This window comes from Pan paniscus, chromosome 5, assembly GCF_029289425.2.
Source record: "Pan paniscus chromosome 5, NHGRI_mPanPan1-v2.0_pri, whole genome shotgun sequence".
In the NCBI taxonomy this organism is placed as follows: domain Eukaryota; kingdom Metazoa; phylum Chordata; class Mammalia; order Primates; family Hominidae; genus Pan; species Pan paniscus.
Window position 1 is genome coordinate 142,773,745 of NC_073254.2, and position 72,089 is coordinate 142,845,833.

Below are 72,089 nucleotides of genomic sequence, written 5' to 3' on the forward strand. Positions count from 1 at the left end.
AAAACCCTTAAAACCTGAATTCCTGGCCATAAAAGGAAGGGAAGTCGGACATACTTCTGACTTTTTGGAGTTTAGACACAACTGACAGGCATTCATGTTAAAATAGAGACTATAAAACTGACAAAACAGACTCTTTGTGTCAATAAGACACCAAACTATAAACAAGATCTAAGGTAATGCAAGGCAAGAATTAGGCCATTCATCTTGCCACAGAGCATCCTTTTGTTAATATAAAACATTTATGTCCAGCCTGGGCAACATGGCAAGACCTTGACTCTACTAAAAGTACAAAAAAATTGCCATGCATAATGGTACATGTCTGTTGTCCCAACTACTCAGAGGGCTGATGTGGGAGGATCACTTGAGTCGTGGAGGTTGCAGTGGGCTGAGATCGCGCCACTGCACTCCAGCCTGGGTGAGAGAGCAAGACCCTGTCTCCAAAAATAAATAAATAAATAAATAAATATAATTTTTTTATGTGGACTCCAAGTTTTAGAGCCTTATTCCTTTAACTAAGTGCAAATTAAAGAATCTCTGAATTCATCTATAAGCTGTAAGCCCTCAGCTTCAAGATATCCCAGCTTTTTGAGCTGAACCAATGTATTCCTTCCATGTATTGATTTATGTTTTTGACTGTACTTCTTGGCTCCCTAAAATGTATAAAACCAAACTGTAATCTGACCACCTTGGGACCACTTTCCCAAGGCTTCTTGGGTTTGTGTTTTCCCTGGGCCTCAGTTGCTTATATTGGTTCAGAGTAAACTTCTGTAAAACATTTTACAGAGTTTGGTTTTTCTGTTAGCAAAGCAAAAGAGATAGGCCTTGACATTAAGTTTGATTTTAGTGGTAAAGTATTAGAAATGATTCAGAGGTTTCTGGCTTGTACAGTTGGGTGCATGGTGGTATCAGTCACAAATAAAGTGAAAATTGGAAGAAAAGCAGTTGTGAAGGAAGACTACAGTTTTTGTTAAACAAGCGCACTTGAGACACCAAAGAAGAATCATGTAGCCGCCACCTAGCGTAGGAGGCCTTCTGAGCCTTCTCTGTTGGATCTGGTGTGGATTGGGTAGAAATGTGCTGGGCTGCAGTTTAATTGGGAGGGGAGAGAGAAGGGCAGGGAATATCAAGTCGGATTCTCCTGCTCTGTCCCCAGGAGAGGCAGGTAAGCTGCTTTCATTGCTGGTCAGCACTAGTAAGTCAGGAAGGAATCTCTTTGGGTGAAGGGGAATTTCAGAGACTTCCTTTAAATACTCTACTTAGAACCCTCAAGGTATTTGCCATTCTTGGGGAACCCTGAGCCAGGGCAAACTGAAACCAAAGCCCTTCTGATTCCTACCGCTCCTCCAGTTCCTGCCCTTCCCCATCAGTAACTCCCAACAAATGTACACAGATTGTATTTGTGTAGATGTGGCCTCAGGAAATCAAAAGGTCCTAGAATGCAGGTAATTTAAAGTCTTACTAAATAATCTTCTGTCCAGTTTTTCCACATGGATTCTATAATCTATTCAAGGAGGTCGGGGGGAAAAGCATTCTTTTATTTATTTTTGTACCTCATTAGTAAGTCCTAACCATACTCTTCCTTAGGTCCCTTTTCCAACTCAGTCTCGTTCTCACATTTTTAGAAAAGACAACGGGATCTTTAAATTCTCTCGGTTTGTGTTGGGAAAGGACCCAAATTGGTGTGCTTCCTCATTGACAGTCAGAGTAGTAGCCTTCAACCAGTATATCCAGGGAAGGCATTCACACCTCCTCCCCGCCCTCTTTTTCAGTTTGGCCTACTCTAGCCTGCATTTCGCTCTCCCTGTAACTATGAGAGAAAATAACACACACTATTCACTCTCCTTTGTCTGCAAAGTCTGGCATTTCAGTGGTTTTCTTTAAGGGGGTCCTCATTTGTGACCAGCTTTGTCATTAACGGAAATCAATCTGAATGCCCCATTGTGCATCTTTTTTCTTTCCTTGCAGTCTGAGATTGCCTTTGCCAAGTTTTTTCTCACCGAACCTGAAAGCCCTTCTCTCATTTTCCCGTTCCCTGCCTCCAGCCCCATTGAATCCCTGCCGAGCTTTCTCAGGCATAAGGGCTGTAGTGTGAGGATTGGGAGGAACTCGACCTACTCCGCTAACCCAGTGGCCTGAGCCAATCACAAAGAGGATTGGAGCCTCACTCGAGCGCTCCTTCCCTTCTCCTCTCTCTGTGACAGCCTCTTGGAAAGAGGGACACTGGAGGGGTGTGTTTGCAATTTAAATCACTGGATTTTTGCCCACCCTCTTTCCAAATAAGAAGGCAGGAGCTGCTTGCTGATGTGTAAAGGGTCTTCTGAGCTGCAGTGGCAATTAAACCAGAAGATCCTCGCTCCTGTCTCTAAAGAGGGGAAAGGGCAAGGATGGTGGAGGCTTTCTGTGCTACCTGGAAGCTGACCGACAGTCAGAACTTTGATGAGTACATGAAGGCTCTAGGTAGGTAACAATAAGACCGGCTGTTCTCTTCTTAACGTGCAGCTTTAGATATCTGCAGATTCCATTTTTCACTCATCAGGTCAGTAAGAGGCAAAGACAGATCACATTGTCCTGATCAGATGCTAGGCTATGCATTTTCCACTGAATGGATTTTTAATGTGGCACTTGCTTGCCTTCTTACCCAGGGCCAATAAAAACAGAACATTTGCTATTCCGTGGAGAATATGAAGCTTCTCTGACTTTTTTGGTTTTCTTCTGCATCCACTTATTATCACAGTAGTGTTTTACATGATTAATGGGCTAATCATGTTCTAATGAAACTTACACTTTAGAACCTGGATTCCAGAATCAGAAAGCAGATTCTTGCTTTGTGAGTTATTTTGGAAGTCGCTACAGACTGTACTGTTCCCTTTGCTATTTTAGGCGTGGGCTTTGCCACTAGGCAGGTGGGAAATGTGACCAAACCAACGGTAATTATCAGTCAAGAAGGAGACAAAGTGGTCATCAGGACTCTCAGCACATTCAAGAACACGGAGATTAGTTTCCAGCTGGGAGAAGAGTTTGATGAAACCACTGCAGATGATAGAAACTGTAAGGTGAGAAACTGCTTCTTCTCCAGAGTGGGGATGGGGAGGGGGGAATAAAGATAAAGATTTCCAGTGCATGTTTTTTTTAAGATGTTGGAAAGTGTAGAATATTTTCAGTATTTCAATCCAAGGAGAAATACACCAAAGTTAGTTTAGTGTGCATATGTTATATTTTGAACAATGGGTACTTGCTATAGCATAAATCTCAGTTGTATTTGTCTCTTACCATATACTGTTCACATTTTATATCAAACTTGTATTTCAGAAAATATTTAATAAGGTTTGTTTGAAAGAGAGATTGCATTTTGTTTAATTCCCCAGGTTGCCTCAGATTGACTAAATAGACAGTTTGCCCCATTCTAAGGCTTTCTTTAGAGGGACGACTAGCTGCAAAGCACTAGTTTAGGATTTTTGTTTTTAATATATTAAATTTTTGTATTTAGATGTATACTTTTTAATCAAATTTACATAATAGAAAATCTAGAAGTAATAGAAATAACGATAGGATAATTAATTGATCATGATTTATTCAATTACACAACTCTTTCAAAAATCACATCATTTGTCTTCCGTATCAGAAATCTGAATTGTATTTATTGCTATGTTCTGCATTTTGTTGTTGGTCTCAGTCTGTTGTTAGCCTGGATGGAGACAAACTTGTTCACATACAGAAATGGGATGGCAAAGAAACAAATTTTGTAAGAGAAATTAAGGATGGCAAAATGGTTATGGTAAGTAATGACAATTCTCCATTCTTCCTTGTTTTTTTCTCCTCTCCGCACACCTCTCACCTCCTTCCTTCTTCTTCCCTCCCCCTTCCATTCTTCCTCCTTCCTTCCTTCTTTAATAATACATCACTGGCAAGGTTCTTTAACTATATGTAAAACAGGGGAAACAAAAAGATCCCGGTTAATTTTCTTCTTCAGCTCAACTTCTTTGATTGTAGAAAAAGAGAAAAATTCATGTGTAGTTAAAAAAATAAAAGTTGCCATTGATTTGCCTAAAACTGTGTCAAAAGATTTTTTGTAGGATAACTATGGATGTCTCTCAAATAAAATTTAATATAAAGCCCATAATCACTGAAATATATAAAGATAATTGCTATTATAAGAGAATCTCAGACAGATGACTTTATAGCTCCTGTAATAAGAGATCTTTAAACAGTTTATATTTTAATTTATAAAGTTACACAAGTTCTGGGCAGATAATTTAGAATATAACAGAAAAGTATAACAAAAAAATTAAAATCCCCTCTGATTTCTCATCAGTGATAACCCTTTTTTTTTTTTTTTTGAGATAAAGTCTTGCTGTGTCACCCAGACTGGAGTGCAGGGGGGTGCATTCTTGGCTCACTGCAACCTCTGCTTCATGGGCTCAAGCGATTCTACAACCTCAGCCTCCTGAGTAGCTGGGACCACAGGTGCAAGCCACCAACGCTGGGCTAATTTTTTTGTATTTTTGTAGAGACGGGGTTTCGCCATGTTGCCCAGGCTGGCCTACAGCTCTTGAGCTCAAAGTGATGCTCCTGCCTGCTGCCTCGGCCTCCCAGAGTGCTGGGATTACAGGCCTGAGCCAAGGCTCCCAGCCCCCAAAGAGAACCATTTTGATGTTACTTCTTTCCAGTTTTTTTCTCGAATGCATAATATGCCTTTTAAACATATATATTCAATACTAGGTAGACATGAAAAATATTTTTTTCAATCAGCCTCTTCTTACTTACTAGGAATTATCTGTAAAAGAGGATTTATTAGTGTCCTAAGGCTGCCACAACAAAGTACCACAAACTTGGTTGCTTAAAACAACAGAAATGAATTTTCTCAGTTCTGAAAGCTAGACGCCTGAGATCAAGGCGACCCTAGTGCTGCCGTCCTTCTGCGGGCCCCCTCCCTTTCTTCTTCCTACTTCCCGGATGGCTCCTGGCAATCATTGAGGTTGTTGGGCTTACAGTTGTTATCACTCTGATCCATTTCTGACTCCATCTTTACAAGACTTTACCCCCTGTTTTTGTCCTAAATTGATCAAATATAAAATAATTAACAAATAATTTATCTAATGATGGAGTAGTATCACAAACTAGGAGAAATATTATGCCTTCACCAAGCCTTCCTCAGACACTTTTTGTGTGACCTGCAATGGTATATTGATGATACTGACATAGGTGGGTAGGCTCATTCAATTTTGGAGGAGGGTGTGAGAATGCTTTACATAGTCCTTGTACGATGACAGCAGAGAAAGTTTTGTTGTTTAAGAATGGGGACTCATGTTTCCTTCTCCCCTTGACTACTGCAATCAGCACTGTTCTGCATTGAGATATTCATGTTTCTGTGGAGATGGAGGTGGGGAGCAGAGGGACAGTTTTCCTTTCATGTTAAAGGATATTTGCTCACATTTTTTGGCAACAATCAATAAAAGAAAGGACTCATTTCTAAAAGATTCGCTCTGAAGTTCTCCTTTATGCTTTTACCTCCATTTTTTTCCAGAACACAGAAAAGTAGATAGCTCAACCGTGGCATGCATGACTATGATCAGGCAAGATTGAGTTCAAAAAGGAAGACTAAAGCAATAGACTACAAGGATATACTATACTCCTGAACATCACATCAATACATGAAAACCATGAGCACCAAAACCCCCTAAGTTCTGTAAAGTGGTTTTATAATAACTCTTCAAGTTAGATTTGACATTAGAGTAATAGAGCTGATGTTCCGCATCCTATCCACCTACCTACCTGCGTTCACATAGGCTAAACCATGACAACCAAAACAAGGAGAATATTTGTACCTTTACATGTTCCTCTTGATTTTGGAACAAGTCATTCCAAATACCATCAGCTCAAATGATTGGATTTTCTAATGGCTATTCAAAATTTATCTAGGTTAAGAATTGAAAACTGTTATGTAAACCTATTATAAAACTCATTCACTTTTAAAGCAGATAGCTGAGAAAACAACGTAGACACTCCATTTCTCACACCTGATCTGCTCAATTACCCTGATAATTTAAGGCTAAAGAAATTCTTTTGACTTGAATCTAAAGTGCTAATCCCAGTGTTTGCTTCATTCTCATTTCAGAGACATAAACTGTATATCAACATAGGGTCTCTTTTCAAGATGTGAAATGCTTATGCAGCATTTAGTGTTTGTAAATGTCATTCTTTTGCATAATACTTAGATCACATATATGATGATCTTTAAAATTCGGTGACTGAAGTTCCTGTATAAAAAGATTTGATTATCTTTTGAACCTTGCAGACCCTTACTTTTGGTGATGTGGTTGCTGTTCGCCACTATGAGAAGGCATAAAAATGTTCCTGGTCGGGGCTTGGAAGAGCTCTTCAGTTTTTCTGTTTCCTCAAGTCTCAGTGCTATCCTATTACAACATGGCTGATCATTAATTAGAAGGTTATCCTTGGTGTGGAGGTGGAAAATGGTGATTTAAAAACTTGTTACTCCAAGCAACTTGCCCAATTTTAATCTGAAAATTTATCATGTTTTATAATTTGAATTAAAGTTTTGTCCCCCCCCTTTTTTTATAAACAAGTGAATACATTTTATAATTTCTTTTGGAATGTAAATCAAATTTGAATAAAAATCTTACACGTGAAATTTTGTTGTTGTTTCTAATATCATTAATCTGGCTAAGAATTCTATATTAGACAATTTTAAGTAAAATAGTCACTCATATAGCATAAAGTAAGGCTGAAAAAATTAGCACTTTGTTTAAAATACTAATTTAAAAAATAAGCAAAAGCCTTAGAAAATACAGAAATGCCACAGTTTTGGTTGAGCCTTCCATGAAGAATCTGTGATGGTAAAATTCATTTGGCCAGGACCCAGAGAAGCCTTGTATAGTGGGTTGGGCTACGGAAGTGGTGTCGTTTTTTCCTTTTTTTGAGACAAAGTTTCAGTCTTGTTGCCCAGGCTGGAGTGCAGTCATGCGAACTCTGTCTCCCGGGTTCAAGCAATTCTCCTGCCTCAGCCTCCTGAGTAGCTGGGATTACAGGCGCCCACCACCATGCCTGGCTAATTTTTGTATTTTTTAGAGACGGGGTTTCACCGTGTTGACCAGGCTGGTCTTGAACTTCTGACTTCAGGTGATCCACCCGCCTCGGCCTCCCAAAGTGCTGGGATTACAGGCATGAGCCACTGCGCCCGGTGGAAGTAGTGTCTTTAGAAGAAACGGTTTGAAGAAACAAAATGATGTATATCAAAATGTCTTATTAAAAGGTAAATATAATCAAAATATCATGTAATCAAAATTTCTTATTGAAAGGCAATAGAGAAAGGGAGTGAATTTTATCCTGGATTATAAAAAATGTTTCTCCAGACAACTAAACTGAGTTGGATAAAGTCAATGAGAGTGCAAATGGAGTGCTGTGCATAAAGACACTCAAAATTTCGGGGTGGTGGAGCGGGGCGGGGAGAAGAAAGGGAAGGTGATTGAGTTGACCAAACCAAATTAAATACCTGTTTGTATCTGGCTGGGGTCTGAATTTGTGAAATACAAACAAACAAATATTTTACATATTTCATCATTTACAAAATGCTTTTTATACATTTTCTCAACCATACAATGTTTAGCAAGAAGGCAGGTATTATTTATTTTTACTTTACCAATAAGGAAATTGAAGATTAGATTTGCATGTCCAAGTTCTCATGTGTAGTAAATAATATTGAGAGCTGGAAATCTTGCAATATTTCTCTTTATTTCCTCTCCAAAATTAATATTTCAGCTAACTTTTCTTCTGAAACAAAAACACAAGATTTTATTCTCCCCGATCATTCCTTTTCTTTGTTAGCCTCTTGGGAGGCTAGGGAGGTAAATATATTTCAGCACTTATATGTAATACTGTATTCATTTTTAATCAGCCCTGTGTTTTAGTAAGTTTTTATAAATTAATTCAAAGTTCAATTAACTGGCCAGGCACAGCAGCTCACACCTGTAATCCCAGCACCAGCACTTTGGGAAGCTGAGGCAGGTGGATCACGTGAGGCCAAGAGTTCAAGACCAGCCTGGCCAACATGGCGAAACCCTGTCTCTACTAAAAATACAAAAATTAGCCAGGTGTGATGGTGCATTTCTGTAATCCCGGCTACTCAGAAGGCTGAGTTAGAAGAATTGCTTGAGCCGGGAGGTGGAGGTTAAAGTGAGGCAAGACTGTGTCATTGCACTACAGCCTGGGTGACAGAGAGAGACTCTGTCTCAAAAGAAAAAAAAATGTTCAATTAACTTACAGCTATAAGTATGAGAAATTTTTCTTTTTCTTTTTTTTCCTAAGAGATGGGGTCTTTCTTAGCTGCCCAATCTAGTCTCAAACTCCTGTGCTCAAGCAATCCTCCTACTTCAGCCTCCTGAATAGCTGGGACTACTGGCACATACCACTGCACTCAGTTTACCCGTCTTTAAAAGCATGAAACACAACATGAACAGGTTGTTGGCTCCAACTGTTCTGACAGCCACCATCTCTGCTTCTGGTGGAGGGCTGTTTAACAACTGGATTTCAGCCTACACTCTACCAGAAGCCCAGATTCTGGCCTCTCTCTTATTAAAGATACAAAGCCAAAGATAGAGATTTATCTTTAGCTCATTAAAATGAAGCCAAATAACACTGGCACCAGTTTCCATAACAACTGTCTCCCAGAGTGAAGAATGAAAAGGTTTTTGGGTGGCCTAAATGGGAAACAAAGATGTAATGGTCTGAAAGATCAAGGGTTGCAGTGGTAGAACAAATGATTTTAAGAGGGAAGATAATTAACATGTTTGCTTCCTAAATTTTTCTGGGTAGTCGCAAATCATTTTTCTTCAAACCAAATTCTATTTCACACTGTCAATCTGTCAATGCACTAACTTTTCTGGTTTGCCATCTTTGTTTTGTTCCTTAACATAGTTAAGAAACATAATTAAAGGAAAGGAAAAATGACCAAGACCAAAGGCAATTTGACCAACAGGCCCTGGAAGAACATTTCTGAAATGATATGAAGGTCTCAATGATACAAACTAAGCTAAGGCTGTTTTGTGAAGCTTCTGCTCTTCTTTCATGTGATTTCCCTCACCCAGATATACACACTCACGATGACATATTTGTACACCTGGCACATGGAGACCTACAAATATATGCCCATGGTTGAGATATGCCTGTAGAGATGTTGGGGCACTGTAGTTTTTTGCTTCTTAGTGAGTATTAAGAAAAAAAAAAAGAAAGTGGAGTGAGTAGAAAGAAGGATGGTGTTTCTACCCACTAATTTTAATATACTGTACTTTTTAGGATTTCAAACATTTCTTAAGTTTCAAAATGTGTATGCCTTGTTTTATGCTTACTGAAAAACTATTTTGCAACCAGTTACTTCCAGTAAAGTATATTGAAATTGGAAAAAAAAAAAAGGAGTGAAAAGAGCTATTTTTATAATTTATCCTTTTCCTAGCTTTAAATGTTTGGACTAAAAACTCCTAAGTTGTTTTGTTAATCCTTACCGTTGTTTTCTCTCACCAGCTCACCATTTTTTTCTGGCTCCATTTTCTCCCATATTCTAGAGGTTGTGAACTGAGAAACTCCAAGGACCATCTTGTCCACCACTGGAATGCACTTTGGTTCTTGCAAGCTTTTGAATCATCCAAAAGCTGAAGCAGGACTTCGGCTGCCCTGGCAGGACTTGAAACTGTAACACAAAAGTACCTGAGACAGGTCTCAATCAATTTAGAAAGTTTATTTTGCCAAGGTTAAGGATGGGCCAGTGACACAGCCTCAGGAGGTCTTGACATGTGCCCAAGGTGGTCAGTATACAGCTTGCTTTTATACATTTTAGGGAGACATAATATAGCAATCAATACATGTAAGATTTTACATTGGTTCGATCTAGATGGGCAGGACAACTTGAAGCTGGGCGGGGGGTGGGTGTTTCCAGATCATAGGAAGATTTAAACATGTACTGATTGGCAATTGGTTGAAAAAGTTATTATCAATAGAAAGGATGTCTGGGTTATGATAAGGGGTTGTTAGACCCAGATTTTGTCACACAGACGAAGCCTCCACGTAGCAGGCTTTAGAGAAAACAGATATTAAATGTTTCTTATCAGACTTAAGGTCTGTGTTGATGTTAATTACGCATGTCCAACCCCCCCATCCCCTTTTTCATGGCCTGAACCAGTCTTTCAGGTTAAATTTTAGAGTGCCCTGACTGGGGAAAGAGTCCATACAGATGGTCGTCCATTCAGATGGTTGTGGGGGGCCTTCAAATTTTATTTTTGGTTTACAAAACAGAAAATGGAAGCACCTTGCTTCCCACTTCAAAGCCCGTTTCATGACACACACTCCCATTAAATTACATGGGATACAAAACAAAGCTTTCTATGCTGGGAAAGAAATACACTCTACAACATCTTTTTTGAGGTTAGTAATTATGGAAAGCATTTTCTTCTGCAAAGGAATTCCACGCCCTATAAATTTAAATTATTAGCTTGTCATCTCCAAGAGATCAGCATCCTCATAAACGGTGAGAGAAGGAAAACAGAATATAGGATCCAGCACAGTTTCGGGATTCTGGCTTCTTTGCCAGACTTATCTTTGCTTATTTCTTTGTATAGACTTACTTCTTTGCCAGACGTATCTTTGCTTACTTCTTTGTATAGACTTACTTCTTTGCCAGAAGTATATTCAAAAAAGTTCCGTGGAAGCATCAAATCAACCACCTCTACTTATGATTTCCATGCATCTCTGGAATGCATAAAGCATGATTTCAGAACATGTTCTAATTCTAAGACCCTTCTCTTCCAGGCAGTTTAAAAAAAACAAAAAACAAAACGTGGTATCTTTGAGCATTGGTTTTCAAACATCACAATCACTTTAACATGACCCGAAATGCTTGTGAAAACACAAACTGCTGGGCTCCAGCAGGTTTCTGACTCAACAGGTCTAGGGTGGTGCCTGGGAATTTGCATTTCTAACTAGAGTTCCCAGGTGGTGCTAATGTTCCCAGTCCAGAGACTTCAATTCGAGATCCACTGCAGTATCCAGAACTTTTGCTGATTTCCTTCAAATCATGATACTTCAGGGCTCTCTGCATCACCTCTACTGAGGAGCCCTACCCATTAAAGCTGGGGTAGGTTGGCCCAAGAATGGAACCGGGATCGTTGAGATTTCAGCACCCCAGCATTTTTTAGTGACTGAAATAATGAAAATTCTGATCAGGCTCCTGCTTGCTCACACATTTTAACCACTCGCTTTTTGCCCAATATTCTCCTTGTTTCCACAATATAATTATAAACTGCTGATGTACTGCTTCCTCGTCAAGAACAAAGAGGTAACTTCAGGGTCACAAAAATGTTTGCAGAAGGGATGAATACCTCCAAGGGCTTTGCAACCAGCTGCGGATGCCTGGACGTCTAATTGCTCAAAGGTGTTATCTGAGACTGAAGAAACAGACTTTTCCCCTGGATTCTTTGAAAATCCCCCTCTCTTATTCTCTAGCAGAATAAAAACTCCCTGCTTTTTCCTTTTTACACACGGATTTGAGAGATCTTGTTCTCCCTCCTTCTGGCTTTTACTAAATTGAATGTCTTTCTCTATCCCCAAGCACCAGTATGTCAGTGTTTGACATCAACTGCACCACTGATACACGAGTCGGAATTTGAGCTTCTACAAGTACATTCCTTCCTAGGCCAAACACTGACGCTAAGAAATACGAGAACAGATCATCGCTAAACAGCAGCTGAAGGTCAGGCGAAGTGACTCGCTGCGGAATCTGCCTTTGCACGTGATCAGTCGGGCGTCTACACCCGCAGCCGTCTTCTGCCTCCGCCTCACCCTCAGGCCTGACGGTCCGAGTGGAGCTGCGGGACAGCCCGAACCTCCAGGTCAGCCCCGCGGCCCTCCATGGCGCTGGTGCGCGCACTCGTCTGCTGCCTGCTGACTGCCTGGCACTGCCGCTCCGGCCTCGGGCTGCCCGTGGCGCCCGCAGGCGGCAGGAATCCTCCTCCGGCGATAGGTGAGTTGTCCGCGACCGTTCTCTTCCCAGCCTGCAAAGAGCGCGGAGCGGCGGCGCCTGCGCACAGCAGGAGAAGGTGCGTGGGGGCAGCTGCCCCCGGCAGAGGCTCGGGCTAGCCGGGCCCCTGACGCGTCCGGCGTTGACCACGGCTGGTGGGCGCGGGGAGGGCGACCAAGGGACTACAGCGTTAGGGCGTCCAGCCGGGAGGCCGGGGCTGGGCGGGGGAAATGCCCTCGCCGGTGGGGGCGCTCCAAGGGCGCGTCGGCCGGATTTCGCTAGCCTGGCTTTTGTTTACATCCTGCATCTCAGTTGTTTTGCTCCTTGGGGAAGGAAGGAAAAGCTGCGGGACTCAAGGGAAGAGGAAGCTGGGAGTCCGATGTCCAGCACAGCAAGAGGCCCCTAATCGGTCCTGAATGGAGGGGGACTGCAGTTTCCCCACCAGCTCAGGGAAGTAAATTTCAGCGTGACTCACACTATCTTCTGTCTTGCTCGACCGAGATCAGTGGCTTTTTCTGCCACTCACCCAGCCAGAGCGCGAAAGCACCCTCGGGTAGACTCACCCCTTAGTCTACCGTGGAACTCACGGGGACTTCATTTCACCTGGATGTCCACTAGGTTTCCTGCGGGCGGGACCCATTTTATTCACTCCCAGCACTTAACACAGTGCCCGTTACAGTAGTGATTCTCTTAAGTGTGCCCTGGACCGGTGGCAGCAGCCGCCGCACTTAAAATTGTTAGCATTGCAAATTTCCAGCCCATCCCAGACCTACTGAATCTGAAACGCCGGCGTTGGGGTTCCACAGTATGCTGTTTAACCCACCCTCCGCATGATTCCTTTCGGCTAAGTTTGAGACTCACTGGTCCAGAATAGATACATTTTGGTGGGAGATTGTACAATGCCATCCGAGCCTCCAGTTTCAAAAATCAAGGTGCCCCCACCTCCTCAACTCCCTTTAAAAATAATTGCACTGTTAAGAGGAAAAACAAAATTAGAGAAGTGGGGTTCTGTTTTCTTTTAGGGGAGAGTTGTCCCTGAGACTCGGTAGCAGCACCTAGTGCTGAAACCTCTTTCGCTCCCTCTGTGCTTTCTCAGGACTTGGGAGCGCTCTAGGGGAAATATCTTCTCTTTGAAGGCCAAGTCCTCACGACTCAGCTGTCAGGTCTGAAGCAAAAACTGTAAATCTGGTTTCCGAACTGTGGCAAATGTCAGTCATTACAAGAAATTTCCCCAAAATGTTTATGTATACTGGTTTCTGCTTTTATTACGGCTTAGCTTGTGTTCCTTTAATTATGTGACCGGTTAGGGTTTTGAAATAAAATGTCTCAGGTTGCTTGAGGCCACACAATGGCAAATTCACCTGTGTTTTAAAGAGGCCTGAATGAGCGCTTTCTGGGGACTCCGTGAGTCTTCACACCTCCTGTTTGGGAAACTGCAAGGTTGAATCCCCTCCTACTAAAGGGGAAGGAAGAGGGGTTACTGGAGTTCAGTGGTCTGAAGTGTTACTGGAGTCACTGGAGTTCGAAAGTCTGAAGTGTTACTGGAGTTCGAAGGTCTGAAGTGTTCACTCAGCAGTTTCACAATTCTCCTTGTTTGTAATATTTTGCGTATTTTCCACTTGATGTGACAACTCCCCTGCCTCCTCTCAGCCCCAAATGCTTGGACTTCCTTTCAGCATCCACCCTGCCTGGCTACTGCTTTCTTGTTTTGTGTTTTTGCGTTTGAATTCCCAGTCTTAGTTTTCTGCCCTGTCAAGTCCTGGTGATCGGACGACAGAAGTTCTAGGAAGCTTCACCTGTGTGTTTTTGGCTACAGTTCTTTAGATTGAGTAGGCTGGGACTGGCTTGTGTATTGGTACTGTTAAAGCAAACTAAATACGGCCTGAGAAGGACTCCTTACTTCTATATTTGAATCCTTGTGAATGAACTGTAACCTAGCTTAATAGTCAGATGAGACTGAAAACCTAACTTAAGAGTATGCACTGGTAACAATAGCTAAGTTTGGCCAATCCCAGCAGCCATACTTCAACCATTCATATACTGCTGAGTGTTCAAACTATGTTAAAATAAGGCATAAGGCGAGCTGAATTATGTCTGAACTATGGTTCATTGGATTCTTGAGAAGTTATAAAATATTTTGGATTAAAAGATTTTCTGGTATAATTTTGAGAGTTTTTCTAGATTTGCTGAACACACACACATATTTTTGGAAGTCTTTTTTTAAATTTATTTTATTATTTTATTTTATTTTTTATTTTGAGACAGTCTCGCCCTGTCACCCAGGCTAGAGTGCAGTGGCGCTGTCTCGGCTCACTGCAAACTCCGCCTCCCAGGTTCACGCCATTCTCCTGCCTCAGCCTCCCGAGTAGCTGGGACTACAGGCGCCCGCCACCATGCCCGGCTAATTTTTTGTACTTTTAGTAGAGACGGGGTTTCACCGTGTTAGCCAGGATGGTCTCAATTTCCTGACCTCGTGATCTGCCCATCTCAGCCTCCCAAAGTGCTGGGATTACAGGCATGAGCCACCGCGCCCGACTTGGAAATCTTTTTAAAGATAGTCTGCAGAACAGGAAAACGTGCTGTAGTAAACAGAACTTTGGACTTTGAACTAGGAAACATGGATTGGAGTGTGGGCTCTGCCACAGGCCAGGCCATGGAAACACACATAGGCACACAGTTTCGTTAGGAGAGGGACATGAGGCTTCCAGATGTTCATTATTCATGAGTCCCAGGTTAAGAACCTGTCAGAGCTCTGTTCTTGGCTTCTGTTTAAAGACATCTTTCAGTGAATTTAAATGATTATCCCCTAATTTATCTGTCTGGAATGCCATGCAGTAGAAAGATCACTAGACTGGAAGTCTGGAGAGACTGGTTCCAGTTAAGCTTTCATTACTGAGTCATCTGTGATCTTGAGGATATCATGAAATTTGCCTTTGCCTAAATGTCATCATATATAAATTAAAGAATGTTTGTTGAAGGGCTACTATAAGTCATGCATATTCTAGATGCTGGCGATATAAATCTAGGTACTAAATTATATCAGAGGGGTGTACTCTTAATGCATTTCAGGTTTGGGTTTACTGAAACAGATGCTGAATATGTTTATAGTCTGTTTTCCCCTAATCTTCACAGTATCTCGAGTGTAGATATTGTCGTTATCTGTTTTCTTTCTTCTTCTTCCCTTTTTTTTTTTTTTTAGAGACAGGGTCTCTGTCACCCAGGGTGGAGTGCCTTGGCCCAATCTTGGCTCACTGCAGCCTCAAACTCCCTGGCTCAAGAGATCCTTCCTAAGTTTTGTATTTTTTGTAGGCATGGGGTTTCACCATGTTGCCCAGGCTGGTCTCAAAATCCTGAGCTCAAGCGATCTTCCTGCCTCAGCCTCCCAAAGTGCTGAGATTACAGGCATGAGTACCCGTTTTCATTATCTGTTTTCATGTGAGGCAAGTGAGATTGGAGATATTTGAATGTGAAAACACAGAGAGGAATTGTATGTGGATAAGGGCAATGTGGACTCTGGAGTCAGATTTCCTGAATTCATAGTTTAGCCCTGTTGCAGATGATAGTTTAGATCTGTTGCAGATGATGCATGTAACTTGAATTTAATCTCTGTGTGCTTCAGTTTCTTATCTGTAAAATGGAGTATACATAATAATGAGCTCATACATGTGAAGCATAAAAAATAGTACTAAACATGTAATAAGTACTTGAATTTTAAGTATTACTTGGAAATGGGGTTTGAAGTTGAAAAAATAACAGTAAAACTAACATTGAGCTTACTTGGTTCCATACACCTTCTAAGGGCTTTACTTCTACTAAGTCACTTAACTCTCACAGTAGGCACTATTATTATTCCCATTTCATCAATGAAATAGGCCAAGATCACATAGCAAGATTAGTGGGTGGTGGAGCTTGGGTTGGAAGTCAAACAGTCTGACTCTGGCCTCCACTCTTAACCACGACACTGTATTGTTTCATGTTCATTTACTATACCCTTACATTCTCGAAATAATACAAATACATGTTCACGTTAAAATGATTCTCTGGGATGACTCTGAGCTATTTGCCATCTTTACTTTTTGTGCTGGGTAAAGTATATCTAAGATGGAAATAAAGATTGGGGTATTTTCTGCATTATGGAATAAAATAAAATTGCTTTTGTCAGATGTTTTCAAATAGTGACTAAGTGCCAAGTAATTGACCATACTACTACTTTCTTCTGGATCTTTTGTCTACCATTTCTTAGTTGTGAACATAAATATGTTATGGAATTATAATGACAACTATGTTGGGAAGAAACAACCACCAAAAGATAACTCACCCCTTTCACCTTAACGTATCAACTGTTTCACCTTATTATCCCAGCTTTGGGTTTTATTCAGTTGTAACATATTGCTAGAGTTTAAAGTTTGCATCCTACCTGTTTGCTCTGTGCTTCTGGTGTAGTACATGCTACTTTGTCACTTCTGATGTGTTTCTAGTCATAATCAGAGTAAACTCAAAAACTCAAAAGTGTGGAAAAAAATCTCTTTATTAAAACAATTTGAACATGGTCTATAAGGATCATTGAATATATATATATAAATGATGTATAAACAAACTTGGAAGCCCTTCAGTATGGGAGTTCAGATTTATTAGCTGTGTATACTTTAACAAATTTTCTATTTGACCCAGCACTGGTTTTTCAATTCTAAAATGAGAACCATAATTCCCAGTTCGGAGAGTAGTTTTGAGAATCAAATGACATAGTATATTTAAATTGCTTATCACAGTGCCTGGCACATAGCAAATACTTAATAAAGAGAGATACCACTGTGATTATTTGTTCTAGTATTACCTTCAATAAAGGAAACTTTCTTGGCCGGGTGTGGTGGCTCACGCCTGTAATCCCAGCACTTTAGGAGGCTGGGGCGGGCAAATCACGAGGTCAGGAAATCGAGACCATCCTGGCTAACATGGTGAAACCCCGTCTCTACTAAAAATACAAAAAATTAGCTGGGTGTGGTGGCGTGCACCTGTAATCCCAGCTACTCAGAAGGCTGAGGCAGAAGAATCGCTTGAACCCGGGAGGTGGAGGTGGCAGTGAGCCAAGATCACGCCATTGCACTCCAGCACTGGAGACAGTGCGAGACTCCATCTCAAAAAAAACACACACAAAAAAAACTTTCTTAAGATGATTTCCAAGTAAGGGTGCTATCAAATGGGCTTGGCTGCTTCCTAAAAACCCAATGGAAGCATCCTTTTTAACAACTACTTCCCTTAATTTTATTAACATTTTATACGAGTATATGATAGAAGATGTACCTCTATTAAATAGCTTTTAAGAAGCTTTGAGAATTCCTATTTTTGGCTTAAAGCTTGTATTAGAGATTTATGTTCTTTGAATTAATGTTGAGAGGCAAGGTTTATAAGAAAGTAAGAGTGATATATAGTTCCTGGTTCTGCAGTCTACCTACTCACTGTGTAACCCTAACAAACGACATCATATTTATACGTCAATTTTTCTACAAGAAGAATGTAAATAATTTGTAAAATCTTAAACTCTTACAGGAGACATGCTATTAAGACACAAGATGATGTCATCATTGGCCTCTCCAAAGGATATTTTCATACATTTTATTATGGAAACATAGCTTTGCTAAATATTCTTTGTTAGGTTATCATGCTGATACTAATACTGAGCTCATGGGTTCTTTTTTTTTGAGACGGAGTCTTGCTCTGTCGCCCAGGCTGGAGTACAGTGGCACGATCTCAGCTTACCACAACCTCCACCTCCCAGGTTTAAGTGATTCTCCTGAGTCAGCTTCCCAAGTAGCTGGGATTACAGGCGTGTGCCACCACACTCGGCTAATTTTTTATATTTTTGGTAGAGATGGGGTTTCACCATGTTGGCCAGGTTGGTCTCAAACTCCTGACCTCAAGTGATCCACCTGCTTCAGCCTCCCAAATTGCTGGGATTACAGGCATGAGCCACCGCGCCCGGCCTGAGCTCATCAGTTCTGACACACTTAAGTAGTAAATTGTTCCTACAGTTCCTTGAAGCTCATCTTCTCACAGAGAAGGACTGTATTTAACTTCAAGGCTTATGAACATTTAAATTACCAAGGCTTTCCTCCATCACAGGGAGGAACAACCGTCTCTAGTCTTAATATAAATATTTTTATGAGAATTCCAAAGGAGAACAAGTAGATTTATCTGCATTTTTTGTGTAATCAACAGGACAGTTTTGGCATGTGACTGACTTACACTTAGACCCTACTTACCACATCACAGATGACCACACAAAAGTGTGTGCTTCATCTAAAGGTGCAAATGCCTCCAACCCTGGCCCTTTTGGAGATGTTCTGTGTGATTCTCCATATCAACTTATTTTGTCAGCATTTGATTTTATTAAAAATTCTGGACAAGAAGCATCTTTCATGATATGGACAGGGTAAGTGATTATACAAGTACCATTAATTACTCAATATTTATTTACAGTGTCCTAAGCTTCATAAGAGTGCTGAATTCCGTAACAAGATTAGTTACATTTTAAGAGTTATTTGAGTTAAAAAAACACTAGGTCAAACTAATCAACATTATTAGAGGTAAGAACAATTTTAGAAGTTTTTTTTTTTTTTTGGAATACAGATTTCAGAAATATGTCAGTGTTAACTAAGAGATGAATCCATAAACAGCACAGTTGCATCAATATCTTGAGGTGTTGATATTAGGTCTTCATGAAATTATCAAAGACAAAAGGCAATAATGGAAGTTTACCTGTCATGACAATTTTGTAAAGCATCATCTTCTGGCCGTATAACTAACTGGTTCCCTTCATCATTATAGGGTGAAGAGGCCCATATTTCTTTACCTGGAATAATGACCATGGCTAATACTTGTAGAGTATTTACTTGGGGCTTGGCACTGTTTTAATTAACTTATACATTGTAACTTATTTAATTTTTACAATGGGTATTATTATTCCCATTTTACAGATGAGGAAATGAAGGCACTGAACATCTAAGTAACTTACGAGTATACACAACTAGTAATTGGCAAAGCTGGGATTTGAAATAGGCATTTGGGCTCTGGTTCAATCGGCATCTGCTTTTAATTATTGCAGTTTTTAGCCTCTTATAAATCTTCAGTCAGGTAGTGAAATAGGCTGGGATTTCCAGCTTATTTTTTGTATTATATTTTGTTAATTTTCTTTTATAGGATTATCTGTAGGGTAGAGGTAGGTGAAGAGTAGTCTATCAACTCTTTAGCTGTAATCTGCTGTTTTAAAATGGAAGTCTGCAATGATAGGTATAGCAACGCATCATGCATAAGTCTAGTAGCTCTTTATGAAACTGATTTTGTTCTTTACAATCTCTCTCTTTTTTCAGGGATAGCCCACCTCATGTTCCTGTACCTGAACTCTCAACAGAGACTGTTATAAATGTGATCACTAATATGACAACCACCATCCAGAGTCTCTTTCCAAATCTCCAGGTTTTCCCTGCACTGGGTAATCATGACTATTGGCCACAGGTAAATTTGATAGACTTTCAGAAATGCTTAAAGAATTTTTCCTATTAGTAGTGTCAAAATTGTGACAATAACTAGCTAGTGATAGGGCATGGGAATGGGTCTTATAGAGGGAGAATATGGTCTTAATCCTAACCATCAAGAAAGGCAAAGACAAGTACTTTGGGGACTGTAAAAGTAATCTTTTAATACTTCATGAGAAGTTGTATCAATAGTGAGTTTTCAGAATAAAATTATCCAGTTTGTGGATTATTAATTTATGTTTTCCTTCATAATCTTCTTCAATTTCTCTTTTCTTTTGAGTAATGTTCTGGTTCATTTGCATGTCCATGACAAGGTGAGCAAGTAAGGTTAATATTGATAAATATTTACTTTTTCCAGAATTCTTATTAGACCTACAAGGATGTGCATACCCTGATGTAAGCTAGACTGTAAATAAAAACAAAAACATTACAAATTGCCATAAGAAGCAAAGAAGAAGGAGGTCCATGTTCAAGTCATAGTTTATCTAATTAAGACATGATTCAAGGCAGAAACCGTGTTCAGAGCATTTAATGCCTGAGATACCCCGGCTCAACAGGTTTTTATTTGAGAACCAACCTGTGCATAACAGCAAGATGGCCGTCCTGTTTACAGCATCCTATTGTAGTAGTGTAAAATCTTAGATTTGTACCCAGAGATTTTTGTTTAAGTCCAGGGCTGGGCAATTGTCTCCTGTGGTACAAATTCAGCCTGTTGCTTGTTTTTGTAAATAAAGTTTTATTGGAACACAGCTATGTTTCCATTCATTCTACATTGCTTTTGATTGTTTCATGTTTCAGAATAGAGCAGTTGAAATGGATAGAAAAAGTTTGCTGACCCCTGGTCTAGACCTACCCTTCATTTTGTAGGTGAGAAAATGAAGGCTCAGAAATGTGAATTACTTGTCCAAGTGCTCCAAATCCCTTGGGAGCAGAGCCCATACGCTAGATCTTTTTACCTCAGATCTGTGTTCGCTTAAACCAACATCCTTTTGCACATCCCTTGCCTTGCCTGATTAACATACTCAATATTTCCCAAACATATCTACTTTCACGCCTCTCTGTGTCCACATTTTTCTCTTTGCTTAGAATATCTTCCATCTCATGTCAAATGAATGCTGAATGGGGGTTTTGATTATTTTTAGTTAATCGAACCTGAATACAGTAATTTTGATGAGTTGTATTCTAGAATAAGCTTAAGTTTCCAGTGACTTCTTGTCCCTGGCCTACTATCTTGAGATGAGTAATATGTGAGTCTTTTTGAGTCAATGAGCATTTGTTCCTGTTGATATGTTAGACCACACAGTGAAGAGGCTTGGGAACAAATGAGCTCCAGCAGCCCAAGGTCACACACATTGTGTTTATATGCCTTAGGTGGCAGGAAGACTGGAATATTGGAAAACACAGGAGTTCATAGTCACTAGAATGTAAATCGTTAACCAGCCCTGCTTTCCACTCCCTCCCTCTCTGCCACCACACCTCCTCCCAGCCCTGCTTTTAATAGCTTGGCCAACTCGGGTGATTCACTTAACCTCGCTGATGCAGAGATCACTCATTTGTACATAGAAACTAGAAGTACCTACCTTGCAAAACTTTTGTGAGCATTGGTGATATGAAAAAGGCATAGCTTACTATCTGGCACAGCATCAGCCCTCAGTAAGTGGGCTGGTGGTGATTGTCACATTAAGTGGTGACAGGGGATACATGTTTGTAACTCCTTTGAGGATTTGTTTGATTTTATTTTTATCTCTGTCCTCTTTTTGTCAAGTCAGATCTTACAATTCAAAGACAGAAATGCTACCTAACTTCTATAACATATCCTATTATATTAATATATACAGCTAGGGTAAATTGGGCAGCCTACATACCTTTAACAGTTAATTTTTTTTCTCTTTCTAGCTTATGATCTTATATCTAAAAATGTTCTTTCTGTTATTCTACTACCATCTTTCCACCTCACAGTTTCGGAAATGTCAAATGTAACATGAAAGCTCCACAACAAAATTTCTTAGAGGCTGATGTCTGAGATCTAACTCTGGAGAATGTTAGAAACAAATAAATTTCATAAGTGCTATTTTTCCACTGAAATTCTATGTTCATGCAGTATAGCTACATAAATATACATATACAGATGCATGTCCCCACCCATGACATCAGAAGTAGGTATCAGTGTGGACATCCTGGAGGATTCTTCCTGTTGCCACCCAAGGAAGGGTCCCCATTTACTCCTACACTGGCAAGACTGGTGCCACCGAATTTGTGGGTAGGTCACTTTCCATTAGGCTTCATTTCTCAGCAGTGGTTATGTCACAGCCAAAAAGGACTGGGAAGGAAACATGGTGCAATAGACAATTGACTGTGAGAGTAATCATGGGATTTAGACCAGCCCTGAGACTGACACCTATCCCTGGATAAGCCATCTAACTTCTCTGGTGCTTGTGTTTCTCATGTTTAAAATAGAGAAGAAAGTCTAAGTGATTTTTATATAATTCTAAGCTTCTCCATCACCACACCATACTTGGCATCCATCCCAAAGTAAATAAATGGCCAAGACTTTATGGCTTTTTATTATATGATGATAACGATGCATACCAATTTTCAATCAGAATCTAGATTGGCCTAAGCTGTTGTGTAATTCTCAGACAGGCGACCCTGATCTTGGACACAAACTGAAAATACATGTTTAGTCCAATTAAAACAAGTCATTTGGTTATTACTTGCCCTATATGTATCTATATGTTCATCATGTATTAGACGCATGTATCAAGAACTACTAGGACTTGGGCATCTTCTTGAAAAATAACTTCTGATAAACTCCTCTCAGAAATAGGTCTATTTTACCAATGTACAGAAGTAAATGAAGAGAGTGAAGAAGGGGTTTCAGTCATTTAACATAATTTTTTAAAACAAAATTAAAAACAATTATCCAATTCACAAATGATTTATGGGTTTTTATTCAGTATTTACTTTTTTTTTTTTTTTTTGGAAACAGGGTCTTTTTCTGTTGCCCAGGCTGGAGTGCAGTGCAGTGGCACAATCATAGATAAATGCAGCCTCGACCTCTGGGGCTCAAGCTGTCCTCCTGGCTTAGCCTTTCAAAGTGCTGAGATTACAGGCATGAATCACCATGCCCTGCTTCAGTATTTAACTTTCTTAAAGTTTTGTTTGTTTGTTTTCCTCCAGGCGAGGCTCCCCATTTACTTCTACACTAGAGCTTATGTCATCCTGAAGATACTTTATGATAATAAAAATGTTTTGTACTTAAAATGTGTTATTTAAAAAATCAAAATATTTTGATATAATTTATGCTGCCCTAAAGAGACTTCTCCAAATCAAAAGCATGTGGTTGTAAATCTTTATTCAAAGAGTTAAGAAGCTTATAATAGTTTGAACAGTTCAGAAGACTTTGTTAAATTCTAAAACATGATGTTTTCCCGTTCCCTTGGCATGCTGCATCAGGCAGTGCATGTGCAGACTCAAACCTGCCTTTGGAATCTCTTTAATGAGCACACTCCCACATCCTTCCATATCTTAGCCATGCTAAAACATGAGCTTTTCTCTGTACATGGTACACACCTATGGAACTCTGTGCTTTTGCCTGTGCCTATGCCTATGCCTATGTTTGTATCTGGGCCATTGCATTTGCTTTGATGCCCTTTTGTTAAGTTGATAAAGTCCTTATTTAAGGCCTGGCTTAAATAGTGTCTTCACTCTCTAATTCCCTGGGCTACACCTTTTTTTTTTTTTTTTTTTTTTTTTGAGCCAGAGCCTCACTCAGTTGCCCAGGCTGAAGTGCAGTGGTGCGATCTTGGCTCACTGCAACCTTCGCCTCACGGATTCCGGTGATTTTCCTGCCTCAGCCTCCCAAGTAGCTATGATTATGGGTGCTCACCACCATGCCTGGGTAATTTTTGTGTTTGTAGTAGAGATGGGGTTTCACCATATTGGCCAGACACTTCTTGAACTTCTGACCTCAAGTGATCCGCCTGCCTTGGCCTCCCAAAGTGCTGGGATTATAGGCATGAGCCACTGCACCTGGCCCTTGGCTACACTTGATTGTTCTTGCTTCTAGGCTCCCCGGACCTCTGGGTAGTGCCCAGCACATTGTCTTATAGTTAATTGGTTACATTTTATCCCCCAGTCTCCAACTAAGTTATAATTCCTTGAAGATGAAGTCTATCTAATAATCATCCTTGCATCTCTAGATGCCTAACGTAGTAGTCAGTGCTCAAGTAGTGTTTACATTAATTCAGCTGTGTATCTTTAAATTTCAATGGTGGATTATATTGTTTGTGGCCAGGATCAACTGCCTGTAGTCACCAGTAAAGTGTACAATGCAGTAGCAAACCTCTGGAAACCATGGCTAGATGAAGAAGCTATTAGTACTTTAAGGAAAGGTAAGTGAAAGACTTAGTTATTCCTATTTTGCCTCAATTTTTATTCATGTTATTTAGACTTAAATTTTTAATGTTTGCTTGAGTGTGCCACTTCTGGAGCACAGCCCGCAGTTTTTGTGGAGGACAGTGAGTAGTAATGCTGCCTGTGACACAGGTCGTGAACCTGTTTATCTTGCAGGGAGCTCTTCCTGTTCTTCTTCTACTCTTTTTTCTTCTTCTACTCTTAATTAGGTAGGTATGTTCCCCATGGAGCAAAAGCTGAACTTTGGATTTGAATGTAAATAAAAGTGTGTGTTTCTAATTGGAAAATTGATTGAGAAGAGAGAATGGACACTAACTTCTAACCAAGCAGCACAATTTTATAAAACAAACAGCTGGTAAAGGGAGGATAACTAAGCTTTTAACATGGACTTTGAGGTGCTTGGGAAAGTAATGCATAATCAGTGCATAGTAAGGCCTTCCCTGCGTCATGTCTAAAGGCCCTCTGCTCCAGTGGCTCTTGACACATCATTATGTAAATCCCTGACATTTTGTGAGCTTAACTGAGGTGTCCAGCTGTTAAACTAAGACTTTGGTGTTTTCAGAATGTTGAGACAAATATTAAGTTAATGGCTAGACTTCTCTCAGTTAAAATACTTCTTTCGGTATTTTTGTTAACCCTTTGGCTTTTGCCACTATTTTGTTATTGTTTTTGCTAGCATGCAGCAAATCATAGTATATATGAATTTGAGACATGATAGCTTAGAATTAGACTATGGTTCTGATTAATCTAGGGAACTATATCTAGTCTTTTTTTTTTTTTTTTTTATTAAGATGGAGTTCCACTCTTGTTGCCCAGGCTGGAGTGCAATGGCATGGTCTTGGCTCACAGCAACCTCTGCCTCCTGGTTTCAAGCGATTCTCCTGCTGCAGCCTCCTGAGTAGCTGGGATTACAGGCACCTGCCACCACACCTGGCTAATTTTTGTATTTTTAGTAGAGATAGGCTTTCACTATGTGGTCAGGCTGGTCTCGGGCTTCTGACCTCAGGAGATCCACCTGCCTCAGCCTCCCAAAGTGCTGGGATTACAGGCATGAGCCACCATGCCCGGCCTATGTCTAGTCTTACACTTCACATCCTACAAGACACGTGGAGAGCTTATGCAGGTTGAAGGGAGAGCCATAAAGAATGATCAAGATCCCTAAAGAAATGCTCTGCCTTCTAAGGAGACTCAGCATAAAGCAGGGGAGGCAGAAAAAAGCTGAGAAGTGGAATGCAGGCCCTAAGAAAAAGCCATATGAGTTTCATAATGATATCCATTCCAATGATAGCCCTCAAAGATCCAGTTAAACACTGGAGTATAATATTAAGTTAAAAGTCATAGAAGCCATCCTGAGAAAGTCTTAAAGGCAAAAGTGATTTGGGGCAGAGATGTCTTGCATGAGGGGCCTCAAACTTTGTCATCCCAGAGGCCCTAGTGAGACCTGTTGTCATTTTCTACTACTAGGACATGAAAGGCAGCTTCTCAAAAATAACTTCAGACAAATTCAAACCCAACTGACCTGCTAGTACCATAATAAAAATAATAAGGTGTTATGACTACAAGAAAGAATAGAGAAAATCAAAGGGGCAGTGATCCATCATGATTGAAAGCTAGGGAAAGCCGTGCATGGTGAGTAGACTGAGGGCAAAGAAAGCTGGGCCAGATCTTAGTGCCCAGCTCTGAAAGTGCCATTGCAACAGACCCTTGGGTGTCCCATCACCAGTGGTTCAGAGGTGTGGGTGGAATGATGCCTTTAAACCTCCTCTCCCCTGAGATTGTAGCAGCTGTGGTTTGTCTGACCTTTTTTTCCGAGTAGTCTCTAGCAAGATCCATATGTGTTACCATTTTTTGGATTTTATATTTCACAATGTCTCTCATCTTAAGCCGCTAATCATAAAAGTAGAAGTTGATGTGTAAATCTTTCTTTCATAAAACTCAATCTCATTGCTTACTGCCGAAACACTTATTTATCTTTTCATGTGAATATTGGATACAGCTGTTGTTATCTCAATATGTTGGAAGCAATAGCACGGGGCCTGGCACCATAGCAGGTTTGCAGTAAATGCTTGCTAAATCTGATTCTTATCTAATGACAGCCTATCTATGTGCAAACTAAACAATGAGAAATAAGCACCAACCCCCTGACTGGATTGTAAACCTCAGGAATTTGCTTTCACAATGTTTGTGTGTATGTGTATGTTTTCCTAAATGTGTTTTAAAATTGTTTTTATAGGTGGTTTTTATTCACAGAAAGTTACAACTAATCCAAACCTTAGGATCATCAGTCTAAACACAAACTTGTACTACAGCCCAAATATAATGACACTGAACAAGACTGACCCAGCCAACCAGTTTGAATGGCTAGAAAGTACATTGAACAGCTCTCAGCAGAATAAGGAGAAGGTAGATCCCATAGACCAAAACCATCTGGGAATAAACGGAAGGCAAAATTTGTATGTTTATTAAACTCGGGGTAGACTCCAGTATCAATAAAAGTATTAGAATTTGAAGTTTTTTTTGCATAAACACTTTACAACTCATGGATTTTCTTTTTTTTTTTTTTTTTTTAAATTTCGAGACGGAGTCTCACTCTGTTGCCCAGGCTGGAGTGCAATGGCGTGGTCTCGGCTCACTGCAACCTCTACCTCCCAGGCTGAAGCGATTCTCCTGCCTCCGCCTCCCCAGTTGCTGGGATTACAGGCACCCGCCACCACGCCTGGCTAATTTTTGTATTTTTAGCAGAGACGGGGTTTTACCATGTTGGCCAGGTTGGTCTCGAACTACTGACCTAGGTGATCCACCCGCCTCGGCCTTCCAAAGTGCTGGGATTACAGGCGTGAGCCACTATGCCTGGCCAACTCATTTTAGTTTTAATTTTTTTTTTTTTTTCAGAGACGGGGTCTCACTCTGTTGCCCAGGCTAGAGTGCAGTGGTGTGATCATGGCTCACTGCAGCTTCAGCCCCCTGGGCTCAAGTGATTCTCCCACCTCAGACTCCTAAGTAAGTGGGACTACAGGTGTGCGCCACCACTCCTGGCTAATTTTTTTTTCTATTATTTTTTGTAGAGACAAGATTTCACCATGATGCCCAGGTTGGTCTCGAACTCTGTGGGGCTCGAGCTCTGCTTTGGCATCCCAAAGTGCTGGGATTACAGGCCTGAGCCACCTTGCATAGCAAGTTTTATTTTGTTTTGCTTTTACTGCTTTTAGGATTAGTGGACATCTATTGGTATAAAAAGAGGCCAATTCAAAAAATTGTGACTGAAGTCACAGTTGCCTTATATCATCAACAGTGTGCAAATATAGTGACCCTAATAGTTTTATAATTTCATCTCTGTTTCTTATAAATAGAAGAGATGATATACTTGCTTTCTAAATTTTAATTAATATACTTTCAATCTTGGGTATCCAAATGTCATTTAGTTATGATGAATGTGCAGAAAGATTCTCATGAGGCCTTTTTGTGTTTCTTTTTCCAGGTGTATATCATAGCACATGTTCCAGTGGGGTATCTGCCATCTTCACAGAACATCACAGCAATGAGAGAATACTATAATGAGAAATTGATAGATATTTTTCGAAAATACAGTGATATCATTGCAGGACAATTTTATGGACACACTCACAGAGACAGCATTATGGTTCTTTCAGATAAAAAAGGTAATGTAATGCTGTGTTTGCATCTCCCCAGTCTAAGAGTCTAAAGCAAAGCGGTGAATATCCAGTAAATTTGCTGATTTAGTAAATTAAACGTTTTATTTAAAAATCTGCCAGCATTAGCCTTTTCTGAATTATCCTCAATGGTTGTATGATGAGTGGCCAAATCACAACATTAGGCCTGCAGCTGGATTTCTTCAACGTAAGCTATTAGCTCCACAGGGCCAGTGTTACTTATTTGCCGTCAACACAAAAGCCTCAGAAACCCTCAGCTCACTCAAATGTTCTTTTAAATCTTCGAGTTTAAAGAAATATCACTCTATTTTAACTGCTACACTCAAGTTTCTTTTGATGCTACTTGTTTTATTTCTCAGAATTTAGAAAGCAAAGCACAATTTACACAACGGCTTAAAATAAAATATATTAAGCTCTTACTTGCAAATTCTTATTGATACATATATAAGCAGAGAGAATGATACAAACAAACCTCCTATGTACTCATCACTCACATTCAACATCTATCAAGATTTTTCACTTTTTTTGTTTTGTTGTTGAGACAGAGCCTCGCTCTGTTACCAGGCTGGAGTGCACCCTGTGATCTCGGCTCACTGCAACCTCTGCTTCCATGGTTCAAGCGATTATCCTGCCTCAGCCTCCCAAGTAGCTGGGACTACATGTGTGTCACCACGCCCAGCTAATTTCACCATGTTGGCCAGGAAGGTCTCGATCTCTTGACCTAGTGATCTGCCTGCCTCGGCCTCCCAAAGTGCTGGGATTACAGGCATGAGCCACCACACCTGGCCTTATATTCTTTTAATTTTTTGCTGGAGTATTTGAAAGTGAATCTCAAACACCGGATCCATTTCAGCACTACATATTCTATATTCATTGCTAAAATATATGGATAATTTACATAACCACAAACTTAGTTAACAAAATCAACAATAATTATCCGGTATCAATAACAAAAGTGCCCCTATTTTCTCAAAATTGTCTCTTTACAGTTGTTTCAAGTCAGTATCCATCAGTGATCACATATCACTTGGTTATGTCTATTAATCTCTTAATCTGGAAACTGTTTATATTTTTAATATAGTTAAACTCTTATTTAAAAATGTATGTTTATGTGCATACGTTTTGTTCAGGAAGTCCAGTAAATTCTTTGTTTGTGGCTCCTGCTGTTACACCAGTGAAGAGTGTTTTAGAAAAACAGACCAACAATCCTGGTATCAGACTGTTTCAGTATGATCCTCGTGATTATAAATTATTGGTAAGTTGGCAGATTTCAGAGCTGACCCCATATTTATGCATATCTTTGCAGTTTTCATTAGTTTAGTTGAATTTTCCTCAGGACAGTCATGTGAGATGTATTTTATGTTGAAATCTCCTGGCATCCTTCTTCTTTTTTATACTTGCAGTGTTATCAGGACTTACTAAGTGTGAGCTGATGAAGTTAGTCTTTGGAAGGCTGTTTCTGTTCTGTTCTTCTAAGGACTTCACATTTATTTAGATGCTTTCATTGGTTAGTGCCATGTTTGTGGACTTGTATATGTACTGAAATGTTTCACTAAGCCATGTTCATTCTTCTTCTCCAGAATATAAGTATCAAGAAGAGTGTAGGCTCTGTTACCATTCCCTCTCATGAGCCATTATTTCTAAACTTTTCTGTGTCCCAGTCTATTTCTCCATGAAATGGGAATTAAAATATTATTTAATTCACTGAGTTGCTATGAGGATTGCATGAAGAAATCTATGTAAAGCACTTAGAAAAATGCTTGGCTCATACTAAATGCTTAATAAATGTTAACAAACAAGATTTTCTTTTCAAGTTCTTGTTCTGTTACTCAGGCTGGAGTGTAGTGGTGCGATCATAGCTTACAGCAGCCTCAAACTCCTGGGCTCAAGTGATCCTCCCACCTCAGCTTCCCATGTAGGCGGGACTACAGGCATGTACCACCAAGCCCAGCTAATTTTTATAATCCTATTGTAGAGATGGGGGGGTCTCCCTATGTTGCCCAGGCTGGTCTTGAACTCTTGGGCTCAAGTGATCCTCCCACACTGGCCTTCCAAATTGCTGGTATTACAGATGTGAGCCACTGGGCACACCCAAAAAATTTTTTTAAAGGAAAAAAATGGTAGCTCACGCCTGTAATCCCAGCACTTTGGGAGGCCGAGTTGGGTGAATCACAAGGTCAGGAAATCGAGACCATCCTGGCTGACACGGTGAAATCCCGTCTCCACTAAAAATACAAAAAAGTTAGCTCGGCGTGGCGGCGGGCGCCTGTAGTCCCAGCTACTCGGGAGGCTGAGGCAGGAGAATGGCGTGAACCTGGGAGGCAGAGCTTGCAGTGAGCTGAGATTGCGCCACTGCACTCCAGCCTGGGCGACAGAGCGAGAATCCGTCTCAAAATAAAATAAAATAAAGGGAAATAAATTGAATTGGATATTTGGGACAAAAGTTCTTTGGAGCAGCTTCATGGCTCCTTGCTTTAGAACAATTTAGCACAAAAGACTGACCATTTAGCTTATGGGTACTTCAGTTTGGGTAACTTCCCCTTTCTACAAACATAATTTGAAAATAATTCAATTCAAGCCATTATTGGTATAACTGCTTTTTTTTTTCTGGATGAATTTAAATAGGAGATGGTTCTGTTATTCCCCAGAATAACAGGGAGGAGGTATGGTGGCAGAAATCTGGTTTTATTCATAAATATTTGATTAAATGGGAAAATGAAACAATTGTGTGATAAATTAGTCCAAAAGAATTTTTTATACAACTTTCAGTTGCCTAATTTTGGATCTGAACCTCAGATATATACATCCACACACACATGTATATATCCATCTATGTATGTGTTTATGTATCTAATACACAGCATCTGAGGTTCAGACCCCAATGTATATTTACCTGTGTACATATGTACTGATGTAGGAAGATTCTCCTGATATAGCACTAAATAATTTCTAAAAATATAAAAATAATTTCTTATATAATTTCTAAATAATTTCTTAAAATACAACAACATATATAGTAAGACTCCATTTTTTTGAAAAAGCCAAAAGTGTAAATAAGTATGCACATTCCAAATATTTATCTTTGTTTTGATCTAAAGCCTAGATCACCACGCATACACTGGAGTACTGACAAATGTTTAACAACTATTCACTGAGGGGAAATGTGCCTTAATTGGTAGTGTTTGCCAATTTCCATGACAGAAATACTCACATCATGGACAATTTCAAGCTACCAAAGTGCCACAGATTGACTAGCAACATTCTTAAAAATTTGACAATCGGCTTTTGTGAGCTGGTACGAGCTGCCTTCAGCACACCACTGATACATTAGTACCACAACCATTAGTGATGGTTACCTCTGAGGATGTGTGAATTGAAGGTTTTTTATTTTGTTCACCTCTCTTTATAGTTTGGATTACATGCTATTATGTTCTTTCATCCTTTTTAAAATTGAAAAAGTGATACAGGTTTTTTATTGAGCCTCCCTTCCTCCCTTCCTCCCTTCCTCCCTTCCTCCCTTCCTTCCCCCCTCCCCCCCCCGTCCCTCTCCTTCTTTCTTATTTATTTATTGAGACAAAGTCTTGCTCTGTCACCCAGGCTGGAGTGCAGTGGCGCAATCTCACAATCTCGGCTCACCGCAACCTCCGCCTCCTGGGTTCAAGCGATTCTTCTGCCCCAGCCTCCTGAGTAGCTGGGATTACAGGCACCCGCCATTATGCCCGGCTAATTTTTTTTTTCTTTTTTGTATTTTTGGTAGAGATGGGGTTTCACCATGTTGGTCAGGCTGGTCTCAAACTCCTGACCTCAGGTAACCCACCTGCCTCAGCCTCTCAAAGTGCTAGGATTACAGGCGTGAGCCACAGCGCCAAGCCTAAATTGTCACAGAAATTTAAACATGAATGCTTCTTGTTGTACAATGCCTTATGTGCCAAAAAGTGAACCAGGTTTTGTTACTGTTCTTAACTGCAGGATATGTTGCAGTATTACTTGAATCTGACAGAGGCGAATCTAAAGGGAGAGTCCATCTGGAAGCTGGAGTATATCCTGACCCAGACCTACAACATTGAAGATTTGCAGCCGGAAAGTTTATATGGATTAGCTAAACAATTTACAATCCTAGACAGTAAGCAGTTTATAAAATACTACAATTACTTCTTTGTGAGTTATGACAGCAGTGTAACATGTGATAAGACATGTAAGGCCTTTCAGATTTGTGCAATTATGAATCTTGATAATATTTCCTATGCAGATTGCCTCAAACAGCTTTATATAAAGCACAATTACTAGTATTTCACAGTTTTTGGTAATAGAAAATGCTGATTCTGATTCTGAGATCAATTTGTGGGAATTTTACATAAATCTTTGTTAATTACTGAGTGGGCAAGTAGACTTCCTGTCTTTGCTTTCTTTTTTTTTTTTTCTTTTTGATGCCTTAATGTAGATATCTTTATCATTCTGAATTGTATTATATATTTAAACTGCTCATTAATAGAATGATGGATGTACATTGGATGTAAATATTCAGTTTATATAATTATGTCTAATTTGTACCCTTGTTGAAATTGTCATTTATACAATAAAGCGAATTCTTTATCTCTAAATATGATGAAGTTTTCTTAACATGATAATTTTTAGTTAAAATCTATGTATTAACTGAGGTCCAAATTGTTTACCTCTCATATGTAAACAGATGTTACCACTGTTTACATGCACTATCTACTCTTGGGAAAATACCATGGTCATTAGGAGCATGCTGAAACATCACAGGGCATGTATTGCCTAGCTTTCTTCATTCTGAGTCTTTGGCATTGCTAACTTTTAAGGATGAGAATGTCACACATACTTATTGCATCTGCAGTACTAGCACAAGGCCTGGGTCCTAGTCCAGTGCCTGGCACCTAGTAAATAACTGTTGAAATGAATTGAAAGCTGTGAATATTTTTCAAAGAAACGTCCTAGATTACAGTGGTGGCATTTTCTTTGTCACAGTATTCCAAGATAGGATAAAAATGAGCCTTTTATTTAATGGGATTGTTTTTAGGACTCTCCAATGGCTCAAGCTGTTTTCTGCTTTCAGGTTAAGTAGGAGAATTAAAGTAGAAATGGAAGGGAGAGTGGGAGGGACTGGGGGATTTAAAGAAAGAGAAGATTGTATATCCCAACACTGGCATAGTGGAGAAGACTGTTAAAGAAAAAAAGCTCATCATGACACTTGTTAAAGATGTTAAGGGCCGGGCGCGGTGGCTCACGCCTGTAATCCCAGCACTTTGGGAGGCCGAGTTGGGTGGATCACGAGGTCACGAGATCGAGACTATCCTGGCTAACACGGTGAAACCCCGTCTCTACTAAAAATACAAAAAAATTAGCCGGGCGTAGTGGCTGGCGCCTGTAGTCCCAGCTACTCGGGAGGCTGAGGCAGGAGAATGGCGTGAACCCGGGAGGCGGAGCTTGCAGTGAGCTGAGATCGCGCCACTGCACTCCAGCCTGGGCGACAGAGCGAGACTCCGTCTCAAAAAAAAAAAAAAAAATAAGGCAGATGTTATCCAAGGTAGGCCCTAGTGGTAGGTATAGGGACCACCGCAATGGAATCCTGCAGTGAGGGAGAGAGAGTGGACTCAGTTCTGACTTCAACAAGGCTGAGTGGGGATTTATAACCAAGGAGCAGAGTGGGGATCAGTGAATGGAAAATTACCAGGAGGAAAAACATCAAAGGTAAGAGGTTTCTGGCTATACCAACTTGATAGGGTTATTGCCGAAGGCAGGCCAGTGTGATAGGATATCAAGGGCGGTCAGATACCAAGGGTGGGGCATTCTCCCTAAGCCAACTTAACAGGATTCTTGCTCAAACTGGATCCTGCAAGAACAAAGAAGGAAGCCCAATGTTGGCCTAGTCAAGCAGAGGAATCGGAGGAGCCTGACTAAAGTTTTGGTCAAAAGAGAGAGTCTTTGTCAAGACATAAAATGAGCAACCTTAGATTGAGGAGAATGGAACTCATCATCCTTGTGACTGGCTTGACTTCATGTATTAAAATGACTTTTAGATGTAACATTGCATAATAATGAAACCAAATTATCCTGATTTCCAGAGAGCTAATAAAATAAGTATTACAAAACAAAGATATATCTAGGAAACAATCATGATTCATTACGTAAACTTTCTTTTAAAATTTTTACTTTTTAGTTTTCAACAAACAAATTAGTATGTTTTAAAAGTGAGAATGCTGAAACAAAGCAAAATTTTGTTATAAAATAGTCACATCATTTAGAAAACTTCATGCCTGCAATTATATTTAAAGTTGGTATTTTCAAATGACTAGATTGTATATTCATACTTTTTTTAATTTTTAATTTTCGTGAGTACATAGTAGGTGTATATATTTATGGGGTACATGAGATATTTTGATACAGGCATGCAATGCGTAATAATCACATGAAAAATGGGGTATCTATACCCTCAAGCATTTATCCTTTGTGTTACAAACAATCCAATTATACTATTTTAGTTAGAAATATACAATCTTCATCTATTCTTATACTTATGGACAGAGGTTCTAAGAAAACAAATTTGCAACATGTAGGAAAATTTAGAAACAGTGAAAAGCAAATATGGTTTTAGCTGACTTGGAAAATGAGTCCGAGCACTGGAAATGCTTGCAGCGTTATTGTGGAGAAAATTTCTGCATCTGTTGGGGGTTTGGGGCAGTGAATATTTAGGGTCTATCCTACTTTATTCTAGAGTTTTTACATTTTTAATTACACATTTTTGTATTCAGTTTACTTTCCTCTTGAAAGATAAATGATTTTAAAATCTGAGTGACATTTAGGGACATTATCAACAGTTAAATTGATGTTTCCATTGTAAAACCAGAGCATGTTACAATTATTTATTGTGGTTTATTTCAGATTACGTTCAAATAAATTATGAATTTTATTACGTCCACAGTAAAACTTATCTTAATTTGCCTCTGTTTATTGGTGGTGCTTTGGCGAATTCATAAACTGTATCCTGTTTAGATATAGACACTGCTACTTTGAAAATGGTTTTGAATGAACATTAACCATATATTGGTAGGAAAAAAGGGGGCTGGGAGAGGTGGCTCACAACTGTAAGCCCAGCACTTTGGGAGGCCGAGGCGGGCAGATCACGAGGTCAGGAGATCGAGACCATCCTGGCTAACAGGGTGAAACCTCGTCTCTACTAAAAACACAAAAAATTAGCCGGGCATGGTGGTGGGTGCCTGTAGTCCCAGCTACTCGGGAGGCTGAGGCAGGAGAATGGCATGAACCCGGCAGGCGGAGTTTGCAGTGAGCCAAGATCCTGCCACTGCACTCCAGCCTGGGCAACAGAGGGAGACTCCCTCTCGAAAAAAAAAAAAAAAAAAAAAAAAAAAAAGGGAGGGGGGGAGTTGGGGGAGTAAAAGTGAAGAGAATAGGAAAGAGTCTTTAAATGACAGGCACTGTTTTAGGTGAGTAGAAAGATTTACGGGCAAACTATACCTTATTTATACACTCACACACACACACAGAGAAATATCTATTTGAATAAATTTTTTCCATTCATAATGGCTATACTCTCCCATAGTATGAATGGATTGGTTAAATTGAGCAGGCACCCCCCCTTCTTAATATGCAGTAGAGGAATCTGCTTAATAAACTCAGCTGCTCTTCTGGTGGTGCCTAGCTTAGGACACAACTTGAACTTGTGTACAGACCTCTAACAGAGCATTCTGTTTCTCTGTATTCTTGGAAGATGAGCTGAATCCTTGTCACATCTGTCTTGAGTGACACTTTTAGGCAATGAGCTTTATGCCAAAAGGAGAAAGCTGGAACTCCATTAGGCTAATAGTATAGGTAATTTGACTATTTCTGGACCTACTTGCTGAATAAAATCTTTGAGACTTGCTTTCATTGTTAAACTCATCAGATAACAAAATTATAAGGGAAGAAGGGAATAATCTTCACTTTCCTCTTGCTATTGGAGCTACCTATAAATTTCAAAATAACCAAATAAGTGCAAATAGCTACATTAGGTCAGTTCTACAATGTTGAGTTGAGGATTAAACTTGCTATTGCTTAGCAATTTCATGCTAGGGATATACTAAAGTGTAAGCTTTCAAAAATATGTAGTAATAATCATGTACAAAATACCTGGGTTAGCATTGTTTGTAATAACAATAATAACAACAGCAAAACATATAAACCTACATCAACAGGAAAATGGCTCAGTGAAGTATTGTTTATTCAGAACGTGGAATATTATACAGAAGCAAAAATGAACGAGAATAAATGTCACAAGCATAATGATGAGATAAAAACAAATTGCCAAAGAATAAATACAATATCATTTACACCAAACTTTAAAAATGCAAAAATAATATATATTGCTTAGAGATAGATTTAGACAATCAAAAGAAGTATGTTAGTAAAATAAATATCAAGTACAGGATAGTTGGAAGATGATGAACAGCATAGTTAATTGGGAAGAGACACATAAGGAGATTTAAATGTGTAGTAGCTATATAGATGTCTGCTCTATTTTTCTTAAATATATGTATTCAGTGTTATATAATCATTTGTTTTAAGGGGAAACAGAGGTCCAGCCTTTAAAAATGATTAATTTCACTCTTGTAGGGAGAACGATTTGTTGGGAAAGCTTGGAGACATTGGAGAGTTTAATGAAATCTAGCTGAGAGCAGATTGTAGTTGGGCTGAGGTGGTGGCAGTGGAGACAGATAGTTCGGTTTATGATATATTTTGGAATTAGAAGCAGTAGGATCTGTTGCTGACATAGATGTACAAAATGAAATACAGAGAGAAATAAAGTTTGACTGTTGGATTTTTCGCTGGAGCAACTGGTAGATGGTGGTACCGTGAGGGAGTTAAGATTACTAGAAGGATTCCTGGGGAGAGTGTGAAGGGCAGAGTGAAAGACTGAGGGTCTTATTGTGTGTTACAGCTAACCCAGACTACCCAAGAATCTCTCTAGTTCTTTAAATGCTTTGCTATTCTAATTATCTCTAAGTGGGAGGCTTTATTTTAAAAGTTTCTTTTAAAAAATAAATCACTATCTTATGAAAGAAGCCTAACCAACCCAGCCTCAGTCTACTATGATTGTTTCTACAATATTTAAAATTTGTGCCAAGCACGATGGCTCACACCTGTAATCCCAGCACTTTGGGAGGCCGAGGTGGGTGGATCACCTGAGGTCAGGAGTTTGAGACTAGCCTGTCCTACGTGGTGAAATCCTGTCTCTACTAAAAATACAAGAATTAGCTGGGCATGGTGGCGGGCATCTGTAATAACAGCTACTCAGGAGGCTGAGGCAGGAGAATTGCTTGAACCCGGGAGGAGGAGGCTGCAGTGAGCCGAGATTTCGCCACTCCACTCCAGCCTGGGTGACAAGAGAGAGACTCCCTCTCAAAAAAGCAGAAAAAAAAAATTGTTACAGATAAACATGACTTACTTTATAGAAGTGTACTGTCTGCCCCATCCCTTCTGGTACTGCCTAAACCACGCTAGACAAATGCTGAAGAGATAAAGGAAAGGACAGATAAGATGTTTGTGTTTTTAAAATTTGTTTTAATTTTAATTATTATGGATACATAACAGTTATAGAGTACATGTGATATTGTAATGCAAGCAGACAATGTGTAATGATCAGATCAGGGTAACTGGGATACCCATCACCTTAAGCAGGTATTATTTCTTTGTGTTAGGAACATTCCAATTCTACTCTTTTAGTTATTCGGAAATACACAACAAACTATTATCAACTATAGTTGCCCTATTTTGCTACCAAACACTAGATCTCATTTCTTCTATCCAACTGTATTTTTGTACCCATAAACAAAATGGGTACAAAATTTTGTACCCTCTTCATTCTGTCCCACCCCACCAACTACACTTCCCAGCCTCTGGTAACCATCATTCTACTCCCCACCTCCACGAATTCCAATTTTTTTAGCTCTCACATATGAGTGGGAACATGCTGTATTTGTCTTTCTCTGCCTGACTTGTTTCACTTAACATAATGTCCTCCACTTTCATCTATGTTGTTGCGAATCACAAGATTTCATATTTTTCTGTTTGAATAATATTCCATTGTTTATATGTACCACGTTTTCTTTATCCATTCATCCATTGAGAAACAGTTTGATTTCATATCTTGGCTACCGTGAATAGTGCTGTAATAAACATGGGAGTACAGATATCTCTTTGATGCATCAATTTGCTTTCTTTTGGGTAAATACCCAGCAGTGGGATTGCTGGATCATATGGTAGTTCTATTTGTAGGTTTTTTTTTTTTTTTTTTTTTTTAGAAACCTCGATACTGTTCTCCATAGTGGCTGTACTAATTTACATTCCCATCAACAGTGTACAAGGGTTTTATATATATGAATGAAACCTCTCTCTGTGTGTGTGGGTGTGTGTGTATATATATATATATAGAGAGAGAGAGATAGCTAGATATGCAAAGGACCTGAAATTATACATAAAATATGTATTATATATTTATTATAAATGTAAATAGAATATATTATATATTTATATAAAATATGCATGTTATATATATCATATATTATATAAATAGATATCATATATTATATATAACTGGATATCATATATTATATATTATATAAATATATCTTATATTACATATTATATAAATAGATATCATGTTATATGATATAATTATTATTTATTTATATAGAGCCTCTCTATAGATGTTTATATTATAATTATATATATTTATATATTATATTGATATATAAATATATATTATATTGATATATACATATTTACATAGCTATATATTATATTGATATATACATATTTACATCTTATATATAAATATATTTTTATATATTATATAAAAATATATTTATATATTTATATATAAATGTTTATATATTTTATATATATCTTTATATCTTTATATTTTTATATATAATATTTATATAATATTTATATATTAATAGAAATATATATTTATATATATTTATATATTAATAGAAATATATATATTTATATATTAATAGAAATACATATTTATATATTTATATATTAATAGAAATATATATTTATATAAATATATTAATACAAATATATTTATATAAATATATATTAATAGAAATATATATTTATATAAATATTTATATATTAATATAAATATATATATTAATATAAATATATATTCATATATAATATTGATATGTTAATATAAATATATATTCATATATAGATATGTTAATATAAATATATATTCATATATAATATTGATATGTTAATATAAATATATATTCATATATAATATTGATATGTTAATATAATATATATTCATATATATTGATATGTTAATATAAATATATATTCATGTATAATATTGATATGTTAATATAAATATATATTCATATATAATATTGATATGTTAATATAAATATTTATATACAATATTGATATGTTAATATAAATATATATTTATATACAATATTGATATGTTAATATAAATATATATTTATATATAATATTGATATGTTAATATAAATATATATTTATATATAATATTGATGTGTTAATATAAATATATATTTATATATAATATTGATGTGTTAATATAAATATATATTTATATATAATATTGATGTGTTAATATAAATATATATTTATATATAATATTGATGTGTTAATATAAATATATATTTATATATATTGATATGTTAATATAAATATATATTGATATATTGATATGTTAATATAAATATATATTCATATATATTGATATGTTAATATAAATATATATTTATATATTGATATGTTAATATAAATATATATTTATATATTGATATGTTAATATAAATATATATTTATATATTGATATGTTAATATAAATATATATTTATATATTGATATGTTAATATAAATATATATGTATATATTGATATGTTAATATAAATATATATGTATATATTGATATGTTAATATAAATATATATGTATATATTGATATGTTAATATAAATATATATGTATATATTGATATGTTAATATAAATATATATGTATATATTGATATGTTAATATAAATATATATGTATATATTGATATGTTAATATAAATATATATGTATATATTGATATGTTAATATAAATGTATATATTGATATGTTAATACAAATGTATATATTGATATGTTAATATAAATGTATATATTGATATGTTAACATATAAATATATATAACATTTGTATATTAATATAATATATATTTATATATAATATTGTATATTAATATTATATATTTATATATAAATATATATAAAATATTAATATATAAATATATAAAATATAATTTATATATATTTATATTTATTTACATATTTATATATTATATATATACATATTTATATATTATTTAGAGGCTCTCTGTGTATAAATATATGTGTATATGTAGAGAGAAGTTTTATATATATAAATTATATATAGTGAAAGGTTTTATATATATAAACATATATATTTTATAGATATAACTCCCCTTTTTCTCTCTATATATGTGTATGTGTGTGTATATATGTATATTTATATATGGAACCTCTCTTTCTCTCTCTCTACATATATATAATGTATATTATCTATTGATATATCTCTGCATATACAAATGTATTTATATATTTTTCTATATATAAAATATATATTTATATATGGGGGAGTTTTATATATATAAAATATATAAGGGGGTTTATATGTATTAATGTATGTATTATTTTATATTATACTAATAATATATAATTATATGTTATTAAATTTTATATATAGCGAGAAAGAGATGGGATTCTCTTGAACTCCTGGACTCAAGTGATCCTCCCACCTCAGCCTGCTGAGTAGCTGGGACTACAGGTGCATATCACCACACCTTGCTAGAAATAGTTTTAATTAAATTATTGATGAGCTATCTAATTTTGTTGGTGGAAAATGGGTTCCCCTCTCATTTAGAGTCCCCTACTTCGATTAGTTCTCCTTGGAGCAATTATATTGATTAGCATAATGTGGGTAATCACTCCATGGAACACTGGACAAAATAATGAAAAGATAAGGATCATATCTATTCTATGACTTTGATTTTCTAAGATATACCTAAAGTTTCTATTATACAAAATTATCCTTATTAAAAGTCAGCATGATTCAGCATCCTTACTCATTAATAGAATGAATTTCTTTCTATAATATGTATTAGTTCTTTAATTTAAAAAATTTAAATCAGTATAAACTTTTTATCTTTTATTGTAAAACTCCAGATCCTTTGCATGCTGTTCTATATATAATGCATTTCCTTTTGAAAGCTTGGTGTCCTCAAACTTTTAAGAACTAATGATTCAGGAAGATGGCTGTGAATATCCCCTGACCATTGCCTTGTAGGCCTGGAGGACTCCTTTTCATACAAGACCAGGGAATGATATGGCTCTATTGGTTTCTGTAGCTTTTTTTTTTTCTTTTTCAATGCAGATTCCTTCATCTCCCATCACCACCCATATTCTAATTAATTGAAACAGATTGTCAGTTTCTACACAAATGCAATACCCATATCTTTACCTTTTCTCATATTATGCCTTTTCCCAGTCTAAACTACCTTATTTCTTCCTCTCCCAAACTACTATTTTTTCTAGAAGACCCAACATAAAATTTACCTCTATTGTTAAGACTTATCTAACGTTTTTAGGTAGAATTAATCTTTTCTTCTCGAGGCCATCGTAGCACTTTACTTACAATCAGTAGTGCCACTGATCACCCCTCCTCTTCTCTATCTTCCTCACCGCCATTAATTCTGAGCAAATAAGGGCTCTGCTTTACTCGACTTTGTATCCCTACTGTCTAACACAGTGCTTGACAAATAGGTAAGGAAGTGTATTAGTCTGCCTGGCACCACAATAAAATGCCATGGACTGGGTGGTTTAAACAAGACAAATTTCTCACAGTTCTGGACATGCCAAGATCTAGGTGCCAGCAGGGTCAGTTTCTGGTGGGGCCTCTCCTCTTGGATTGCAGACAGCTGCCTTCTCTTGGTGTCCCCACATGGCCTTTCCTCTGTGTGTTTTCAGAGAGAGAGCACGTAAGCCCAGAAGTGAGTGAGCTCTTGTCTTTTTCTCTTCTTATAAGGACACCAGCCCTATCAAATTAGGGGCTCGCTGTTATAGCCTCATTTAACCTTAATTACTTCTTTAAAGACCCTATCTGTAAATGGAGTCACATTGCGGGTCAGGGCCTCAGCATATGAATTTTCAAGGGGGCAGATTTCATTCCATAACAGTAAACTTTATAATAAAATGTGTTGAATGAATGACATTATTCTTATTTTCAGAAATGTTTTCCTCAACTACTTGCAGATGTCTAAATTCCTTTAGAAACAGATTAAACTTTGAGCAGCAGAGATGAATGGTTTAAGATAGAAATGTTTGGATGAGGCAATTTATTGAAAATCATTTACTCTAAAGTGTAATGAGTTGATTAGTCACCATCCTACGTGACTGAGTGCACCTCGTTCCAGTTCAGACAGAGAGGATGGATTCTGGCATTGGAGGGTTGGGGAAAGTGAACTGTAACGAGAAAGATGGGGTAGTGAGTTATTAGAAAAGAAAATACAAAATATTATCTCATGTTCTGATAGTGATGAAGACTTAGTGACTAGGAGGTCATTTGGAGGTGATATAATAAAGCTATCATGGCCAGAACTTCTAGTTAGAGGCATATGAGACTGATCCCAGCTCCTCCAATTTTTTCAATTGCAGCCAAGTTATTTACCTATCTGTAATTCAATCTGTCTCATCAAATAAATGAGGATTATAATATCACCTAATTTACAACTTTGCAGTGGTGGTTAAATAAAAATATATAGTGCACATTCCAGTTTCTGGACACAGTTAGCATTATGAGAAGTTAGAAATATTAAGACTATTTTTAATATTGTTAGATGCTCAAAGGAGGTGTTAGTGTTACAGCACTGAGCATAATAGACAAAGATTCCTGCTCAGGTAGAGCTTGCTCTAGTGCAACATCTGTGTGTGTGTGTGTGTCTGTGTGTCTGCTTGTGTACAGCTTCGAAATAACACTGATTGTCTTTGAACCACACCACACATAATAAAAATGATTTAATAATTAATGTCTTCTTACAGGGTCACCTTCAGTGTAATGGACTTCATTCCCAGAGCACTAATTAATAGGGGCTGTGATTGTCAAGGCACAAAACAAAAATGCTGGAAATACTGTCAACTGTATTACAAAGATGTCCACTTGAGTTTTAAATATTTGGGAAGAATGATGAAAAGTTACTAAAATAACTACTTTGTCTAAAACCATGTAATTATATAAACATGGAAATGATTATCATAATATAGAAGAAAAATCTATTTTCTGATTACTTTCATTGGCAGATTTTATTATTTCGCTGATCAGTGTTGAGGTGCCTGTCTGATACTTACAAAATCCCTTTTTATGGATGTGCCTTCAAAGCATTTATTCTCAGATCACTCAGACTGCAAATGGAATTGTGCTTAGAACAATGACTAGTGTTATGTGGAGCATTTTGCTATAGTGTTCATTTGTCCTCTTTCCTGTTAAGCCCTTAAATCGCTGCCAAGTGGTGTCAAAGAACCATAGCAACAATAGGAGTTAGTTTCTATTCACCTGAAAATTCATTAATCACAATTTCCCTTCAAATCTAGCTAGAATCTTTAGCTGAAATTTATGTAGTTTTTTATAATCTTTTGTTTGGGAAGGGTTGGTAGTAATTATCTTAGAATATATAAATATTAAATCCTTTGAATATAAAAAATGACTTTAAAAATTCAAAATACCATTTACTAATTATTTATATTTTAATCAATATGTTTGTTTCACCAGAAAGAAACAAAATCTTTCATTTGAAATCTTTGTGCTTTGGAAGCAAAACAAGATTACTTCAATAAGTGCACATTTAAGATTCCTATTTATATTCTTCAATGGGTGTCTGTAAGCCACAGATAATTAAATTGGTGGTTCCTTTGTTTAGAGGCTACAAATGTGTTTATTTAAGTTACTCATATGTTCAATAACTGTTTTTGTAAAAAGGAGGAGTGGGCTCATACATTTATTCATCAAGCATTTTCTTGGAGCCTGTTACGTGCAGGGCCTGAGCTAGGTAGGGAGTACAAAGATAATTAAAATATGAAACAAAAGGGAAGATAAATACATATGTAGACAAATAAAAAGAATATATAGTAGAGAAATTATGTTGATTGAGCTGGCATATTTTGCTCAGTTCTTTGTAGTTGTGGTGTTTTGTAGTTTTGATTTGCAGTTTTCTGCATTCAATTGAGGATTTTAATAAGTTTCTTTAATTTAGTTTTGGTTTTCATGATGAATTATTTTAGAAATATAGTACCCCTGTGAGTCTTAAGACAGTGTTTTCTTTCCTTTTGTTGTTAGTTTTCTATAATATTCATGGTGGACCTTTTCTGTCAGCCAGCTTCAAATGATGTACGCCTATTTCTGTATTTTACCAAGAGAAACAAAAGAGTGTTTTCCATTTGTGAAGTAGAAATAGTAATAGTACTTCACATAGAGTGGTGTTGTGATGATTAGAGTTAATTGTTTAAAAGCATAACAATGTCTGGCACATAGTAAGTGCTACAAAATGTAGTTAAATAAAATAAATAAAATAAAATATACCTTATTCCCTATTCCAGTCATTGTCTACCTGGTGGTTGTGGTTGACATAAGTCAACTTACTCTTTCTTTTTGGTAGAAATGGTAGCCATCCCAAAATTCTTGGGTTTCAAGTAAAAGTGAAAGCAAACTTCAGCTGAATTATACCACATATACAGACATTTATTAACTAAATATTGATTAGTAAGAGAACATATAAAACAAAAATTGAAACAAATATTTTGTACAACTCATTTTATAGTTTCTAGATAGCTCCAGTTCTCCAGCCATGAAGTGCTTTGAGCACTAACCTGAATGAAAGATTTGCTAGAACCAAATGGCAAAATTCTAGAGACAAGACATTTCAGCTTTGTAGACTCTCAGATGCTCAGAATCAGGGTAGTGAGGCACATATCACAGGTGCAAAATTTAAGGAAGTGCCAAAAACTCAGTAATCAGGAGTAATAATATTTCTAAAAATAATTCTTTTTTAAAAAAGAATTTATTTATTTAGAGACTGGGTTATGAGACTGGCTAATTTTTGTATTTTTGGTAGAGACAGGGTTTCACCATATTGCCAAGACTGGTCTCAAACTCCTGGCCTCAAGTGATCCACCTGCCTCAGCCTCCCAAAGTTCTGGGATTACAGGCATGAGCCACTGCACCCCACCAGGAGTGTATTTTAAGGCAGGATTGAAAAAAAAATACAAAACAAAAATCATAAAGAAAATATCAAAATGTTACATAATGGGAGGCTGTTGTTTGTTTTATGTCTCTGGGTTACTGTGCAACAAGAAAAGTTATATCCAAGTAACCAATGGTTCTGGGGCTGCCAGATGGCTTTATAGGGGTTGACAATGGCATGCAATCCCCTTGGGCAACACAGAGGATAATGTGGAGCTTTATATATAGCCATGTTCTTTCATTGTAGAGATGTTATTAACTTTTTTCACTTAGTTCAAAATATGGGAGAATATTTTTGTAAATATATATAGGGGCACACTTCTTTTCTTTGCTAAACTCAGATTCCAGTATGGCTTGATGGGGCACTGCTTAGATCCCTCAAGAGTTCACTTCTGGAGGTAGGAGGGAGTAGAGATTTAGTCCAAGGCATTATCCCTAAAGGCAAGACTTCTGGCCTTTCAGCGTTCTTCCACTTTGTCATGCATATTAGGAGGAGTCAGTGTCTCTGTAAAACAAACAAACAACCCAAAAAACCCAAAACTACATACTTCAGGTATTTTAAATTTCATCATTGAGAGTTTCATCATGCTACATGCTAATCCACAGGCCATTATTTCCACCAATAAAAACCCATTTCTGAGATCCAATATGCTAATTAGCAAAGAGTAACAGTTCCTGATTAGAGCTCTCACTGACTGACTGTGGGCCCTGCATTCTTGATGGTAAATTATGTGACCACTCCCAAATGTGAAATTTGGATTACAGTGAAACTGACCCTAGATTTGAGTTGGTATCTTCTTTTGTCTCTACTGTTTGGTTGTCTGAGATGCTAAAACATCAGAATTACGGGAAAATCCGTAATTTCCCACATGGAGTAGTATTGGGCTCATCTTGACTCCATACATACATGTAATTTTATTTAAGGAGACTACATCTCCCAGAGTTCTACAAACATTTCTCCTCTATAATTCTTGCCCAGTTCTTTTCTAGGAATTATAGTCACTAATTTTACATAGAAAGAGATAGACTTACTGAGGATGCAGGGAGACCAACACATAGGTTTCTGCACTCTGTCTGGTGAGAGGTATATGCCTTGATTTCTGGCTGGTATTATAAATGCCTTGTATTTCTGTGCCAGTGGCAGATAGAGGGGTAAAGACAAAGCATTTTCTTTTTCTTTCAAGGCAGCAGATTTTCATTGCTTGAGTGTATATTGTGCAGGGGTCAGTAATTGTCTCCCCACCCAACTGCCAGTTGTAATTCTTTTCAGATTCTGGCAACAATATGACTCTTAGTCCTGGTCAGTTAACTTATTCTTTCATCAAATGTTTATGGAATTTTTCCTACATACTAGGTGCTATTTTAGGCACTGGGAACACAGATAAAATAAGCCTGCCTTTATAAAGCTTAAATTCTTGTTTTGCCTCTTCATCTCATTCTGTGAATTCATGGATAGGAATAAGAAGAGCTGCTAGATAGATATCATTTGACACTGAAGCCCAACCTAAAACACTTTGGCATATCTAGTGAATTTCAAATATTAGGGTAATCAGTTTGATCTTTTCTCATATCCATAAATTACTCATTAAGGAAATTTAAATTGTTAAATAAAGTTGCACAGCATTTTATATATCTTCTACATGGACTTTTAACATAATTCATTTAGTATTTTAATGTTTCAGAAGCATTTCAGTCCATCTACCACATTATTTATGGGCAGAGTTGGCTCAGAAAGATTAAATTAACTGCTTAAGGGATATTCCTAATTAAGTAAAGAAGCTGAAACTCAAACCCAAGACTTCTGACTTCAAGTTCAGTGATAATTCCATTATACTAGTCAAATATGCAGTTTCCAGCACTTTCCATGTTGATGAATAATTCATTAAATTCACAGGGCAATAGATAATAAACACTTCTACTAAAACAATTTCAGTTTTTTTTTTTCTTTCTTTTTTTTTTTTTTTGAGATGGAGTCTCGCTCTGTTGCCCAGGCTGGAGTGCAGTGGCGCGATCTCGGCTCACAGCAAGCTCCGCCTCCTGGGTTCACGCCATTCCCCTGCCTCAGTCTCCCGAGTAGCTGGGACTACAGGCGCCCGCCACCATGCCCGGCAAATTTTTTTTTTATTTTTAGTAGAGATGGGGTTTCACCGTGTTAGCCAGGATGGTCTTGATCTCTTGACCTCGTGATCCGCCCGCCTTGGCCCCCGAAAGTGCTGGGATTACCACGCCCGGCCAGTTGTTTTTTTCACAATTGAATTAAGCCATGGATTTTTTCCAAGATTGCCTGTCAGCAGTTCAAAATGCTGTGTGTATTCAGTAAGCCTCTTGCTTCTTTGACCTGTTAGAGTCTGCTTGTTCTGAGTGCTCAGTATCAAACACTCTTCTGATGCTACAGGCCTCCTTATGAGGACATACTCATTTCGTTGTTATCAGTGAGTTGAAAACACAACTGACACTAAGGCCACATGATGTTTCTTGGTCAGCTTCTATTGCATTAAAGCTCCCATTTTATATTTTGGTTTCCTTTTTCTTCTGATCAAGATATAATTTAGGAACCATACAAGAAAGAGCCCATCTTTTTTCCATTACCTCAGAGAAGGTAAAATATATCTTTTCAAGTTTTACATTTTTTTCAATCTTGATTTTCATATAGTAAATGCATAATGACTCTCAAGTATGTTGCTAGAAAGCTTTATCTTCTAACAGCCCATTACATATTTAATGAGGCTCAGTCAGTTGCACATTTAACATGGTCTAGTAAGCATCCATTTTAAGGAAGGCGCACAGTTAGTTCCTACAGGCTCGATTGCTCCAGTTTATGGAATAGTTTTCAAGTTTCTGCATTGGTACTAGATTATCAAGGTCCCCAGAGCATCTGATATTAAAAGACGCCTTGGACACCCATCCACCAATCCCTTCGTTAAGAAAAGAAAAAAAAATCCTACAATTGCATGTCAAGAACAATAATTATATTAGGAAAAACACACTGATACATGGTTTATATCATGCCCCAGAACCTTCTCTGAATAGAAGAAATATGAATAATAACTGCTGCACACACACACACACACACACACACACACATACTTAGACACACATTAAGGTACTCTTACAAGAGGAAAGGCTTTTCACTCAAAGATACATGAATGGGAAAGAAATATTTCTCTATTTCTCAAAAAGTCAATTAAATTTTATGTTTGATCAAATTGCCCAAGTATCTCTTAATACATATCTAAAGGCATAAAAGTGAGAAATGACACAACCCAAAACTCTTTTCTTAGTTTCTACTAATATAGTTTTTTCAAAAGATATTAAAATGATTTTTTAACCTACAGAGTAATAATTATTTCAAGCAAGTATCATCAATGTTTGCTAAAACTATAGAATGAAAATCTGAATAAGAACAGTATATTGTATTATCCCAAAGTCTCTTTCTACAGCTCACAAACCAATTACAAAAATTGAAACAGTGATTTTCCAGTAGAGAAACATGGCAGATGCCACCTTAACCAAGTATTCATAGTTAACATAGCTAATAATGGGACAAACAGCTGATCCTCCTGTTGTGACGCACGAATGATATACCATTCCTGCCTAAAATACGTAAAATGAACATACAGTTAAGGAAACATCAGACAAATTCACATTGAGGGACATTCTACAAAACAACTGGCCTGTAATCTTCATAAGGGTCAATGTCATGAAAGAAAAAGAAAGAAAGATGGAGGAATCATTTCGGGTCAAGAGAGACTAAAGAGACCTGACAAGTAAATGCAAAGCATGATCTTGGATTAACACAAAAAATTTCATAAAGGATGTTATCGGGATAATTGGTGAAAACTGAAAATCAGCTGTGTGTAGTATAATATTACATTAATGTTAAGTCTCCTGAATTTGATAAAACTAGTGTATGAATACACAAATACATGTTTGCATATACATGTATATATACATATACAAATATATATGCATTAAAATAAAAAGTTGAAATGTAAAATATGAAAAAGTTAATTCAAGAAAAACATTGTACCTAAAAAATAAAACAAAGCAAAGCAAAAGGGAACAAAAATTATTGAGACTACAATTGTTGTTATTCCTTCTGTCTGTGTCTTGGAAATAATGAAATAATTTAACCAAGTTATAAAGATGAGGAACAAAATTTGTGAGACTTGTTTTATTTACAGTCCTTTTGCTATGGCAAGCTCTCTGAAATACCTTTTTGTTTTTGTTTGAGTGTCATAAACTACTTCTTAATTGTTTTAGGTAGCTTATAAAATTTCATATAGAGTGCAGCTTAATTATGTTTTCTTGAAGCTTTTTTCTCTCTCTTGCTATATTCACCATTGAAGCAAACTTTTGTTGCTATAAAACAAGGAACCACTGGATTTTATACAGCCGTATCCCTGGTGCCTTTATGTAATCTACATTCACACTCTGCATATTTAGCATCGCTTGTAATGAGGCTTCCTGAACCATGGTAACCCTTGTAACTCAGTAAATAATGGAAATTAGATGGATCATTCTTTCTAGTGGCATGTTGTGAGGTAATCGGCTTTCATTACAGGCTTTCTTGCAGAGGTGATTGGGATTAGATGCTGTAAACACAGAGCAGAATATATTCGTTTTCCCAAAAAGCCAAGTTCAAGATTTGTATGAATCACTGTTGCTACTTTCCCACAGCCATTTTCAGCTTCTTCTTGAGCCTGTAAATGGACAACCTTGCTTAACATGTCTGCTTTCCATTTTCTTTTTCTTTTTTTTTTTTTTGAAACGGAGTTTCACTCTTGTTGCCCAGGCTGGAGTGCAATGGCATGATCTCAGCTCACTGCAACTTCTGCCTCTGGGTTCAAGCAATTTTCCTCCCTCAGCCTCCCGAGTAGCTGGGATTACAGGTGTGTGGCACCACACCCGGCTAATTTTGTATTTTTAGTAGAGATGGGGTTTCTCCATATTGGCCAGGCTGGTCTCGAACTCCCGACCTCAGGTGATCTGCCCGCCTCGGCCTCCCAAAGTGCTGGGATTACAGGCATGAGACACCGCGCCCTGCGTCCATTTTCAACATCTCTTTAAGGGATTCTGGTCCCTCTGTAGAAATCATCCGGAAGAAAATATTTCTTTCTTTCGTATATTAATTTTGCAATGAGTAGTCTCTATAACGGTAAGCCACATTTTCCTGCAGAAAAGGGACTGCTTCTCTTAGCTTACCTTGGAAGCTTAGAAGAGAAAAATATAAAGCTTTATTTTGTGTATGTGGTTGTGATGACCTACTGTCTTATGCAAAATCAATTAAATATATTCATTTATACTTTCAAAATTTTCAAAGTTACAAAATGGCAGGTTACAATGAAGGAGCTTACCCAGCACTTGTATAGAGCACAGCTGCCCCTTGATATCTGTGAACAACATGGGTTTGAACTTTATGGGTTTATTTTTTTATTTTATTTATTTATTTATTTTGAGATGGAGTTCCGCTCTTGTTGCCCAGGCTGGAGTGCAGTGGCGCGATCTCGGCTCACTGCAACCCCTGCCTCCCGGGTTCAAGCGATTCTCCTGCCTCAGCCTCCTGAGTAGCTGGGGCTACCTGCTCCTGTCACCACACCTAGTTAATTTTTTTTGAATTTTTAGTATAGACAGGGTTTCACCATGTTGGCCAGGCTGGTCTTGAACTCCTGATCTCAGGTGATCCACCAGCCTTGGCTTCCCAAAGTGCTGGGATTACAGGTGTGAGCTACCATGTCCGGACATATAGGTCCGTGTATACACAGGTTTTCTTCTGCCTCTGCCACTCCTAAGACAGCAAGACCATCCCTCCTCAGGCTACTCAGCATGAAGATGATGAGGATGAAGCTCTTATGACAATCCATCTGCACTTAATGAATAGTAAATATGTTTTCCTTATAATTTTCTTAATAGCATTTTATTTTCTCTAACTTACTTTATTGTAAAAATAGAACATATACTACATATAACATACAAAATATGTGATAATCAACTGTTTATGTTATCAGTAAGGCTTCCAGTCAACACTAAGCTATTAGTACATAAGTTTTGGGGGAGTCAAAAGCTGTACACAGATTTTCAACTGTCCGGGGATCGGTGACCTCTGTGTTGTTTGAGTCAACTGTATTTTCATAATATCAGTGACCTGGGATTGTCATCAGTTTCTGGTGCTTCTTCCTGCTATTAAGTCATCATTAAGTGAAACGTGCTTTTCAGTATCAGGGGATTTTGTTGTAAGGCACACTTTGTCCTACTGTGTCTCTTTTACTATTAAAGTTACTACAAGCATGTTTCTCTTTGACTGTATTTCTCTTTGAAGCATTTTGAATTGATAATTAAATAATGTAGTCCTCCCTTATCCATGGGGATAAGTTCCAAGACCCTCGAGTGGATACCTGAAACCACAGATACCGAACCCTATATATATTATGTTTTTCCTAAGTGAGCATATCTATGATAAAGTTTAATTTATAAATTAGAAACAGTAAGAGACTAACAACTTCTCTTTGACATATGTTTGGGTTTCTTTTGGTATATCCAAGTTGTCAGCATCACTACTCTTGCACTTTATTAATTAAAATAAGGGTTACTTGAACACAGCACTGCCATAGCAAGACAATCAATCTGATAACCAAGATGGCTATTGAGTGACTAATGGATGAATAGTGCATATCGTGTGAATCTGCTGGACAAAGGGATAATCTACCTCCCAGGCAGGACGGCATGAGATATCTTCACTTTATTCAGAATGGTGCATAATTTAAAACTTATGAATTATTTATTTTTGGAATTTTGCATTTAATATTTTTGAACTGCAGTTGGGTAATTGAAATCACAGAAAGCAAAACTGCAGATAAGTGGGGGCTGCTATAGTGGTTTGCACTATTATATTTGGAAGAGGAAAGGTCTAAACATTTGGCTTTTGTTGCAAATGAAGAAATTTTTTTGGGTAGGAATAATCACCTAAAAACCTTAATAAGTTGTGACCTTGCTCGAAAACCCAAGAAGTGTTTCTTTTTTTGTTTTTGTTTTGCATATGTAGCATTATTTGTGTTTGTTTGCCTGATTATAGATGAAAGTGCTTGATGAAATTCCCAATATTTATTTTATCTCTAGGATAATGTGAACATAGCAATTAAAGCTTATAAACAGTGGAGTTTCATGCCCAGATAATTATGGCAAGAATTTTTCAGGTGCACGCTTTCTAAAATTTATATGCCTAAGGAAGCACTTATGATTGAAAGCACGAGGACGATTCTTTTTCACTGCCCCATTCATAACCATTTTTTTCTCCCATTTTACATAGAAAGGCTTTCTGCTTATCTATTTAGGATCTTTATATGATTGATGATCTCACCATGTAAAAATTTCTCAGATTCAAAATAAAGGGACACTAGAAATATTACAGTGTTGAGAAGGTGAATACTCTAATGACTATTAGGCAAATCCTTTTGAAAGCCAGGTGACTTCTAATTCTTTGCTATCAATATATAGAGATAGATTATTTAAAATAATTTTGATGATTGATCACTATAGGAGTTTGCAGTTAACTTGGAAACAATTCAAATAATGGATTGGCTGCATGCTCATGCCTATATCCCAACATTTTGGAGAGGCTGAGGCAGGCAGATTGCTTGAGCCCAGGAGTTTAAGACCAGCTGGGGCAATATGAGGAGACCTCATGTCTACAGATAATTTAAAAATTAGCCAGATGTGGTGGCACGTGCCTGTAGTCCCAGCTACTCAGGAGGCTGAGGTGGGAGGATTACCTGAGCTAGGGTGACAGAGCAGGACGCTGTCTCAAAAAACAAGAAAAAGAAAGAATAGATGGATATTTCAATACTAATATTACGTTCGCCCCAACTATTATTTATGTAAATGTTTCTCAGTACATATGTCCACGAAAAAAAATTTTTAAGGGAGAAAATAAATTCTCACATCTGTCTTATTCTAGCAATATGACATATCTACAATATGTAAGCTAATTGGAAAGAAAAAAATCCCACAGTACCATCAATACCCTTAACAGATCATGGTAAACTAACTATGTTATTGGCCTCGATTCTTTACTTTTTCCATTCTTTGCCTTGAAACTTTGCAGTTCTCCTCACAAAAGTAGCAGATTATGTTTCTGAGTAGGAAAATCTCCTTTTATACTCTCATAACACTCTCAATACATCATCTCTGACACCAGATGTGTGGATTTTTTTCTACACAGACCAATTTTTGATACCAGCAGAGTGTTCTTTAATTTAATTAAATGTTGACACTGTCTACCTGGAGACAGCATTAGATCCACAGGTTAGGTCCCACAAGAAAGGCCCCTTGTCTGACGTCAGTCGTCAAGTCCAGGTTGTCACTTCTGAGTAACCCACTGTAGAGATTCCCATTGTCCCTTCCTCGGGTTAGGTCATTTGCTAGAAGAGCTCACAGAACTCAAGAAAACAGTTTACTTGGTAGATTAGAATTTATTGTAGAAGGATGCAACTCTAGAATAGCCAAACGGAAGAGATGGATAGGGCAAAGTCAACGGGAAGGGGCACAGCTTCCACAGCCTCTCCAGGCTTGCCACCCTGTTGTACCTCAATGTGTTCACCAGCCTGAAAGCTCTCTAAACCGCATTCTTTTAGGTTTTTATGGAGGCTTCATTACATAGGTATAATTGATTAAGCCATCAGCCATTGATGATCAAGTGAATCTCTAGTCCTTTTTCCCTCCCTGGAGGAAGGTGTAGGAGAGCGAGGCTGAGATTTCTAGCCCTCTAATCACCTGGATGGTTCCCCTAGCAACCAGTCCCCACCCTTAGGGACTTTCCAAAAGTCACTTCATTAACATAAACTCAGGTGTGGTTGAAGGGGCTTGCTATGAATAACAAAAAATGGTCCTTTCACCTTTATCACTTGGAAAATTCCAAGGGTTTTAGAAGCCTGTGCCAGGAACTGGGATGAAGACTAAGTATATGCCTCTTACTATAAATTACCATATCACAATTTCCCAATCCCTCGCTTCTGGGTTTGACTTTGAGACTTGCTTTAGCTAATAGAATTGGCTGGAAGAGACAGTGTGCCAGTTCTGGGTATAGTCCTCAATAGACCTTACATGTTTCTGCTTTCTTTCTCCTGCATCTGCCAGAGCTGTGGCAAAGAAGTGACCAGGCTAGGCAGCTTGTGGAAAGAGAGGATGAGAGACATGTGAAGTAGAGTTATCCCAGATGATCTGCCCCAGCCGAAACCAGCCAGAAGAGCACTGACTCCCCTCTGCCCCACAGACACATAAATTAGAATAACTAGTAAACTGAATCTACTGAGTTTTGGATAGCAGCAATTGCTAACCCACATAGATATTTAATAGTTAACAATGTATTATTCTTGTAATTTTGATCACTTGCTTACTATTAATACTAAAAATAAGAAGAACATCCGTAAGACATATTTTAATACATGTCTTAGAGCATTATGGCCACAGACAATTAAAAAATTATTTTAGGTACCTATTTTTGTTGAAGAGAAGTATTAATGGGTGGTCACATTTGGGTAAAACAAAAATGTAATTCATTTGAATGAAAGTGCAATAAACATGTGAATACAAGAAATGAAAGAGAATGAAAAAAAAAGATGATTTTTTTTTTTTTTTTTTGAGACAGAGTCTTGCTTTGTTGCCCAGGCTGGAGTGCAGTGGTGCAATCTCGGCTTACTGCAATTTCCGTCTCCTGTGTTTTTTAAGTGATTCTCCTGGCTCAGCCTCCTGAGTAGCTTGGATTACAGGCGCTCATCACCATGCCCAGCTAATTTTTTTATTTTTAGTAGAGACGGGGTTTTGCCATGTTGGCCAGGCTGGTCTTGAACTCCTGACCTCAAGTGATCTGCCTGCCTCAGCCTCCCAAAGTGCTGGGATTACAAGCATAAGCCAACATGCCTGGCCTAGATGGTGTATTTTTAAGATTGGTAATGGTGGGTATCAATTCGCTATGGTGCTTAGGTTTCAATCAGAGATGCAAAACCATTAGGGAGGTCTCTATCTATCCACCTATCTATCTATCTATCTATCTATCTATCTATCTATCTATCTATCAATTGATTAGTTGGTTAATCAATGTATCTATTTTTGTAAAAGAAAGGATTTGTTGAAAAGATTTGATTTTATGCCATTTTGGGATCTGGTTAAAAAGTCTCTGTAAGGTGGTAGCTTCTGCATCTGATGCTGAAACTTCAAGTCCACAAGGCAGACAGTCTGGAAGGGGAACTAAATGTAAAGTCAGAGTTAGAACAAGCTGGATCCCTTAAGCATGAGCTTAATCAAGAACAGACTGAGATCCACATTAGTTCTCACTGCCCCCAACCATAATGATGTGGAGATGCTGTAGGAGAGGCTGGTGCTCTTCATCAAAGAGCTATACACACATTCGTTCCAGGAATTAGGGAACTTGAAGGAAGATCCAGGGACAGGTAGAGCAGTTGCAGATCAGGCAGCTGATCCATGCCAACAAGGTGAGCAGGCAGAGAAGCAACAAAATATATGAGCTACAAAGTGGCCACCACTTCTATCCTGCAATTTCCCACAAGGTTCTCTTGTGTGGCCACCCTTACCAGAAGCATACGGTAAGGAGAATTCTAGAAAAAATAGTTTGGCCTAATCTCATGGACACATTAGAGTGATAATACTTTTAAAGAGTTTTTCACAGATTTATTTTAAAATGCTGATGGGGTTCACAACATGTTACCCCCAAAATATGGCACCTTGGCATTTGAGAAAATGGTGGAAGCCAGAAGGTCACTCTCCCCTTCCTCTTGCCCTTCTCTGAAGCAAGTCATAAAATCTAGAAAGGTCAATCTCTGACCTTTTTCCACCTTTCTACCCTGAAGCAGGTCATAGGACCTTCATTCCAGAAGGGCCCTGCCCATGCCCAGAAGAAAGAACTTCCTTATCTCTGAAGGCACAGGGACACAGAGAAGAATCTGAGCAAACAAGTCTCACTAGGTTTTCCCCAGGTGTTAACCATTAGATTATACCTACTTTGGCTGATCATACTTCTCAACCTTCCACTTCATCATAGCTAGCATAAGAAACACACAGTTTTACCTGTTTTATTAAGCCTTCACTTCAGAAGGCCCTAGATCATAGAAAAGTATTAAATAAATGTATATGTAATCTGTCTTTGTTATAGGAGCCTTTTAATTAAAAAAAAAACCCTCAGCAGTTAAAACATCTTGAAAGGGACTGATAGAAAATCTTAAATATACTTTAATACAAAATGGCATAATACATTGTCTGACATAGAGATTAAGAACTCAACTTCTAGATTTAGACAGCTACAGTTTAAATCTCATCTTTACTACTAGTTAGTCATAGGAATTTGGCAGTTTTCTGGGCTACAGTTTCCTTACCCATAAAATTGTTACCTGACAAAAAGTGAGGACTACCTAACTGTAAATTATATTATTAAATAAATGAGGTGAACTCCGCGCAAGTGTGAACTAATTTCTTACCTTTTTAAATTCTAAGTGTCATTCTAAAACCCTGTATATCTCACATTCAAATTATAGTAGGCTCAATGTTTTCATTATTCTGTTTACTCAGTTAGAAGGAAATTGACATTTGCGTGCTATCAACTTGGAGTTCAGCAGCTTCCATATATGGATCTACCAAAAGTGTCCTTTTGAAAAAGTATCACAAAAGGATGTGACTTGGTATTGTTGAAGTCTTTTAAGAAGAGGGAGGTGATGACAGAGGTAAATACAATGAAGAAATTAGTGAGCTCCTTGGTGAGAGCTGAATGGGTAGAAAGATGCATACGTAGGGATGGGGAGCAAGTGTAGAGACGAGGTTAATAGATAAGTAAAGAGAAAAGGCTCAGATCTCAGGGCCACATTAAGTCAGAGCTGGTATATTTCTTCTTGTACAATCCATTTGTGAGATCTCCAATGATGTCATTGTAATTAATTTATAAAGGATTAACTAACCGTCTGCCCAGGGAGAACAGATGTATTATAGTTAATCCATATTTTAGATATCATTTGATGATCTTTAGTCACTGTTACCATTTTTAAAGTGTTTCCAAACAAAAGTCATTTGTACTTTCAAGAAATGACTCTTCCTACTGCTTACATTAAAAAATAAATGACATGCAAACTATATGTAAACTATAAATTCACAAAAATTCTGCTTGGAAATAATTAATTGAGTTCACCAGAAGCCTAATATGCAACAGACATCACCAGTCCCTGGTGTTACCACACTGACACTGCATTTCCTTCTTATTTTTATCTCTGTCTTTTTATTTGTTTATTTTGTATCTTACACTTTCCTCCCACTCCTGATGTTAAACATGCAGCTTCGCCCAAGTGTGAACTTCAGAGAGTATTCCATCAGTTACTCTCCCTCTGTGGTCTGCACAATGCCCCAACAGACTGGTATGAATGTTGAAAGCCTTCTCCGGGCAGCAGCCTCAGGGGCTTCTTTTCTTTCCTGCTTTAGGGATGCTTTGTCAGCCTGTGAATGTTGCCTCTTTGGTTGGCTTTGTGGAGACAGCTTGTGCTCAGATGTGATTTAGTTGTAAGCTGATTGCTGCTCCATACGTGAAAAGAAAGAGAGAGTGACCAGTTCTGAGGCAGCCAGTCAGTGTGCCCCAGACCATTACGTCAGTATCGCATGATGGTGAACCGGGCAGTGCCAAACAATCTCTTCTTGGTGCCCTTTCTTTCTTTCTTTTTTCTTTTCTTTTTTTTTTTGGTCTTTCAAAGAAAGGTAAGAAAGCCTGGGAAAAGAGCAAGAGATACAAGATACGCTTGCCTTTCCTTGAGAATTTCTAAATGCTATTTATTATCAAATACATTTTTCTTTTAAATTGAGATTCTGTAATGGAGGAGGGGAGTAAAGAAGGATAGAATCTTGAGGAAGAAATAATTTATAGTATATTGAAACTCGGGTGCGGTATATCAGTTTTATCTGTTTTGGTACTTTATTGATTTCCCCCTGCCCCCAACTTGCTCCTAGGTTTTTGTAGTGGTTATATTAATTTTTATCTAGAAATATGTATGTACATTAACAGAGCAGTGGCAGAAAATAATACTTCTTTCAGTTGGGAGGAAGGTTAATCAACATAATTAGAATGTTTCTTCTGTTATCTTAATGTTCTGGTTATTCTCCCTCAGACTTCATTGCTTAAAAGAGACTGTATGCTTTAAAACTATAGTAGGCTAGTACCCATATGTCTCATCAATATCACATATTGTTCAGGGGAGGCTTATTTGAAAGTAATGTGGCACATTGGTTTTACCAGTGTTGTTTCTGAGGACTGTACCATGGAGATTCCATATGCCTTGCGGAAGCAATTTTAGTTGGTGTTGATAACCCATTTTCACAATAGGTTTCATGGCAATCAACAGTGTTTTGACCCTCAGTTTGAACATCTGATCAAGAAGGTTTTTAAAATAAGAGCCTCATTCTACTGAGGTCCACTAACTTCTCCGTAACATGTGAACCAAACCCTAAAAGCATTTCTTGCTGCTTATCTACAATAGAATTGCAGATTATTTGTTTGATCACATGGGGCTAACAATGGTACCCCTCCTGATACTACTTTTTTTTCACAAATTAAAGGAAAGAGGAATTTGTGTTAAAAATAAAGGAAGGAGGAATTTGTGTTAAAAATAATAAAGTATGTTTTCTTATTCTTCTGGGAAGAGAGATAACTTTCTGAGAAAATTTATTCTAGTTATGAAGCAGAGGCACCGAATCACACACTTCAAATCTTTCTGTCACTTTTAACAAAGCTGATTGATTATGTGAGTTTATGCCTGTCACCTTTCCTTTGGTAAAGGAAGCCTTAGCTTTGTCTTTAATGTCTGAAATGTTAACAAGAATATCTTTATGTATTATTTAATAAATTTTTTATTTGATAAGTAAAGTAGCATTGTCACTGTAAAAAAATTAGAAAATGCAGAAAACATGAAGGAGAAAAATCATTCCATTATTCTATTACATAAAGGGAACCTCTCTTATTATTAAGTGATTGATAGGCTGACAGGTTATTTGCTAAAAGGAAAGCATCCAACTATCCAAGTTAGTTTTGGCACTTTTCTTTTTTAGTACTTGTTGCAGCTGAAATGATCTAATCCAGGGGTGTTCAATCTTTTGGCTTCTCTGGGCCACCTTGGAAAAAGAAGAATTGTCTTGGGCCACACATCAAATACAGTAACACTAATGATAGCTGATAAGCTTAAAAAAATTGCAAAAGAGATCTCATAATGTTTTAACAAAGTTTATGAATTTGTGTTCAGCCACATTCAAAGCCATCCTGGGCTGCATGCAGCCCATGGGCCATGGGTTGGACAAGCTTGATCTAGTCCTTTGTGAAATTTTTATTTTTATTTTTGGCTATCTCTCCACAACAAATATATAAGCTCCATGAGTACAGGTGTTGTTTTCTATGTTGTTCACTGTCGTGTCCCCAATACTATTAAGAACAATGTCTGACACTAGAAGCCATTCAGTATTTTGTTAAATATTGCATTAATGAACAAGCATGAGTTACCTTTCAAGAGTCCTTGCCCAGTTGAACCTATCCTGTCTAAGCAATTTTTTCTCTTGATACTTAAATTAGCATTACAGAAAGAATCTTTCCCTAAGCTTTACATAATGTTGCAAAATCAGAAGCTAAGACTGTTGAACACTATGGCTTTGCACGGTTAGGGCAGGTTCCTTTATGTTTGTTATTAAATGATTGTTCTATTACTGGACTTCTTGGGTTGTTCTTTTCAAGCTACTTTTCTTTGGTTTTCACTGAACGGAATGGCATGGATGGATGGCCATGCCTTCCTTCAATTCCTTCTGGCCTCACTGGCCTTTTGAACCTGCCAAACTCTTGTGCAGGACCTTCGCATGAGCTGTTCCCGTGCCTAGAAATCTCTTCTGTGCTCTTCAGGGGACAGTTCTTTCAACTCTGTACTTGGCTGTCAGTTTCCCAGAGCAGACCCCTGACATTGTAGAGGTGTCTATGTACACACACTTATCACTGTCTGATATGATATCACAATTGCTTAACTAGTCATTCATATGGCATTTGTATCTATTACCTCTGTTCCCCCATCTTGCACTAGAATGTTTTCATGAGAGCATGAAATGTTTTTTGTTTACTGCAGTATCCTATAGACAGACTAAAGTAGCCAAAGCTTTATCCAAGAAACCTTACATTTACATGATATGTGCTAAGTACTAGAAATTTTAAGATGACTATGAGACTATCCCGGAGCCTCTGCTATGAACAGGCATTGTGAGCATTGCCAGGGATACAACCTTGAAGGAAGTGAGGTGAGGCAGGGTGATGCAGATAGATAATTAGAAAAATACAAATCTATCTAGGTGGTGCAGATAGATAATTAGAAAAATACAAATCGTTAAATAATTACAGTTTTGATAAGTGCTGCAAAGGAAGTCCCAGGTACTAGAATATAGCTGGGATCTGGCTTGCATGATTTTGTTACAGTAGGTGGCTAGTCAGGCATGAATGGGGCAAGAGAGGGCTCCCCCAACACCCCATCAGAAAAGTCGGGTGACCATCAGGTGATGGTCAGACAGTTGTCACACTGCCTCTAAAATAAAAATTGGTCGCAGCCAGTGCCAGGGAAAGGCAGTTTCCCTATAGATAGGAAAAAACTGAAACTGGTGATCAGCAGCTTCCTGATGAGATCTTAGGAGCTGGGCAAGTGGGCTCACACATGTGCACTAAGAGGCAAAACGGTGGAATTTAACTGGTATATGACCTTCCGCGCCCATTCCACGGCAAAAGGGAAGAATGCCTCAGGTGAGCATGCGTACAACTCCAGTAAACACACCGTGCATGCTCCCCTCCCAAGCACTAGCAGGCCATTGTGTATGTGGACAACCCACACCAAGAGAAGAATCAGGGGAGAAGGAACGCAAGACCCAGAATCACGCCAACATATAAAACCCCAAGTCGGGCCGGGTGCAGTGGCTCACGCCTGTAATCCAGGCACTTTGGCAGGCCGAGGCAGATGGATCACGAGGTTAGGAGTTCAAGACCTGCCTGGCCAACATGATGAAACCTTGTCTCTACTAAAAATACAAAAATTAGCCGGGCGTGGTGGCGGGCACCTGTAATCCCAGTTACTCAGGAGGCTGAGACAGATAATTGCTTGAACCCCGGAGGCAGAGGTTGCAGTGAGCCCAGATCGCACCACTGCACTCAAGCCTGGGTGACAGAGCAAGACTCTGTCACCAAAACAAAAACAAAAAACAAACAAAACAAAAACAAAAAAACAAAACCCAAGTCAAAAGGTCAAACCCTGCACTTGTCTTTCAAGTCGCTTGCTTGGGCCTCTTCCAAATGTACTTTTTTTTCTTTTGTTCCTGCTCCAAAGCTTTTTTTTTTCTTTCCTTTTCTTTCTTCCTTCCTTTCTTTTTTCTTTTTCTTTTCTTTTTTTTTTTTTTTTTTTTTTTTTTAAGACAGGGTCTCACTTTGTCACCCAGGCTGGAGTGTAATAGCGTGATCTTGGCTCACTGCACCATCCACCTCCCAGGCTCAAGCAATCCTCCCACCTCAGCCTTCTAAGTAGTTTTTTAAAAAAAATTTTTTGTAGAGATGAGGTTTCACCATGTTGCCCAGGCTGAGCTCAGATGATCCACCTGCCTCAGCCTCCCAAAGTGCTGAGATTACAGGCATAAGCCACTGAGCCGTGCCCCTGCTCTCAAATTTTTAAGTCAACTTTCACTCATGCTCTAAAACTTGCCTCAATCTGTTCTTCTGCATTATGCCCCTCAGTCGAATTTTTTCTTCTTTGAAGACAATAATTGAGGTGGCTGCAGACCCGTATGGACTCGCTGCTTGTAACTCAGATACTCACCACTGCTAACAGTTTGATTCATTCCAGTTACCCTATCTAATATTGCTCAGAACATTAGACAGAAAGACAGAGGAGTTTACTTAGTGCTCTTCAGATGCACGGTGTGGATGCTTTCTTTCTCCATTTCTCTAGCAGCCCTGTACATTTCCAACCAGAGACACCCACACATACCTATAGAGTTAGGACAAAGACACAAGGCTCCTAGGTTGGTTTTTACTTTAAGTAAAATTCTGTGAAACAGGGATGTGAATTAGATATTCTGAAATAAGTCAAATATTTGGATTAAGAATTGCCCTAAAATAGAAATCACCAACCCCATACCAGACATGGATTTAATTAAAGTCACTTAAATAACTGATCCTGATAAAATCATTATGATTTTCTCTGGTTGCGGGCTTCATATGCAATGGTAAAATGCAATTTGGGGAGTATTTATTTTGAGATGCCATGTTAAGTCAATGCCCAAACTAATCTCCACAAACCCTTTGATGACACTTTAATTCAAGCCAACAAAATGGTGTGTGAATTTTATTAGGGGCAATACAATATAAAAATAAATTAGTTTAAACTATAATTTTTCTCTGTCATACAAATACTTTATTGACCAGAGAGCAACTCTTTACTGCCCTCCCCTGATCTGTTGTGGAAATACTGCATCTACTGGAGAAAACTAAATTATTCTATGATAGTACTAAGAAAAGAAAATTTAGTCTTTTAATCCCATGGATAAAGTTAAATGGCTTCTTTTCTAGGATGCAATATTGCCTGGGTTTCAAATTGCTTTACATTAGCTTCTCCCCAAAAGTAATAAGAAACTATAGCATTTAGTTGATGCTATCTTAGAGCCCCGGGATCTCTTAAGTGGTGCTAACTTTTCTTCTCTTTCCGGAAATATTACTCATTCTCATTAAAACAATAGATGTGGGAATAACTAAATTGAGTCAAGCTCACTCACTGATATAGCTTTACTTCACACAAAAGGGCCTTTCTATTGAACCTGTGGGTATTTAACTGAATTCCAGTAGCTCAAATACAATTTTATGGGAAATTCGTTGCCCCTTTCTTCCAGCCTGAATATGAAATTAAAATAGGCAGGAGAAGTTGAGAGGGTGTCCTGTTTAAGCAGGGCGGTTAGACCATTTACATTCAAGTTTAATATTGATACATGAGGTTTCGATCCTATCACGATATTGTTAGCTGTTTGCTTTGTAGTTTCTGCTGTGTTTTTGCTTTCTGGGGTCTGGGGGCTTTGTACTTCAGTGTGATTTCTGTTTGTTTTAGAATCATGGAATGTTAGAACCAGAAGTAAATGAGAGTCAACAAATCAGGTGCTAGCCCTTTGTGATAGTTAATACTGAGTGTCAACTTGATTGGATTGGAGAATACAAAATATTGATTCCAGGTGTGTCTGTGAGGGTGTTGCCCAAGGAGATTGACATTTGAGTCAGTGAGCTGGGAAAGGCAGGCCCACCCTTCATCTGGGTGGGCACAATCTAATCAGCTGTCAGCATGGCTAGAATATAAGCAGACAGAAAAATGTGAAAAGAGACTAGCTTAGCCTTCCCAGCATATATGTTTCTCCCCTGCTGGATGCTTCCTGCCCCCGAACACTGGACTCCAAATTCTTCAGTTTTGGAACTCTGACTGGCTCTCCTTCCTCCTCAGCTTGCAGACAGCCCATTGTGGGACCTTGTGATCGTGTGAGTTAATATTTAATAAACTCCCCTTTATATATATATATATATTCCATTAGTTCTGTCCCTCTAGAGAAACTTGACTAATACGCCCTTGAATTAAAATATGCTGAAACCAAGGTCCAGAGAGTGAAGTGATGTTCAAGGTCACATAGCAAAACAGAGGTTGATTCTGCTACCCCTGATATCCTCTTCCACGTAGGCTCTTCATGGTCTGAGTTTGGAAAACTCATCTTGTCTGTGTGCACCTGGGTTGTAATAGCTTCCCCAGCTGTCATCAAATCCTTAATTCTGTTGTGCTGCCCCCTGGTGACAAGGATTATCTACTACAGCTACAGAATTTGGCCCAAGCATGCTCCTCCCTCTGTATTCATTCAGTTGACAAATATTTATTGAGATCTACACTATGCCAGTCACCTTCTAGACACTGGAGCTTCAGTAGTAAAAAAGCAACGCACTATCTCTGTCAAACACATTAAATAACACACAAGGCTATGGAGATGATAAATCAGAGAAGGGACAGGCATAAGTGGCTGGAGAATTGCAAGTTTAAATCATGTGTTCCTAGGTTGGCCTCTCTGGAAATAAGACGTTTGAGAAAAGATTTGAAGGAAGTGAGGGCATAAGCCGTGCTGGGGCCAGGGGAAGCATGGCCTGGGCAGCAGAAATGTGAAGATGCCAAGGATCAAGAGGGCATCTGCTGGTTCTGAGGAACGGTAAAGAGGCCATTGTGCTCTGAGCTGAGTGAGATGCAGAGAAAGAGACAAGCACAGTGCCATGCAAAGGCAGAGAAGGGAAGGACCAGTGGGGCCTGCAGGCTGGAGCAAGAGTTTGGTTTTTCTCTGGATATGGGGACTGTTGGTGCCGTGACTCGGATCGGGGGACCTCCCTTGGGAGATCAATCCCCTGTCCTCCTGTTCTTTGCTCCGTGAGAAAGATCCACCTACGACCTCAGGTCCTCAGACCGACCAGCCCAAGGAACATCTCACCAATTTTAAATCAGGTAAGTGGCCTCTTCTTACTCTTCTCCAACCTCTCTCACTGTCCCTCAACCACTTTCTCCTTTACAGTCTTCAATCTCTCCCTTCTCTTAATTTCAATTCCTTTCATTTTCTGGGAGAGACAAAGGAGACACGTTTTATCAGTGGACCCAAAACTCCGGTGCCGGTCACAGACTGGGAAGGCAGCCTTCCCTTGGTGTTTAATCATTGCAGGGACGCCTCTCTGATTATACACCCATGTTTCAAGGGTGTCAGACCACGCAGGGACGCCTGCCTTGGTCCTTCACCCTTAGCGGCAAGTCCCACTTTTCTGGGGAAGGGGCAAGTACCTCAACCCCTTCTCTCCTTGTCTCTACCCCTTCTCTGCTTTTCCGGGGACAGGGCAAGTACCCCAACCCCTTCTCTCCTTGTCTCTACCCCTTCTGTTTTTCTGGGAGAGGGGCAAGTACCCCTCAACCCCTTCTCCTTCACTCTTAGCGGCAAGTCCCGCTTTTCTAGAGGAGAGGCAAGTACCCCAACCTCAAACCTCTGCACCCCAATCCCTTATTTCTGCACCCCGACCTCTTATCTGTGTGCCCCAATCCCTTATTTCTGTGCCCCAACCCCTTATTTCTGCACCCCATCCCTTATTTCTGTGTCCCAACCTCTTATCTCTGCGCCCCAACCCATTTTCCCACTTTTCTGGAAGGTAAGAACCCCCGAACCCCTTCTCTCCATTTCTCTACTTTCTCTTTATGGGCAACCTTCCACCCTCCATTCCTCCTTCTACTCCCTTGGCCTGTGTTCTCAAAAACTTAAAACCTCTTTAACACCTGACCTAAAACCTAAATGCCTTATTTTCTTCTGCAATGCCGCTTGACCCCAATACAAACTTGACAGTAGTTCCAAATAGCCAGAAAATGGCACTTTGAATTTTTCCATCCTGCAAGATCTAAATAATTCTTGTCGTAAAATAGGCAAACAGTCTGAGGTGCCTGACGTCCAGGCATTCTTTTACATATCAGTCCCTTCCTAGTCTCTGTGCCCAGTGCAACTCGTCCCAAATCTTCCTTCTTTCCCTCCCACCTGTCCCCTCAGTACCAACCCCAAGCGTTGCTGAGTCTTTCTAATCTTCCTTTTCTACAGACCCATCTGACCTCTCCCTTCCTCCCCAGGCTGCTCCTCGCCAGGCCGAGCTAGGTCCCAATTCTTCCTCAGCCTCTGCTCCTCCACCCTATAATCTTTTTATCACCTCCCCTCCTCACACCTGGTCTGGCTTACAGTTTCGTTCCGTGACTAGCTCTCCCCCTCCCGCCCAGCAATTTACTCTTAAAAAGGTGGCTGGAGCTAAAGGCATAGTCAAGGTTAATGCTCCTTTTTCTTTATCCCAAATCAGATAGCGTTTAGGCTCTTTTTCATCAAATATAAAAATCCAGCCCAGTTCATGACTTATTTGGCAGCAACCCTGAGACACTTTACAGCCCTAGACCCTAAAAGGTCAAAAGGCCATCTTATTCTCAAAATACATTTTATTACCCAATCTGCTCCCGACATTAAGTAAAACTCCAAAAATTAAATTCTGGCCCTCAAACCCCACAACAGGATTTAATTAACCTCGCCTTCAAGGTGTACAATAATAGAAAAAAGTTGCAATTCCTTGCCTTGCCTCCACTGTGAGACAAACCCCAGCCACATCTCCAGCACACAAGAACTTCCAAATGCCTGAACCGCAGCGGCCAGGCGTTCCTCCAGAACCTCCTCCCCCAGGAGCTTGCTACACATGCCGAAAATCTGGCCACTGGGCCAAGGAATGCCCGTAGCCCGGGATTCCTCCTAAGCCGCGTCCCATCTGTGTGGGACCCCACTGAAAATCGGACTGTTCAACTCACCTGGCAGCCACTCCCACAGCCCATGGAACTCTGGCCCAAGGCTCTCTGACTGACTCCTTCCCAGATCTTCTCGGCTTAGCAGCTGAAGACTGACACTGCCCGATCGCCTCGGAAGCTCCCTAGACCCTCACGGATGCCGAGCTTCGGGTAACTCTCAAAGTGGAAGGTAAGTCCATCCCCTTCTTAATCAATATGGAGGCTACCCACTCCACATTACCTTCTTTTCAAGGGCCTGTTTCCCTTGCCTCCATAACTGTTGTGGGTATTGATGGCCAGGCTTCTAAACCTCTTAAAACTCCCCAACTCTGGTGCCAACTTAGACAATACTCTTTTAAGCACTCCTTTTTAGTTATCCCCACTTGCCCAGTTCCCTTTTTAGGCTGAGACACTTTAATTATCTGCTTCCCTGACTATTCCTGGACTACAGCTATATCTCATTGCCTCCCTTCTTCCCAATCCAAAGCCTCCTTTGCATCCTCCTCTTGTGTCCCCCCACCTTAACCCACAAGTATAAGATACCTCTACTCCCTCCTTGGCGACCGATCATGCACCCCTTACCATCTCATTAAAACCCAATCACCTTTACCCTACTCAACGCCAATATTCCATCCCGCAGCACACTTTAAAAAGATTAAAGCCTATTATCACTCGCCTGCTACAGCATGGCCTTTTAAAGCCTATAAACTCTCCTTACAATTCCCCCATTTTACCTGTCCTAAAACCAGACAAGCCTTACAAGTTAGTTCAGGATGTGCGCCTTATCAACCAAATTGTTTTGCCTATCCACCCCGTGGTGCCAAACCCATACACTCTCCTATCCTCAATACCTGCCTCTACAACCCATTATTCTGTTCTAGATCTCAAACATGCTTTCTTTACTATTCCTTTGCACCCTCAATCCCAGCCTCTCTTCGCTTTCACTTGGACTGACCCTGACACCCATCAAGCTCGGCAAATTACCTAGGCTGTACTGCCGCAAAGCTTCACAGACAGCCCCCATTACTTCAATCAAGCCCAAATTTCTTCCTCATCTGTTACCTATCTCGGCATAATTCTCATAAAAACACACGTGCTCTTCCTGCCAATCGTGTCCGACTGATCTCTCAAACCCCAGCACCTTCTACAAAACAACAACTTCTTTCCTTCCTAGGCATGGTTAGCACGGTCAGAATTCTTACACAAGAGCCAGGACCACACCCTGTAGCCTTTCTGTCCAAACAACTTGACCTTACTGTTTTAGCCTAGCCCTCACGTCTGCATGCAGCAGCTGCCGCTGCTTTAATACTTTTAGAGGCCCTCAAAATCACAAACTATGCTCAACTCACTCTCTACAGTTCTCATAACTTCCAAAATCTATTTTCTTCCTCATACCTGACGCATATACTTTCTGCTCCCTGGCTCCTTCAGCTGTACTCACTCTTTAAGTCCCACAATTACCATTGTTCCTGGCCTGGACTTCAATCTGGCCTCCCATGTTATTCCTGATACCACACCTGTCCCCCATGACTGTATCTCTCTGATCCACCTGATATTCACCCCATTTCCCCATATTTCCTTCTTTCCTGTTCCTCACCCTGATCACGCTTGATTTATTGATGGCGGTTCCACCAGGCCTAATCGCCACACACCAGCAAAGGCAGGTTATGCTATAGTACAAGCCACTAGCCCGCCTCTCAGAACCTCTCATTTCCTTTCCATCGTGGAAATCTATCCTCAAGGAAATAACTTCTCAGTGTTCCATCTGCTATTCTACTGCTCCTCAGGGATTATTCAGGTCCCCTCCCTTCCCTACACATCAAGCTCGAGGATTTGCCCCACCCAGGACTGGCAAATTAGCTTTACTCAACATGCCCTGAGTCGGATAACTAAAATACCTCTTAGTCTAGGTAGATACTTTCACTGGATAGGTAGAGGCCTTTCCTACAGGGTCTGAGAAGGCCACCGCAGTCATTTCTTCCGTTCTGTCAGACATAATTCCTCAGTTTAGCCTTCCCACCTCAATACAGTCTGATAACAGATGAGCCTTTATTAGTCAAATCAGCCAAGCAGTTTTTCAGGCCCTTGGTATTCAGTGAAACCTTTATATCCCTTACGGTCCTCCGTCTTCAAGAAAAGTAGAATGGACTAAAGGTCTTTTAAAAACACACCTCACCAAGCTCAGCCACCAAAAAGGACTGGACAATACTTTTACCACTTTCCCTTCTCAGAATTCAGGCCTGTCCTCGGAATGCTACAGGGTACAGCCCATTTAAGCTCCTGTATAGACGCTCCTTTTCATTAGGCCCCAGTCTCATTCCAGACACCAGACCAACTTAGACTGTGCCCCAAAAAAACTTGTCATCCCTACTATCTTCTGTCTAGTCATACTCCTATTCACCGTTCTCAACTACTCATACATGCCCTGCTCTTGTTTACACTGCCGGTTTACACTTTTTCCAAGCCATCACAGCTGATATCTCCTGGTGCTATCCCCAAACTGCCACTCCTAACTCTTGAAGTAAATAAATAATCTTTGCTGGCAGGACTATGCTGAATCTCCTTAGGCACTCCCTAATCAGATATCCTGAGTTGTCCCAATTCTTAGACCTTTTATACCTGTTTTTCTCCTTCTGTTATTCCATTTAGTTTCTCAATTCATCCAAAACCGTGTCCAGGCCATCACCAATCATTCTATACGACAAACTTTTCTTCTAACATCCCCACAATATCACCCCTTACCACAGGATCTTCCTTCAGCTTAATCTCTCCCACTCTAGGTTCCCACGCCGCCCTAATCCCGCTTGAAGCAGCCCTGAGAAACATTGCCCATTCTCTCTCCATACCACCCCCCAAAAATTTTCGCTGCCCCAACACTTCAACACTATTTTGTTTTATTTTTCTTATTAATATAAGAGGGCAGGAATGTCAGGCCTCTGAGCCCAAGCCAAGCCATCGCATCCCCTGTGACTTGCACATATATGCCCAGATGGCCTGAAGTAACTGAAGAATCACAAAAGAAGTGAATATGCCCTGCCCCACCTTAACTGATGACATTCCACCACAAAAGAAGTGTAAATGGCCAGTCCTTGCCTTAAGTGATGACATTACCTTGTGAAAGTCCTTTTCCTGGCTCATCCTGGCTCAAAAACACCCCCACTGAGCACCTTGCGACCCCCACTCCTGCCCGCCAGAGAACAAACCCCCTTTGACTGTAATTTTCCTTTACCTGCCCAAATCCTATAAAACGGCCCCACCCTTATCTCCCTTCGCTGACTCTCTTTTCGGACTCAGCCCGCCTGCACCCAGGTGAAATAAATAACCATGTTGCTCACACAAAGCCTGTTTGGTGGTCTCTTCACACGGACGCGCATGAAAGGGACCACTGACCTTTCGTGAGTAGAGGTATGACATGAACCTTTGGAAGCCTTTGGAGTCAGTCCTCTGACTGCTGCATTGCGAATACACAGGAGTGGGGGCCACAGTGGAAGTAGAGAGGCCTAGCATGAGGCCATTGCAATAACCGAGACAAAACGATGGCAGTGAGTAGTGGGGAGACAGCTGTGAGGCAAGACCCTGTACATGTCCTGAAGTTAGAGCCATTAGCCTTTGCTGATGATGTGATGTAGGAGGTGTGGGAAAGAGACACATCAATGTTGACCCCCAAATGTTCTACCTGAACATGAAAGAATGGAGTGGCCATTAAATGTGATAAGAAAAGGCTGAGTGAGAAGCAGATTCTCAGAAGAAGATGACGAGCTCAGTTTAGAACGTGTTAATGTTTCTATTTATTTACATATTGATTACTTACAGTGCTCTTCCTTCCCTCATGTAGATCCAAATTAGCATCTGGTATAATTTTCCTTCTATCAGAAGAACTTCCTTTAACATTTCTTTTAGTCCACATCTGCTGGTGACTAATCCCCTCAGCATTTTCTGAAAACATCTTCATTTTACTTTCAATTTTGAAAGATATTTTCACTGGATATGGAATTCTGGGTCAGCAGTTCCTGCCTCCCCCCACCTCCTACCCCTACCCCAATCAATAACTTTGGTTGCTTCAATGTCTTCTGACTTTTATAGTTTCTGACAAGAATTCTTTTGTCATACTGATCTTTGTCCTTTGAATTTAATATACTTTTCTTTCCTGGTTGAGCTGAAACTGTTTGCTTCGTCATGTGTTTTCAGCAATTTGATTATGGTGTGCCTTGGTGTGGTGCCCTGTATGTAAGTCCTAATAAACTCATCTAGTTGTCAAGCTGGACTTGTCTGAGTCATTCTCTGGTCTCTCAGCACCTTCCTTGTTTGTGGGGGGAGAATGTTATAGTCCTAAGTTTTTCTCATAACGGTAGTTTCACTTGATATGCTGGAGGGTATTGCCACTAGGCAAAGAAAATCTTTTTTCTCTCCTTTCCATTTTATAGGGCTTATCACTGGAACCCAGTATTTTCTTTCTTTTAAAATTATATACATACATATGCATAAATTATGCACATACATATATGTGTGTGTGTGTATATATATACACACATATATATACATATATACATATATATGTATATGTATACATATATGTATATATATATATATATATGTAGTCTGTGACAAAGCTTCAGGAGGTCCTGAGAACATGTGCCCCTGGTGTGGTTTTGTGTTTCTTCTGTTTGGGGTTCTTAGAGGTTCTGGGATATGCGGGTTTATGTTTTCAACAGATTAACATTTTTTATCATTTTTTTAAGGGTTTTATTTTCTGTCAATTCCCTTTACTGAGTCTTCAACTCCATGCTGTTAGATTGCTTGATAGTGTCAAACAGTATCATTGATAAGGTCATGATGCTTTGTTCATTTTTTAAAAAGTCTTTTTTTCTCTGCGCTTTATCTAGGACATTTTCTATTGCTTTAAGTTTACTTTAATATTTTTAAGTTCACTGATCTTCAATTTTGTAGGGTTTAATCTGTTGTTAATCTTTTCCATTATATTTTTAATTTCTGATATTGTATTTTTATCTCTGCAAACTATGTGTAATTCTTTTTATAATATTTCTACCACTTCTTCCCTCATAATGTTAATATTTTCTTCCACTTCCCTGATTGTATGGAGTATAATTATAGTAGAATTTGAAATTTTCTGTCTGCTAATTTCATCATCTCTGTAAATCTGGTTCTGTTGCTATTGAGTGACTTTCCTTTTGGTTATGGGTTATATATCCTCCTTCTTTGATGTCTGTTATTATTATTGTTTTTAAAATTATTATTTTTTTTGAGGCAGAGTCTCACCCAGGCTGTCACCCAGGCTGGAGTGCAATGGCATGATCTTGGCTCACTGCAACCTCTGCCTCCCAGGTTCAATCCATTCTCCTGTCTCAGTCTCCCAAGTAGCTGGGACTACAGGCATGTACCACCACACCTGGCTAATTTTTGTATTTTTAGTAGAAATGGGGTTTCACCATGTTGGCCAGGCTGGTCTTGAACTCCTGACCTCAAGTGATACGACCGCCTTGGCCTCCCAAAGTGCTGGGATTACAGGCATGAGCCACTGCATCTGGCTTGATGTCTGTTATTTTTTATTTGAAGACAGACATTATACATTTTGTGTTGTCAGGGGCTATATTTTGTTTTATTCTTTTAAATAGTGCTGAACATTGTTCTGGCATGCAGTTAGTTAAGTTGCTTGGATTCAGTTTGATCCTTCTGA

At 38.7% G+C, this 72,089-nt stretch overlaps 2 protein-coding genes across 5 annotated transcripts; both read left to right on the forward strand.

The window, feature by feature from the left end:
• The first annotated feature begins 2,157 nt into the window (after window positions 1–2,157).
• Window positions 2,158–6,649, forward strand: FABP7 (fatty acid binding protein 7). 2 transcript variants are annotated; one of them, XM_003827599.5, is made up of 4 exons: window positions 2,187–2,457; window positions 2,881–3,053; window positions 3,674–3,775; window positions 6,296–6,649. In XM_003827599.5, exons 1-4 carry the CDS (start codon window positions 2,385–2,387, stop codon window positions 6,344–6,346), a joined length of 399 nt encoding a protein of 132 aa, XP_003827647.1. In that variant the 5' UTR covers window positions 2,187–2,384; the 3' UTR covers window positions 6,347–6,649. The 2 variants fall into 2 exon arrangements, with proteins under 2 accessions (XP_008951184.1, XP_003827647.1); XM_008952936.5 differs by lacking the exon at window positions 6,296–6,649 and having other exon boundaries at window positions 2,158–2,457; window positions 3,674–3,943.
• Window positions 6,650–9,732: 3,083 nt separating this feature from the next.
• SMPDL3A (sphingomyelin phosphodiesterase acid like 3A) lies at window positions 9,733–32,242 on the forward strand. Of its 3 annotated transcripts, XM_003827600.7 has the most exons (8): window positions 9,733–12,025; window positions 18,239–18,452; window positions 19,390–19,534; window positions 23,852–23,948; window positions 26,204–26,373; window positions 27,449–27,629; window positions 28,772–28,896; window positions 31,611–32,242. In XM_003827600.7, exons 1-8 carry the CDS (start codon window positions 11,914–11,916, stop codon window positions 31,926–31,928), a joined length of 1,362 nt encoding a protein of 453 aa, XP_003827648.1. In that variant the 5' UTR covers window positions 9,733–11,913; the 3' UTR covers window positions 31,929–32,242. The 3 variants fall into 3 exon arrangements, with proteins under 3 accessions (XP_003827648.1, XP_008951186.1, XP_008951187.1); XM_008952939.5 differs by lacking the exon at window positions 18,239–18,452 and having other exon boundaries at window positions 9,736–12,025; XM_008952938.6 differs by lacking the exons at window positions 23,852–23,948; window positions 26,204–26,373 and having other exon boundaries at window positions 9,735–12,025.
• Window positions 32,243–72,089: the final 39,847 nt, after the last annotated feature.

What these genes read in the sequence shown, in the direction of transcription:
- FABP7 (XM_008952936.5), top strand. Translation starts at nt 2,385, where the DNA reads ATGGTGGAGGCTTTCTGTGCTACCTGGAAGCTGACCGACAGTCAGAAC. An exon ending in TGAGTACATGAAGGCTCTAG is followed by an intron (nt 2,458 to 2,880) that starts GTAGGTAACAAT and finishes TTGCTATTTTAG; the next exon opens with GCGTGGGCTTTGCCACTAGG. An exon ending in CAGATGATAGAAACTGTAAG is followed by an intron (nt 3,054 to 3,673) that starts GTGAGAAACTGC and finishes TGTTGGTCTCAG; the next exon opens with TCTGTTGTTAGCCTGGATGG.
- SMPDL3A (XM_003827600.7), top strand. Translation starts at nt 11,914, where the DNA reads ATGGCGCTGGTGCGCGCACTCGTCTGCTGCCTGCTGACTGCCTGGCAC. An exon ending in GAATCCTCCTCCGGCGATAG is followed by an intron (nt 12,026 to 18,238) that starts GTGAGTTGTCCG and finishes TGTAATCAACAG; the next exon opens with GACAGTTTTGGCATGTGACT. An exon ending in CTCAGCAGAATAAGGAGAAG is followed by an intron (nt 26,374 to 27,448) that starts GTAGATCCCATA and finishes TTCTTTTTCCAG; the next exon opens with GTGTATATCATAGCACATGT.